General features: G+C 43.3%; 4 protein-coding genes and 1 pseudogene across 4 annotated transcripts in view; 1 reads left to right on the forward strand and 4 right to left on the reverse strand.

Annotated features, from left to right (window-relative positions):
- TMEM14A (transmembrane protein 14A) overlaps positions 1 to 3745 on the forward strand; it is a 9981-nt gene extending 6236 nt beyond the window's left edge. Inside the window, exons 3-5 of the mRNA XM_065886181.1 lie at positions 229 to 330; positions 1871 to 1958; positions 3448 to 3745. Of these exons, the coding sequence (XP_065742253.1) occupies positions 229 to 330; positions 1871 to 1958; positions 3448 to 3487 (230 nt within the window). The 3' untranslated portion in view covers positions 3488 to 3745. The remainder of the gene's footprint in view (positions 1 to 228; positions 331 to 1870; positions 1959 to 3447) is intronic.
- Positions 3746 to 11303: 7558 nt separating this feature from the next.
- On the reverse strand, positions 11304 to 28994 carry LOC136129775 (glutathione S-transferase A2). The gene is made up of 7 exons (XM_065886102.1): positions 28913 to 28994; positions 19941 to 20048; positions 17808 to 17859; positions 16680 to 16812; positions 14873 to 15014; positions 12534 to 12665; positions 11304 to 11671 (listed from the first exon to the last, which is right to left on the reverse strand). The coding sequence occupies exons 2-7, from the start codon at positions 20025 to 20027 to the stop codon at positions 11546 to 11548; spliced, it is 672 nt and encodes a 223-aa protein (XP_065742174.1). The 5' UTR covers positions 20028 to 20048; positions 28913 to 28994; the 3' UTR covers positions 11304 to 11545.
- LOC136129643 (max dimerization protein 1 pseudogene) lies at positions 24116 to 28137 on the reverse strand (annotated as a pseudogene).
- Positions 28995 to 30293: 1299 nt separating the features above from the next.
- LOC136129644 (glutathione S-transferase A2-like) lies at positions 30294 to 40791 on the reverse strand. Its single transcript, XM_065885973.1, has 6 exons — positions 40755 to 40791; positions 39830 to 39903; positions 35671 to 35722; positions 34712 to 34844; positions 32380 to 32521; positions 30294 to 30347 (listed from the first exon to the last, which is right to left on the reverse strand). The coding sequence occupies exons 1-6, from the start codon at positions 40789 to 40791 to the stop codon at positions 30294 to 30296; spliced, it is 492 nt and encodes a 163-aa protein (XP_065742045.1).
- A 22256-nt stretch (positions 40792 to 63047) lies between these two features.
- GSTA4 (glutathione S-transferase alpha 4) overlaps positions 63048 to 71146 on the reverse strand; it is a 15937-nt gene continuing 7838 nt past the window's right edge. The window contains exons 4-7 of the mRNA XM_065886456.1: positions 69725 to 69857; positions 68701 to 68842; positions 66762 to 66893; positions 63048 to 63649 (exon numbers count right to left, since the gene is read on the reverse strand). Of these exons, the coding sequence (XP_065742528.1) occupies positions 63527 to 63649; positions 66762 to 66893; positions 68701 to 68842; positions 69725 to 69857 (530 nt within the window). The 3' untranslated portion in view covers positions 63048 to 63526. The remainder of the gene's footprint in view (positions 63650 to 66761; positions 66894 to 68700; positions 68843 to 69724; positions 69858 to 71146) is intronic.

Here is a 71146-nt window from a genome sequence, read left to right on the forward strand (position 1 = left end):
CCATACCTACCCCTCCCATTGCTATGTACCTGGGGTTCCTCTGCCTCGCATTTGGGGTTCAGCATGAAACAGTCATGTCTTAGAAACTGTCCATGGATAGCCGATACCTAACTTGGCTTTGTCTAATTACAGTGCCCAAGAAGAAATGCATTTTTCCACATGTGGAGTGATGAAGGTATACCTTTCATTTGGGGATTCTCTCTCTGAGCCCGTACTTTTTTTCACCAGGTGGTGTTCTGTCTTTGATTGCTGGTCTTTCTGTTGGATTTTTGGCTGGCTGTGGAGCTTACCGTGTCTCCAATGACAAGCGAGACGTAAAATTGTCCCTGTGTGAGTAAGGCGTTTTTCCCAGTTACGGAGAATCAAAGCTTGGGGATAATTTTTTGATACCTAGCCTCGGTGTACTAGAAGATACTGGTGACATGGCAGGTGGGCATATGCGTGTGTGGAGACAGAACACTGTTCTTGTTCCTTTCTACACAGACCTGATCAAAAATAATGATGTTGCTGCCAGGCCTTCCAGCTCAGAAGAATATTTCTATAAAACTTGTTACTAGAAAAATAAAATAAAATTAGAAAAAGCAAGGAATTATGTCTGGATTTTCTGCTAATGCTCCTGAACGCATATTAGCATAGTTTGTGTTACTGTGAAAATATCTAAAAAGAGACAGCCTTGCATTATTTTATTTAATTCACGAACAGCTTTTAGGTCCCCCACTTTGCCTTAAGATTTAGAAAAGCAAGGCTGACTCTTTTAGCTTCTTCCCTTGTTGGGCTTATAGTAGGAGAATGTCCACAGGGAAAATGGAAAAAACCTGTGTGTGTTTAAAGCCCCAGGATGCTTGGCTTTCTTCTGTCTGGGTTGAAAGACAAATACAGGGAAGGTCTGGAAAACTACACTAAGGAAATGGTCTCTGTTTAACTTGATGATTATTCAGAGTGCCCTGGTGGGCGTGGAAGAAAATACAAAGGAAGACAAATTGTACCAGTTCTTTGTTTGAGGGAGAGGAAGAGATTAAGTGGGATTTTTTCCCCTTATTTTAAATAGGAGCAAGGGATATTTTTAATAATGACATTATGTCAGAAGATAAAAATATATGGGCAAAATATATATATATATACACACATATATATGTATGTATATATATAGGGCTTTTAGGCATATGCATTTAAATAGTTAATGTATGTTTATTGTCAGTCATGTTTTTTATATCAGCAAGTGATTTTTCCTTGAAAGTTCTTAAATTGTGACATCAGTGCCCTAATCTCTTCCATAAAACTGCTTCTCTCATCATGCTGGTTTAGCTTCTAAAAGGCTGGTATAATGCTCTGAGTTTAATATTATTAGGCTGTTTTTATGTACTCTTCAGGCATCAAATTTCCAAAATGGAATGCTATAAAATAAAAACAGTCAGCCTTTTCTTAGGATTATTTTATTAATCAGGTCTTACTTTAAAGATTTACTTTAGAAACTGATTTCTTTTCCTTCCATTCAGCTAACTAAACATTTATTGGCTGTCTCTTGTGGGTCCAGGTATACTGCCTAGTGTTCCTAAGGAAACTTGAATAAGACACAGTCCTGACCTTCCCAGGAGTGTTCTATAAATAGAAATTAAGTTAGAAAAAGACTTTTCCTTTTGAAGATATTTCAGGAATGGATTTTAACGTGCTTGTTTCCTCAGAAACCATTTTGATAAGCTATTTTGTAAAGTGTTTTAATAGAGCACTTTATCTTTTCAAGAAAATAGCAACTCAGTACCAATACATAATAGTTGTCATATTAGAAAGCTGAAATGAAATCCATTTTTCCCCCAAGCAAGCACTGATAACATGTTTGAAACGCTGGTTCACGCACCGGTTTGGTTTTTAGTTACAGCTTTCTTCCTGGCCACCATAATGGGTGTGAGGTTTAAGAGATCCAAGAAAATCATGCCAGCTGGGCTGGTTGCAGGTTTAAGGTAAGAAAAACTTATTTTGATCTATTCTTTCCTCTGCCGTCATTTTGAAGTGCTGAATTTTTGGCAAAAGTCAGTTTTAACTTAAAAGGTCAAAGTAATTTGTATTACAATCAGCATGATTATAAAACCTTAAAATATCATCCAATCGTTGACATTTATGTGCGAGTGAGCATTTTTATCAAATACACTTAGCGTTGCTGTGGTATCTGGTCACATGTACACAGTTACCTTTTTCAGAATAAGGAATTCAATTCAGCCTCATTTTTTCTCAGGATTTACCTGTCTGAGACAGTAAAGGTATTCATTTAAATTTGATAATCTCTCTTAGAGAGTTGGACAAAGTGAAAGTCTTGCAGTTACTTTGAAATTTTAAGGGAGAAAACTTAATATTTTTTAAAAAGATAAATAGGGAGCTTCACGTTTCTCTTAATCTCAGTAATTCTATCCATGAGATTAAGCACATTACCAAGTAAAAATTTGTACTTAACATTTTGAATTCTTTGGAAGCTGCGTTTATATGTTGACAGCTATCGACATGTTCATTTTCTTTGATGTACGTTTTCACTTTTTGGAATTTATTCCAAAGAAATAATGAGATGTATACAAAGACTGATGTTTATTGCAAGTTTATTTCTAGTGGAAAACATGATCAACTGAAAAATTAGAAACAGCTTGAAAATTCACCAGTAAGGAAATGGTTCAATAGGTGTTTTGTCCACTTAATGGAATATTGAGCAAGCATTACATGTCATGTTTTCAAAAGCTGTTTAGTGTCATTAGAAAATATTGACATAATAGGAAATGAAAACAGAATAAACAAGCAAATATAGCGTGATCTCAATTTTTTAAAAGTCTGGGTATATAAAAACAAGATAGGAAGTAATATTTCAAATTGTTAGTAATCTCTAGGTGGTAATGCAATGGGTAATTTTCTCCTTTCTATTTTTCAATAGAATTTTCTAGTGTGGCTGGATATAATGTTTATGATTTGGGAATGAAAGTGTGATTATAAAGGACTGCTTTCTAATGATAGCCCTGTTCTAATAATGATACTTGGTGGTGGAAGGGGTCAGAAGTAGGGTTTATAGGTCAAGAAGACAAGACCCCAAACGTGGAAAGAAGCTGAGATTGTAATTATGACATCCCCAAATCACCCCTTGATTAGTTTTTCAAGTTGTTTGCCTTTACTCGTTTTTGAAAGTTTTGTTTCTTTCCAAACCTTTCTCTCACAAAGGTTCATCCCAGATTTTCAGAACAGTGAGTTCTGATTTTCCTCCTTCATTCAGTGAACATTTTTAATTCAGTCACGTCTGGAAGTTCAAGTACAGGGATCCAGGGATGGTGAAGTCACCCCTGCCCCAGGGAGTAGAAGCAGGGCAGAGCGCTGGGAGCCAGGGTTCAGTGCCACATGGGTTAGGTGAACGCGCGACCCTTCCGCCTCACACCTCCTGGGTCACCCTCCCCTTGCCTGTCTTTTGTTTTAATCTAGCCTCATGACGATCCTGAGACTTGTCTTACTGCTGCTCTGAGAATCCGCAGGAACTGAAAACTAAATTTGAGTCGTTCTGCTGTAATGGGCAGAGCCTACTCTTTGTACTGAAAAGATAAATTCCAATACGGAATGTTCACCGTGGTCTTATTTTACGGTAGAAACTGCAAAAGAAACACTGTCAACTCTGATATGGACACTGGTTTGAGGGATTTTTTTTTTTTTTTAAACAAATAGTTTAACTGTTTTCTGATTGTCAGGTACTGGTTTCATTAAAGGTATTTAATAAATCATGATACACTGTTTGATTTGCTGTGTCATGTGGTTTTGTTTGGTTTGGGGTTTTTTTTTTTTTTTTGACAGTTCCAAATACTCATGTCTGAAATAAGCTTAAATTAAACTACAACCTACAGATGATGGAATGCCCTAAGTGGGCTTCACAGAATGCTAATGTACCTATTTGTCATTTGTGTTATATTTTAAATTATTTTTTTTCCATTTTAATTGTATTGCTACCAGTGTTTTTTCTTTCTTTAAAATACTTCATCCTCAGCACACTCTGTACCAACAGAATGTATTCAGTATAAAAATAAAAGAACTTCTGTTTTAAACCTGTTCCTCTCATTTTAGTGTCCTCTCTGTATACTCAAATCATCTTTAACATGTTAAGTGTTCAATTATTATTATTTCATTATTATTTTTTTTTGCGGTACGCAGGCCTCTCACTGCCGCGGCCTCTCCCGCTGCAGAGCACAGGCTCCGGACGCGCAGGCTCAGCGGCCATGGCTCACGGGCCCAGCCGCTCCACGACGGCATGTGGGATCTTCCCGGACCGGGGCACGAACCCGTGTCCCCTGCATCGGCAGGTGGACTCTCAACCACTGCGCCACCAGGGAAGCCCTAAATAACTGATATATTTTTAAAATAGAGAAAGAGGATGAGAGTGATGAAGCCAGGAAGATAGAAGAATAAGATTCTGACCAGCTTTCCTCCTGTGACAGGTGGCAAGATTGTAGGTTTTCAGATTTTTCTCTTTTTATCTACTTGCAGATCATCCTCCTTCCAGGACAAGCCTTGACTGGTGAAATGGGGTGAGATTAGGGGATGCTGAGGTTTTTCACTTTCCAACTTACAGTCATCTCTGTATTTTAATGCTGGCATCTGTAGCCCAAAGACGTCAATCGAGAGGATTTTCAATGACTCATGGGGATTTAAAGCAAAAGTGCAGAGTTAGAAAAAGTGGGTCTTTTCACATTTTCCTTTTCTTCTGAAAATGAAAATGTTTTTTAGAAACATAACCCATGCTCATTTTGAAGAAGGTAAAATAGTATAGAAATTAGAAGCCCATCCCCACCTCCCCAAGATAGCCTTGAGAGGTTGATGGGGCATGATAGGGGGAGACCTGGTGGAGTGATAGGCTCTGGACAGCTTGAGGTACCTGGGGAGGGGGGTCCCTGAAAGCAAGGAGGGCTGTGGGGAGGGTAAGGGGTGGCTTTGGGAGGACGAGGAGTGTCTTCATGGTGTGAATGGGAGCTGATTTATTTTGTAGCCTGTTACCTGGCTCATTTTCTAAGCCAGCGCTTCCACACATTAAGAGCTCAGCAAAATAAATGAAGAAAAAAGGATCGATTGAGAATATCACCATTTGGAAACCAGAATGAAAAATGGCCAGTGGTTTTTCAACCCTACGTGATACCTGTTAGAACCATGTGAGGGGTTTAAAGCACATTCAGGTACACGAGTGTGCAAACACACACACACTCTCTCTCTCTCTCTCTCTCTCTCTCTCTCTCTCTCTGCCTGGGCCTCACCCCAGAGATTCTGATATAATTGATCTCAAAGAGGACTCTTGATTCTACTGTGTAGCCAGTGTTGAGAACCATTCATCAGAATGATGATGATGTCAATAGCTGCTAAAGCTACGAATAGGGATCTCTGTAGTGGAAATATCGGGGTTGACTGCCCTAAATATTTAACATCACTAAATGCGGGACAATCAGACACGATGGTCCTCCTGGTGTGAAGCGATAGAAAGCATGCAGCAGTACCTGTGAAGAATTCTTGCCAAAATAATTGACCTGGAATTCATTCAAACCTCTAGATATCAACTTACAGGAAACACAGGAAACAGAGAAGCACCTCAGGAATGTACAGCAAAATCGGCAATATTTATAACGTGGAACTCAACAGGCTTGCTCTTCATAGAGTAGTCCCCAGACCAGCAACATACAGATCACCTGGGAGGTTGTAGCAACTCAGGCACTACCCCCAGAATCTGTATTTTAAGACCCCTGGGAATTTGTATGTACATTCAAGTTTAGAAGCACTGTTCTCCAGCTCAAGTGGTTAATACATTTCAAATGACTCTACTTTTATATTTCTATAGGAAAATGTGTAAACTGCATGAAAATCAAAGAGGCAGGGGGAGCCTGTAGGTTAAAGAGATTTAAGAGAATGAATTCATTCTTCAAATGAATGCAATGTGTAGACCTTTTTTAGCTTCTCGTTCTAACATAGCAGTTATTCTTTTTAAATGTGATACAATCGGGAGTATTTGAACCATGACTGAACATTTATATAAGGGAATTACTGTTAATTTTTTAAGTATAATAATATTATAGAATGTTTTCCCCAAAGGATCTTTATCTTTTAGACACTCATGTCAAAGTATTTATGGATGAAATAATATGATACTGGGATTTACTTCAAATTAACCGACCTGTGAGGGGGAGTGGGTAGAAATACAGATGCAACATGAGTGACATTTTGTTGCTAATTGCTGTGGCTGGGTGATGGGTACATAGGGCTTTTTATACACTTCTTTCTATTTTTGTAAATGTATGAAATTTCCCATCATAAAAAATACTTTTAATTGCTCAGCAAAAACGGATGTTATTCGTAATGTATTAAAGCTTTAAAGGCCCTGGTGTGACTTGTGAATCATGAGATTTGGAACTGTGTTCACTCCAGCTTTAGGGATGAATGGGTGTGATCAATGCTCCACCCAGATGAGCCTTCTGAATTCAGGTTTAATGATTTCAAGCCCTGCGGGCACTGTCTAAACACCTTTCAAACGTGCCTTTGAAGTCAAAAAATTAAAGGGCATAATCCATTGTTTAAAGTGTGTAAGAATAAAAGGAATTAAGTAGACCAGTAACTGCATGCCTTTATTTTTTTTATCCTCAGCCTACATTCTAGAACTTTGTCTCCAATTGTCTTGGCATCATGCCTCCATTCTGTGTTGTCCATGGAAATTGGGTTTTAGTAATGTGAATTCTTGGGTAATTTAAGAGAAAGACTAAGGATATTCCTTTCTATGAAAGTCAGTCTAGTAACCTGGTACACAGTTCATTTTCCTGTGTCCATCTAAGGGATATTGAATATATATTTTCTGGTTTATGGAAAGTCTTTATGTCCCGCTTATGACATAAAGTGAGGTTTGCTTTGTTCCCATAAAGATGCTGTCCTAGAACACGCTGCTCTGATTTGGAAAGGTCTGTGCTTCGGTCTCCTTGCAGAAGGATCACTGGTACCAGGAACTAAATTGTTTCTGACAGTGGAATATAAGGCTTTGTAAAAGAATGTATAAAATCCACCAATCAATCAGATAATAGCTAGATAAGCGAACAAGTTAATTTATTTAAAATATATTGGAAAAAAATTAGGCAAAATCAATTCTCTAAGAAATCCCAATGACATATTATGTATCAATCTAATGTTTTTTTAATTTACTTTTTAAAACTTTTTATTTTATATTGGAGTATAGCCGATTGACAATGTTGTGATAGTTTCAGGTGCACGGCAAAGTGACTCAGCCCTACATATGCATGTATCCATTCTCCCCCAGACTCCCCTCCCATCCGGGCTGCCACATAACATTGAGCAGAGTTCCCTGAGCTATACAGTAGGTTCTTGTTGGTTATCCATTTTAAATATAGCAGTGTGTAGATGTCAATCCCAAACTCCCTAACTATCCCTTATCTAATGTTTTTAAATTCTCAAAGAATTTTAAAATATGGAACTTCGCAATTAAGTACAATGTATGTATGTGTGCATAGAGCATCTGTGTGAATGCGCAAGTACATTCTTTTTTTAAAAATTAATTAATTTATTATTTATTTTTGGGTCTTTGTTGCTGTGCACAGGCTTTCTCTATTTGCGGCGAGTGAGGGCTACTCTTCATTGTGGTGCGTGGGCTTCTGATTGCAGTGGCTTCTCTTGCTGTGGAGCACATGCTCTAGGTGCGCGGGCTTCAGCATTTATGGCACACGGGCTCAGTAGTTGTGGCTCGCGGGCTCCGTAGTGCAGGCTCAGTAGTTGTGGCGCACGGGTTTAGTTGCTCCGACGCATGTGGGATCTTCCCGGACCAGGGCTCAAACCCGTGTTCTTTGCATTGGCAGCAGGTTCTTTAACCACTGCGCCACCAGGGAGGTCCACAAATACATTCTTGTACTGGAAGCTTTGTTTCAAGAAAGCTTAGCATAAAAATATCCATTTGTTATTGTTTGCACTCTTTTCTACCTCAAAATTACAGAAGCTATTAGACCTGTCAGAAGATCTTATTATTTAAAATATTTATTTAAAAATGTAAAAATAAACAAACAAAAGATGGGCTTCCCTGGTGGCACAGTGGTTAAGAGTACGCCTGCCGATGCAGGGGACACGGGTTCGTGCCCCGGTCCGGGAGGACTCCACATGCCGCGGAGCGGCTGGGCCCGTGAGCCATGGCCGCTGAGCCTGCGTGTCCGGAGCCTGTGCTCCGCGACGGGAGAGGCCCCAGCAGTGAGAGGCCCGCGTACCGAAAAAACAAACAAACAAAAATGTACATATATTACCTACTACAGATGTGTTTTTTTAATAGCAATATTTTAATATAATTGGTTTCCTTGGTAATCCTATGTATCTTATTCTCTGTTTTTAATATTTTCCTGATTTAGGAGTATATCTCATACTGCCAAAGGGTCCATAGCACAAAGGAGGTTAATAATTCTTGTTCCACGTGCTAAGATATTACAGGTCAAACAGAAGACTACAGCTCCAAAACACACATTTACAGAAATTTAGTAATGTAGACACAAACGGGCCTAAAAAAATATCCATTTATAAAACACAATATTAGGGGCTTCCCTGGTGGCGCAGTGGTTGGGGGTCCACCTGCCGATGCAGGGGACACGGGTTCGTGCCCCGGTCTGGGAGGATCCCACATGCCGCGGAGCGGCTGGGCCCGTGAGCCATGGCCGCTGAGCCTGTGCGTCCGGAACCTGTGCTCCGCAACAAGAGAGGCCACAGCAGTGAGAGGCCCACATGCCGCAGAAAAAAACAAAGACAAAAACAATATTAGAGGCAGTTATTCCCATTATTACAGGGCTGCTTTAGGTTTTGAAATGATTTGGTGAGGTTAAGCAGGTAGCTCCCTGAGTATATTTAAATGATTCTATCAAAATGTTTTGATCCACACTTACCTTCTCAGTGAGTTATACCAGCAAATAGTAAATAGTAGTCTTATTAGTTGGCCCCTGTCCTTTTTTTTTTTTTTTTTTAAGAATTTTATTTTATGTTTTGGCCACACGGCTTGTGGGATCTTAGTTCCCCGACCAGGGACTGAACCCAGGCCCTCAGCAGTGAAAGTGCTGAGTCCTAACCACTGGACCGCCAGGGAATTCTCGACCCCTGTCCTTCTAAATGTCATTTACAATTCATTTATTTGACAAGTTTTACAAATTATACCAGCATACTTATCCATGAAACCCCAGAAAGCTAATTTAGTTTAGTTTGGCAAATCCACACTCTGTGACTGGTTTTCAGTTTTCTCTCCATCCTTTTTCGGTGCAGAAGCAGATAAATTTTACTCTTTAGTTCAAGCAATGCTTTCAAATAGCTATAGTGTGAAACTATACCTCCCAAAATACTGTATCATCTGGGCAAAATCTTATGGAAGAAAGCCAGACATTGGATTCCCATTTCACCTAGAATAAAATCCAAATTCCTTGACAGGACTGAAGGAGCGTGTCATCTGCCGTCTGCTGCCCCTTCTCATGCCACATGGCACACCCGTTCTCCAGCAATGTCTCTTTTGGCTTGGTGCACCAAAGACACTGCTTTCCATGCTAAGGCTTTGAAAATTCTGGTTCCTCCGCCTGGACCCCTCTTTGCCCATCTTCTTGTATGTCTGGTTCTTTCTCACTTTTGTGTCTCACCCTATATATCACTTCCCCAGAGTGACCTTCCCGTGCCATCCATCTAAAGTAGAGCTCTCAGGGGATATATGTATATGTACAGCTGATTCACTTTGCTGTACAGCAGAAACTAACACAACATTGTAAAGCAACCACACTCCAATAAAAATTAAAAAAAAAAAAAGTACAGCTCTCATTGGGAAAAGGGTACAAACTTTCAATTATAGGATAAATAAGGTCTGAGGATCTAATGTATAACATGGTGACTCTAGTTGATAACACTATATTGTATTTTAAAAAAGTATGTAAGGCAATGATGGATGTGTTAATTAATTTGATGGGGGCAATCCTTTCACGGTGTATATCAAACAGCACATGATACACTTTAAATATTGTACAATTCTATTTGTCAGTTATACTGCATTAAAGCAGGAAAAAATAGAGCAGAGCTCTCCCCTCGCCTCCCCCCACAGTTAGTCTCTGTTACAGACCCTATTTAATTTTCTTCATATCCCTACCATGCCGCTCTTGGGACTCATCCAGGTTGCCCTGCCACACGCTGCATTTCTGCCCAACGTCAGACTCTGGAGCCTTTTCAGAGCCTTCTTCACAAGCCTGAGCTCCAGAGAGGGGAGGGCTGTCACTGATAATACATTATTTATTTCATGAAAATTCTGACCTTTTGAAATGAAGCAGGATTGGATGGGATTAGTGTGACAGCATGTTGGTAAGAAATGCGTGTGAATCACGAAACTAAGAAAAAGGGAGAGGGTTTCCCTGGTGGCGCAGTGGTTAAGAGTCTGCCTGCCAATGCAGGGGACATGGGTTCAAGCCCTGGTCTGGGAAGATCCCACATGCCGTGGAGCAACTAAGCCCGTGCGCCACAACTACTGGGCCTGTGCTCTGGAGCCCGCGAGCCACAACTACTGAGCCCGTGAGCCACAACTACTGAAGCCTGTGCGCCTAGAGCCCGAGCTCTGTAGCAGAAGCCACCGCAATGAGAGGCCTGTGGACCGCAACAAGGAGTGGCCCCCGCTCTCAGCAACTAGAGGAGGTCCACGTGCATCAGCAAAGACCCAGTGCAGCCAAAAATTAAATAAATAAATAAATTTTTAAAAAAAGAAGCTAGGAAGAGGCAAGGAAGGATCGTCTCTAAAGCCTGCGAAGAGAATACGACCCTGTCACACCTTGATTTCACACGAAGAGCCTACAGAACTGTGAGGGAATATATTTCCATTGTGTTAACCACTGTACTTGTTGTCATTTGTTACAGCATCTGTAGGAGCATGATACACAAGGCCAGCATGATTCTGGATTAAAATTACCCATTTTGTTGTTTTTCTCACTAGTGTAACCTCCTTGAGGACAGGGACTATATCTGGCTTGTTTATCCTTAGTTACTGAGCTCCTGGAACACAGAATGTTCCATATTAGATATAAAATAAATATTAGTTCCATAACTGAATAGGAAAAAAGTTTGATTACCTGAAGGAAAAAGGTCCTCTGAAAAAAAAAGAGAAGAAAAGTTTTTAGGTTGTGGGTCAGAAAGGCAGCAAAATTCAAAAAAGACTATCTTTGCGTCACCAAGAATATCAGATGACAACTTCTACTTAACTCTTTTTGACTATGATAGTTGGTGTATGACAATTTTTGGAACAGATCAGAGTCCATGACACTTTCTCTCCCTTTATTTATGTTTAAGTCCCAGGCACATTCTAGGAGGAGATCATGATTGCGTATGTGATCAAAACAAAATGGATTGCTCTGCATCTAAATCTGCATTCTAATGAAATTAGCCCTTATGCTTTGGAATATTTATTAGCTTCACAGTAGCCAGGATCTACATATAGGTAAAGCACTTCACTGTTGGAAAACTTCAATCTCCTGAAGTTTTCCCTGTGTTCTGGGCAGCCACGCCCACATTACTGCATCCTGAAAATCTTCTTTGCTTCTTCCAAATTTTTCTCATCCATGGGAGGCTTCCTCTGGCTGCCAGGCTGCAGAAACTTCTTCACGGCAGGGAGATTGCTGACTCTGGTTTTCAGGGCCTGCAACGCACAAGAGCACAGCTCAGAGTGCAGCCAAAGACCAGCCCCGTCGTGAGCACAAACCAGGGACTCTGAGACCCTCCCAGAAAAGGGCCAGCCGAGGCCCCTCCATCAGCACCAGGATGAGGCTGGACACAGACACCTAGTGAGGCAGGAAGATAAAAGCATTATAACGTTTTCCCCAGAGATGTCTTAGTTTAAGACTTCACTCAGCTCAAGTCTTCCTCATGTTCTTCCTACACGTAAATTCTACAGATTCACCCTGTCGTGCAATACGAGGAAGAGTAATGTGTCTCACACGGCAACACAGATAAAGGCTCCAAGATATCAAGACGGGAAGGTATAGGGGAATTGGGCTGGAGCTGAAGACAGAAAACATGAAAGGTAGACAATGAGACCAGTCAGAACCAATCTGCCCTCGGAGAGAGGGAGAGATGGGGAGAGAGAAATGAACTTGTAAGAGAAGGAACAGGAGCTGAGGGAAAGAAATGAGATGGTGGCAGACCTGCGCAGACAGACTCACGTATAGAAAGAGGAGGACACACCTGGGAGGGAGGGAAGCAAAGAGGAAATGAAGAAAGACACTGAAATGGAACAGGGGCAGAGAGAGGCACTAAGTCCTGGGTCTCTCTCCTGGGAAAAGGCAAATCATTCTCCTTGGGGCAGCGACCATCTCCAATGTCTTTGGCGTGACCAGATTCTTTCCATGCCCCAGACCAAGGCCTTGGAGTGAACTGTGGAGACCTGGGGGCAGTGAGGCCTGGACAGTGTCAGGGACCCTAGCATCACAGTCCCAGGGTCCAGAGAGCAGATGCCAAGGTGGGAGATGGGGGCTGCCCCCAAAGGCTGTGAGAGAGCTCACCTTCAGCAGAGGGAAGTTGGCCAAAAGGGTGGGGTCCAGCTCTTCCACATAGTAGAGAAGTTCAACCAGGTGGATGTCAGCCCTGCTCAGCTTGTTGCCCACAAGATAGTCTTGTCCATGACCCTTCAACACCTGGCAAATGGAGGGGTCAGATCAGGAACACAGGCCCGGGCAGGCTGGGCCCAATGCTCTTCCTCTGTCTCCCCTGCCCCACTTCCCCCTCTGTGCCTCACTGGGTGGGTGTGGACCTTCAGACCTTCTGCTGCCCCCGGATCAGTGAGACGGGCCATGTGGGTCCCTGCTGTTCCCTCCTCAACCTCAGTGGAAACCAGGCCACCATTTTCTTTTCCTGTTCCCACCTCGCTGTGGCTGCCTTACTTGCTTCCACTATATACACCGTGTTTCTGTTGACCTCACACCCTAAAGCGTGCAGCTCTGAACTTCATAATGCGGCCTTTCATCCATCTCTCTCTCTCGCCTCCCCCACCTTGGGCAGTGATTCCACCTTCATGACAGCCTTCTACCACCCTAAGCAAATTATTGCAGAGTCTGTATTTCTTCTCTCCTCTTGTCTGCTCTCCTCATTTCCTGGTCTCTCCCTCTGGAAGCTGAAATAAACCTGGGTCAACCTGAATTCCCATCTCCCTGACAACATTGACTCTGACTCCTATTCCACCTGTGTCTGTCAATAACACTGTGGAATATATTATAATTTGCATGCTGAACTGTCTAGGGGTGATTGCACTTAATGTTTGCAACTTACTTTGAAACACCCCCCAAAATAATATGTTTGATCAGAGGAGAAAAGGATAGGGACATACATGATGAAGCAAACATAATAACAAAATACTAATTTTTGATTCTAGGTGGCGGGTATGTATGAGTTGATTGTACATCTCTTTCAACTTTTCTATGTGTTGAATTTTTCATAATAAAATATTGGAAAAAATATATGATGCTTACTTAAAATATTGCAACAATATGAAAATCATAGAGGCAAAAACACACATATCACCACCAAGTAAAGATAATAACATTTTGGCAAATATCCTACCAGACTATGTATGAACATAGAGGTCTAGCTAAAAATTAAAGAACATAGTAAGACATCAAATGCTATTTTGTAATACACATTTTTCATTGATGTTATCATGGGGATCTTTGATTTCAAAATACAGATGTACTTAAACTGCAATGACTATAGAGGCTTCCACCATGTGAATGTACCTAAACTTTGAGCACCATAAAGCCAGAAGAATGTAGTTTCTGATTACTATTATTCACTCCTTGACGAGGACCTGACACATAAGCAACGAATTAATACTTGTGAAATGAAAGAATGATTTAAACTTTATAAAGATGAGGGTGTTGGTTAAGCTTTTTATTTTTATGTTAGCCTTCTGCATCTCTTACGATCATTTTTTTTTCAGTTCCTGATTCTTGTTTAGCATGATTTCAGGTAGTTTGGATCTTGAGGTGTTCTCCTCTTACCTTCAAAGAGAAACATTAACTAAGATATATACTACATATAATGATGGAACATTATTTTCTTGGTTTTGTATGATTTTCTTCAAAAGTCTGAGAGCCATGGCTCCAAAATTTGTAGATTAGTTTTTCCTGAACAACTTTTCTTCTGATGCTTCCTCTCCACCACTCCACCCCCATCTCTATTTAGATACATCTCATCCATCCCCAAAACAGTACCACATTTTCCTGATGGGTAGGGTCTCATATCTCCCTACACATGCTACCAGAATATTTTCTGATGCGTTGCTGTCATTGTGCTCCTCTTGGATCAAAGGCCCTGCACTGTGCTCTGCGGGATCCATGTACTCCAGGCTCCAGTGTGGCTCTCAGAGTTTCCATAGCCCAAGCTCTAAGTATAAGCATTCCAGACTGGGTCTGAGTAAATCAAAATTTTGCTGACAGGCTTCCCTGGTGGCACAGTGGTTGAGAGTCCGCCTGCCGATGCAGGGGACACGGGTTCGTGCCCCGGTGTGGGAAGATCCCACATGCCGCGGAGCGGGTGGGCCTGTGAGCCATGGCCACTGAGCCTGCGCGTCCGGAGCCTGTGCTCCGCAGTGGGAGAGGCCACAACAGCGAGAGGCCCGCGTACCGCCAAAAAAAAAAAAAAAAAATTGCTGAAAAAGTATAACTTGGGTAAAACTTGGGTACAATTCTTCCTCATAGTCAATTTTTATAAAATGCCCTAGAGTCAGGGTGCTACATTAGTATTCAGAAAGGCTCACAGAGGTGAAGTTCAATGCCCCTGCAATGCCAAGCACTATTTTTCTTTGTTCTTTGATCTCAGTGCCAAAAACGCTGAACAGTCCACTCACTTTTTCAAATGCAGGAAGATAACGGTTTGTTATACTCTCTTTGATCTGGGTCGTCTTGGCATCTTTTTGACTAGGTGGGCACAGTGGCAAATGCATGATCATTTCACCCAGATCTGCCACACCCTCTGCATACATATCAATCCTGAAAGACAAAATGACCGAATTGTCAAATGTCTCCTGCGTTAGATTTTACAGTTTAGAATGGGTAAGGATGGGGCATCAAGAGGTGGCAGAGTAAATCACCCCCATTGGGTGCATTTTTCTATGTCAGTCATTTAGTTAGGATTTTTCTTAAATTTAACATTTCATTCTAGAGCAAGCCATCGAGGAAGATATATGTCTAATATTTTTGTTATATACATGACCAAATGTAGGGACAGAGCGTATCAGTGACCTGTCCAGAGTCACAGGCATGAGAGAAACGGGTGGAATCACTGCAGGTAACCACTGAGACCACGCCTAGGGTTTTCCGTCTCTGCTGTGGTGTGTTCTGTGCACAGTTAGTGTGATGAATTAGTAACACCTCAGTCATGTCCAGAGAGAGTCCTGGCACCACGGACCTAGCCACGTCCCTCTTCCTGTCCCATCCTGTTATACTACCAGGACCCTTTAGATGCCCAACCAGCACTTCCTCCAGTTATTTCCCATAGAATATGGTTCCACAACCCTCTTCACATATTGTTGCCCAACTCTGGCCTTGTTTGTGTTTCTCAAGACTCCACCCAAAATATCCCCCAAAATAGTGCGTTTCTTCATTTTGTTCCTACAGTACATATTCCAGGTAACTTTGTTGTTTTTCTTCCAAACATGGTTTCCTACAATAGTCTTTTTAAATGAAAGCTTTATTGAAATATAATTCCCATACCAGAATGTCACCCTTTTCAAGTGTAAAATTGTGTGATATTCCTTTGTAAAGTCACAGCATCCTGTACCATCATCATACTCTAATTCCAAAATATTTTCATCACTTGCAAAAGAGGCGCTGAGTGTTTTTTCAGTCATTCAATGTTCTTCCCTCCCTCCAGCTTCTGGCAAACACTAAACTACTTCTGGTTTTACGGATAGCAATGTTCTGCACATGCCAAACAAATGGAATCATACAATATGCATCATTTGTGTCTGGTTTCTTTCTGTAAGAGAATGTTTTCAAGGTTCATCCATGTTGTAACACAGATCAGGACTTCATTCCTTTTCGTGGCCAAATAGCATTCCACTGTATGGATGTGCCTGCCTTTGTTCATCCATTCACGGACATTTTGTTGTTTCCACTTTTTGACTATTACGAACAATAGTGCTATGAACTTCTGTGTACAAGTTTTAGTGTGGTTGTATTTTTAATATTTTTAATTCTCTTGAGTATATTCCTAGTAGTGGATTGCTGAGTTGTATGGTAACTCTATGTTTAACTTTTTGAGTAACTGCCACATTCAATGATTCAATCGTGGGGTCCCATCACAACACAGAGGAGACCCCCCCAATATGGCTGTATTGAATAAATCTGCCTGCTACAAACTGATATTAAAATGTTCCAGATAACCCTGGCATCGTGGGCTCAGTCTCTGCAAACCCTTGTCAAGTGGCCAGTCCATATAAAGGGCTGATAAATTAGGTTCCTGGTTATCATTCTTATAATTTCTGAAACTGGAGAATCACCTTGTCTAGATACTTACCTTCTGAGGTTTTATCCTCTAGACACTTAGACAGTTTGTCCCTTGTCTCGATCCCTGTGAACACATCCTGCTCACTCAGGGAAGGACCTAGATTGTTCTTATTAATCATTAATGAAAGAACAGAAAAAATACCGTACAGGGCTCTCTCTTTCATGTCTTTCCCATAGAGGTTGTATTTGGTGGCAATGTAGTTGAGAATGGCTCTGGTCTGCACCAGCTTCATCCCATCAATTTCAACCATGGGCACTTGCTGGAACATCAAACTCCCTTCTTCTGAAAGAAGAAAAGAAATAGAGTGAAATATTGGATGAATCATACTGTTAAGGTAAACTGAAACATTTTATGTATCAAAATTTTTGTTGAAATGACTGAAGACATAAAAGGAAACAAATATTTTACCTAGTAAAATTTCAATGGAAATACCATTTTGCTTTTAGCTTCCTGTAATCCTTTCGCTTATCAATTTGCCTTTTTCTTTTCAATCTATTATTTCAGTTAACTTTTTATTTCCCATTCAGAGCATGGTATGTCCCTTTATTTTATGTGTTTGATTTGTCTTCATGGATTTTTAAGAAGAATGTAGGAGAAGTTCCACCGGCCAGTTGCCAAGTCAAAAGGGAAATTCTCAAAGTAAGTCTCATGGGGTTCATGGCATTAAGGCCAGTTCTAAGAGAGACTCCTACATAGAGTGTTTTGTATGCCCTTCAAATCCCACCACTGGATGGTGTGCAGGACAGGCCTGTTTTCCCAACTCCACTGATGCTGGCCCTTGCTCTTTATCTCCCTCCTCACACGTTCACCTGGACTTCGAACTAATTCAACACCACCTGGTTATTTGTGTCTGCAATATTGCTATGATATTACCATGTCAAACCTGTCAGAGAAAAGAATTCAAGGCAACTGCTGGGCCTGTTTCTCCCCTCTTCTTTCTAATGCATTTGTTTTCCTTGGGTGGGAGGGCTGTGTGGCATCCTGAACAGATACAGTCACTCACGGTGCAGAAAGGCAGGGAGTGCACAGAGAGGGCATTCACAGGGCACCAGGGCCGGCTCCTTTAGCAAATACTCAGAGTTCCAGCCCCTCCTAGTCCTGAGTGAGCTGCAAGACCTGCTCAAGGAGCCCCACCCCTTACCTTTAACCATGCTTCTCCCTCTCCACTGACCCCACTCCCACCATGCACACACATGGCATTGCTGGGGTTCAACCCTCAACTTATGACTTGTACTAGATCCTCCCATCAGAGGAATTTAGTTTCTTGGTCTTACCATTTCTTAACTTATCCAAGTCTCCTGGAGTTTTTATAAATATCTCTTCAAACTGGAAAGCAGAAACAGTCAATGAGTTTTTGATATTTCATTCCATAACATTATTGAACTTGAATGACCAATGTCTGGTGCATACTATGGAGAAGCTAAGATTTCCGAGTTTGGCAGGGTACACAGAGGACGATGATCATGGCCATTTGGAAATTTGGATTAGAGCCACCACGATAAAAGCATGGGTTGCAGCACGTAATTGCTTATTTTGCGAGTTCAATTCACCTCCACACCGTCTCCACCTCTGTCAATCATTAGGTTGTGATTTGGGAGGGGGAAATCACTGGAGGGAAGGGACTGGAAAGTTCCTCTAGTTATGGCGTTTTAATATCTCTGGAAAGCCCTTCTCTCCTTGTGAAATCAGGACAAGGTATTGAGTGTCCCCCAGCATGAGGTATCCATGGGGCCACTGATCCCCAAGATGCTGCCACCAGGGACCTCTGCTGTATATTACCTCCCTCCATTCAACTTTATATTTTAAAAAGGGGTCTTGATGGTGAAAAGTTTGGGAATTGGGAGTTTCTAACTTGCTAAACAGTTTATTGTGGCTCTACATGATCCCATAGGGTCAGACTATACAGACAGTGAGGTGTGTGGGCAACAATTTATAAAGCACCCAGTTCTAGACAACATAGGGGGTGGTGGGTGGTCAGTGTGGGAGGGTGGCCGAGGTAGGATGGGACTAGCTGGTGGGCTGTTGCTTGTGAGGCTGACAGAGATGGGGTTGTGAGGATCAGCCTTTGGACCCAGAGAACTCAGAAGTCCCGACCAAGAGCCTCTGGTAAGCCTTGTCCCACACCCTCCTCAGTCAGGCTGGGCTGGTCAAGAGGAGGCCTGGGATGCTCTCAGCATCTCCCCCTACTTCACCTTCTGGTGGTGAACTCATCCTGCCCAGGGGCTCTGAACACAGGGCCTTAGGTAAACATGCTGTTAGGAGGCTAAGAGAGCACACTAGAGGTTCCCTTTGCAGGATGCCACCTCACCTGAAACCCTCCTTTACTGCTTGCTCTCCCCTCATGGACCAAGTCTCCAGAGTCTGTCCATGACTCCCTACCCAGGAAACCCGCACAGAGTTGCTGTGTCCCTCTGACCTGGGCTGAGAAGTGCTTTTCTCAGAGACACCTCTAGAGGGAAGCACTCAACAGAGTCCCACACTTGCTCCTGAGAATATGTCATTTTAACACTTTAAAGTGCTTGGGTGTCCTCCTAGATGCTCCCACCCCTCTTTTAATCACATATTTACTTGTCTGCATCCTCACTAGAGTGTAAGCTGCCTGAGGGCAGGGACTGTGTCTGTCTAGTTCACCCCCGTATCTCCAGGACCTGGCAGGGAACCTAGCACTTCAAGGTGCCCAGCAATTCCTTGCTGAGTGAATGCATTAAATCTAACAGGCAGTTTGTTACAATCCGCCCCTCTCTGTATTTCTGGTTTATGTTTTAACTTTAATTACATTTATTTTCTAATATGTATATTTTTGTCTTTTTGTTATGGACATCTGTAGCATACCGAAAAATGAACAGCAAATTATCATAATCCTCCTTGTACCCATCAACCAGCTTCAATAATTATCAGCTCAACCCAGCTGTGAGTTATCTATATGCCTACCCCCTCTCCCCTTCGTAATAATTTGAAAGAGATCCCAGATATCTTATATTTCAACTTTAAATAGTTCAGTGTATATTTCTAAAGCATTAAAGCTATTAAAAATAACCACAATACATTATAGCACCTAACACATTAACGAAGTTTACTAAATATCAACTGATGTTTAATGTTTATATTTTTGACAGCCGTATAAATGTCATAAATAATATTTTATAATTTTAAAAATCAAAATCCAAATTAGGCCCACACGATGTGATTTGTTTCTTAAATTTACTCTGTTTATTCTCCCTAATAAGAAGACATTTTAATAACATATTAGGACAAATCTGTTTATCTCTTAAATAACTGACAAATTTGTTTTAATGCAGAACTCTTAACAGATCATTTAGTTAGAACAGTCCCCTAGCTTACGTGAGAAAAGTACTTTGATACAGTTAATTTAGATTCAACTTCAGATGAACAAACTCAGGACCTACCTCTACTCCAGCTGCAGCCAGGAGCCACCGGATGGCCTCCATTCTGCCCCGTCCATTGAAGTAGTGAAGCTTGGGTTTCCCTGCCATGATGGCAGTCTCCTGGTTTCTCTAAACTTTAATGGATGAATGAATGAATGAGTAAATGAATGAACAAAGAATAAAACCACAGAGGCAAGATGTACTTTATGATATATGACTGAACAGCACCAACAGTGCTGAAGAAGTATTGGCCTCCTTTGTCGCAGAGTCGGAAGAGTCCCTGGAATGTCTGCCTTGGCCCAAATTCCCACCCCCGATAGCCAACCGTGAGAAATTGCACCAAACCATTGTGCAGTCTCCATTGGGTAAAATCTGATTGTCTTGGCAGGCTAAGAGGTGAGTCTGTGGTGAGGATGCATGGCTGGGGGTTAGGGAGCAGAATGACTAAAGAACTAGTATTTATTAAAAACCTCCTAATGGTCCTGACCCAACACTAACCCCTTTGGATGCATTATATCTTTAATCCTCACAACAGTCTCATGAAATAGTAATTATCTCCATTTTTCCGTTAATGAAACAGACACTCAGAGCTTAAATGACATTCATGGAAATCCACGCCCAGGATTAAAAAGAGGGCAGGTCTGGAACGCACACAGATGCAGGCCCTGGGAGCCTGGGAGGGAGGGGCCTTGGAGCCAGAGGACTTCGCTGACAGTGAAAAGGAGGCTGCAGAGTCTGTCTTCAGCTCCTTGGCTGTTATGCTGCATTTGTTCAGAAGCTGAGACGGGGCTCAGATTTGCTTAACGGTCGCTCAAAAGTTCCTAGTTCTTTCTACAAACACAGGATGCTAATTCCTTCCCTTTTTTTGGAATTCTACATTACCTCTCTTGGTACATCTTATACCTACAACAAGGGATGTTGCTGCATTAATTTTACAGCATGGGATGGAACTAAGATTTGTTCAATGTCTGTCATACATTGGGCTCTCACAAATTTATTTTCATTTACCCCTACAAAAATCAACCGCAGTGAAGTTTGTCACTGCTCTCATTTTACAGTTGGGGTTACTGAGGTTTCTAGGGTAACTTGCTCAAAGTAGGTGGCGGACCTGGGATTCAAATCCACTTCTATATGAACCCAAGTCTAGGCTTCATTTTTCCATATTCATGTTTTTCAAAATATACGTGACAATCCTTCAGTGGATTGTGAAATCCACCAATTTTTAAAATAAAGTAGAAGAAAATAGAAAATACCAGAGTGCCTTACACGTCGAAGAGGTAAGCATTGTTCTATGAGTTTTTAGTTTTGTTGCATGTATGGGTGAAAGAAAGCACGTGTGCACTCTCATTTGTTCACTGTAATGGTAAGAGATACTTGGGTCTTGTCGGGTGCGTGCAGTTTGAAAGCCCTTGGTCTACAGCAGCCTGCATGAGGAGTGGACATAGCAGGGAACCAGAGAATGAAACTCAAACGCTTCGACAATGGACAGAACTAGTTCCATCATGGGTGTGAATGGGAAACACACAGGACTCATTAAAAGCAGGAGTCCCAAAGCCAGGACTTAGGGAGAAACAGTTGCATTTTCTATCCAAATCCCAAGCTCTGTTTTTTCTTTCAAATAATTACTATTTAATATTGGGACAGTACATTTCATATTTCAACCAAAAGACAAAAACGCAGTTTAACTCAAAGGCACAACAATTAAAACACAGAAAATAATGGCATCTCGCAGATGGTTTATTTCTAAATTAAACAAACAAATACACAAGTTTTGTTCCCTTCACTCCCCCAGCGCAAGCCCACAAGCTTTTCCCAAAGTCTTGAGTTTTCGATGCCGTACAGCACCCAGCACCGTGGACTCGTGAGGCGCTTGAATGTAGCAATTAAAATGCTTGCGAGGTCTAGCGAATGGCATTTGAAAGGGACCTAAAAGTGCAGATGTATCTTTTTCAAACATGTTACAGGCTGAACTGGCTCTTTGAACACTATCACTGTGCTTAAATTCAGGAAGCGGGCTTTAAAAATGCAAAAGGCATATAAGTTGTATCTCAGTGCAAATCTTCAGCTGGTAACTGGAAAAGATTCCAGCAATAAAAAAGAAAAAGTCCTTTGTGTCACCTGCCTCTCCCCACACCCAGAGCTGAAAGGAAGAGAAAAAGAGAACAAAACAAAAATAGAAGAATTACAGATGACTTTGGAATCATTTAGGAATCACTACTTCCAATTTAAAAAAATTAATACATTAAGAAATCAATAAAAAGAAAAAATAAACACAAAAGTAATCTTTGTTTCAACTGCTCTTCACGTCTAGAATGAGATTCCATGAGGAGTGTGCTTGAACTTTTAGTCGTGAGCAAGGAAGAGGCACTGAGGACGTGAGGCTGGGGCCGGGGAGACCACAGGCCAGCCGGGGGCACAGGCGCCGCCACTACTGGTTCAGCCAGGGAGCCCTGAAGTTGCGGTGCGGCTGTGGATTTAGGAATGTTCTCATCACTTTGTGACACATGCTCTGTTTCAGCGCCACAGGTTTTACAAATGGTTCAAATTCAACGAAAAAGATTCACCAGAGGCTGAAAATATCGAGACCTCAAAAATATGAATGCAAAAATAGTAAGGGGAAATGAACCAAGTCTGTAGATACCTACATACAAAGTTTCTAGAACATCTATAAAAGCACAGTCATAAGAATTTATTTTCCATTACATTAGTTTATATCAAATGAATAAATAGTATTTATAGATTTAATGTGTCATGTACATATACATGTGCTCTGTTTTAGCTTAAACAAAAATGCTACAAAGTGGGAGACGACTTAAGGGAGAAATCATAAACAAAAAGAAAAATCAGCCTTTTAAACTATTAACCCAAAAGCCTCCTTAAAGAAGTTTCTGGGTGTGTCCAAAAATAATCATAAGGAGAGGAATTCTAGTAACGCTGTACCATCCCCTCCTGTTCACCTGCAACAGAGAGGAGAAATGTGGACTTTTCCTTTCACTGATGTTGCCCACTAGCTCAGCTAGCACCAAAGCTCAGTTATTGCTGAAAGTTAAACAGGAAAATAGGTTAGAATTGGACCAAATGTCACTTATTCAGAAAAAAACAAACAAAAAAAGAGGCATAATCAGTTTGTGTTAAGTGGGAAATGGAGATCTCATTTATCTCTGAGGTAGGGGAAAAAAAATGTTCCAGAGACCAGGAGCATAACCGACTTGGAGGGGAAATGTGTCTTGGGAGAGCGGGACACAGCACGATCCCAAGAACGGCGCACAAAAATAGATGGTACCGTTCTGTTCGTGAGAACAAACGATGTTGGAACTTTTATTAGCTGTGCTACCCCAAAGACGTGCTCGCAAGGGGTCCATTTGAGAGTGAGAAATACTGCTCCCTTCCACACCCGGGTCGGGGGCATTGGCGCGGGGGGTGTGTGTGAAGGGTGTGTTTTCTGGAGGTATTCCTGCCTGCTCACGGGCGGTGAGGGCCATGGTTAAGCGCTCTTAAATCCCACTTTCAAAGCTTACTTTGAAGTTCTGAGATCAGGATCTCAACTTTAAAAGTTTGTTTCCTTCAGTTTCCTAAGCGCAAGACACATTCGGACATTTCTGCTAGGCAAGTCACATGGGAAGTCAGAGAACTTTAAGGAAGGTCTGGTAGACTACACGGGGACAGTAAATAAAAGGGGGGAAATGGCCGAGACGTGAGAAGTGCTTATTCGGTCTAAGAATTCTTGGGTGGTTCAAATTGATTGGAATGTACAGTCTCTCAGAGACTAATTTTTACGGAGAGAAAGAGAGAAGCTAGAGGATGCAATCAGAAACCCACAATCCTGGTCTGCGTCCTCCAACTTCTTAGAGGGACGAGTGGCATTCAGCCACCCGAGACGGAGCAATAACGGGTCTGTGATGCCCTTAGGTGTCCAAGCTGCACTGGCTGGCTCAGCTGTGCCTACCCTACGCCAGCAGGTGCGGGGGCCCGCTCAACCCCATTCAAGATGGGGATGGGACTTAAATTAAAAAAAGAGAAAAGAAAAGAAACCCACAATCCTAAGCACTTCCTTGACAACTTTCACTCAGCTGCTTTTGGTGACGGTGGTACACGGAAGCCGACGTGTGAGGGAATTGTGAGCAGGTCCGATAAGCTACCTAATCAGAACCGACGGGGAGGACCACCCGGGCGGCAGCCGAAGCGACCATGCTCTCCTAGAGACCAAGACGCGTCTTGTGGCCGTCCTGAAGCTTTCTTCTCTTGATGCTGGAGCTGGAGTAGCCCTCCTCGCTGGCCAGGCGCTGCATGCTTCCCCGCTCGTCCGAGTCGCTCGCGCTGCTGCGGCTCCAGGCCAGGTCGCCCGTGAGGCAGCCTGTGCTTTCGGCGTCCACATTCCTCTCTTCCCCGTCGGAGTCGGAGGCTCCGAGGAGACGGTGGAGCCTGTGCTGTCCATCTGTACCCTCTCGATGCCCAGCTTCTCCAGCTGCCTCTTCAGGTGTCACTGCTCTCGCTGAAGCTGGTCTATTTGGTGAATGGCTTTTCTGTCACAACCTTCAAGTGTCTTTATGTGCAATTTTGCTTTTGTTAATAAACTCAACGTAGGGTGTCCATTTGATTCCGGACCAAGTGGCATCAGCCCCTTCAACTTTTCCAGGCACAAGCCAGGGTGGGCCCGTCTATTCTTCTCCATTTCACTGTGAACAGATCTGCTACTGCTATTATTCTTGTGGGATTTTTTTTTTTTACATCTTTATTGGAGTATAATTGCTTTACAATGGTGTGTTAGTTTCTGCTTTATAACAAAGTGAATCAGTTATACATATACATATGTCCCCATATCTCTTCCCTCTTGCGTCTCCCTCCCTCCCACCCTTCCTATCCCACCCCTCTAGGTGGTCACAAAGCACATGGAACAGGGAGAGCAGCTCAGTCTTGTGGGATTTGCTCCTCCGTTTTAAGGCATCTCTGTCCTTGTTATTGCACGGTAACATGGAGGCATACCGTGTTCAGCTTCTCTCTCCCGCCGCTCCAGGCGGTCGGCCGCCTCCAGCAGCACCTGGATGTTCACGCGAACCGCCGCCGCCGTTCTGCACCGGGCGTCGGGGACCCCGGGAACAAGCCCCACTGCCCACCGGCTCGCCGCCGCCCAGCACCCACGCCCCCCTGTGGACCCCGCAGAGCAGGGCTGAGAGGGCCTCCCTGGCGACCACTCTCGCCGGAAGGGGGAGGGGACCGGAGAGCTGGGCACCACAGGCCACCGTGACAGAACCCGGAGAAGAGCAGCCGCTGCCACGGCCGCGGAGAGTTTCTCAAGCTCCGTTTGAAAAACATTAAGATTCTCTTGCAAATTTTCGTGGTTGTGGCGTTTGGGACAAAAATAGACTTCTCTTTACCCAATAAAGATCTCCCTGAAAAGTACGTTATGACTTGATTTTAGATATCAAAATGTTTTCAATATCCACATTTTTAAAAATAAATTTATTTTTGGCTGCGTTGGGTCTTTGTTGTTGCACCCGGGCTTTCTCTAGTTGTGGCGAGCAGGAGCTGCTCTTCGTTGCGGTGCGCCGCCTTCTTATTGCTTTTCTTGTTGCGGAGCACAGGCTCTAGTCACCCGGGCTCAGCAGTTGTGGCTCGCAGGCTGTAGAGCGCAGGCTCAGCAGTTGTGGCGCACAGGCTTAGTTTGCTCCACGGCATGTGGGATCTTCCCGGACCAGGGCTTGAACCTGTGTCCTCTGCGTTGCCAGGCAGATTCTTAACCACTGCACCACCAGGGAAGTCCCAACACCCACATTGTTAAAGTAAGGACTCAATGGTCTAACCTTTACAAAGTAAAGAATCCTTTGGAAACATACTTAACTCATCTGTCTTGTAATTGGAGATTGTGTACGTTCTTGTCACGGGAAATGGAGGTGCTGTGATTCAGCAGAACTCTGCGAAGGGTGCTGCTGTGAACCAGAGGTCACAGGTCCCCCTCACACTAAGCTCCCTTATCCAGGGACTGAGGACCACCTTACAAAAGGAAATGAATTTTTCACTTATGTAATATTTTATCGTATGTTCCTTGTAAGCAACTTTCTTCACCTTTCAAATAAGAGGTTTCCAAAGGCTGTTCAAGGCTGGGGCAAAGGTGACGTAAACTTCCCGGTCCCCAGAAAATGAGGAACTAGAGAGATTCGATGATTTGCCATCAGTCACACACGTGTGTTCCTGATTCACACTCAATATCTGGCAACTGTGTTCACCCTCAGGACAACCCCGGGAAACAGCTTCTAATATCCTATTGTCAAGAGAAGGAAACTGAGATTCAAAGAGGTAAAGCTACTTTCCTAGCTCACATGTTTTGTGAGCATTAGGGTCGATTGAAGGCATCTTCTGACTTCCGGTCCCGGCTGCCACCGCCCAACCAAGTAATGCTTATGCAGTCTCTCTGCTGCTCTCTGAGACCCTCGTTTATTAATTTTTTCCCCATTCGGAATCCATTAGCCAACTAACAGTTAAATGGGAAGAAGAGAAGGAAACATCAAATTCACGAGTTCCTTTTTGTAGGCTGATTCTTAAGGGCTCGATATGAGGAAAAATGGACAAAAGTGTGCCTTGTTTTACTCTGACATCCTGAAAATTTACTGTGAGTAAATTGAGCCCTAGTATAACTATATTTGACCTTCATAAGGAAGTAGGCTTATATACCCTAAAAGGAATGTATCCCGGGATAATTCCAGTGTGAAACAAAGGATCTGTGTCTCTGGGGGTGCTCCTAAGGACAGCGTTTCTTAGCAGAGAGAAGGGAGGCTTAGAGACAAAGCCCAACTCCTTTCCTTTATAAGGTATGTAAACCCAGGGGGGGTTGTCTTATCTCTGTACCTCAATGTTCTCTTTTAAAATATAGTTATATCGGGCTTCCCTGGTGGCGCAGTGGTTGAGAGTCCGCCTGCCGATGCAGGGGACACGGGTTCGTGCCCCGGTCCGGGAGGGTCCCACATGCCACGGAGCGGCTGGGCCCGTGAGCCATGGCCGCTGGGCCTGTGCGTCCGGAGCCTGTGCTCCGCAACGAGAGAGGCCACAACAGTGAGAGGCCCACGTACCGCAAAAAAAAAAAAATATATATATATAGTTATATATATATAGTTATATCTATTAGTGAGGATGGTTGAGAAAACTAGATAAGGTATAAAAAATTCATAATAGGGACCAGGAAATCCAATTTCCCTCCTGCTCTCATTTCCTGAGAGACAGGCGAGTCTCTGAGCACACCGGATAGCCCACGCGTCTTCTTTCTTCTGTCTGTAACTATCTGTCTATCTACATCTATCTATCTATCTACCTACCTACCTCTTGACCCATAGCTCCAGTAGGAATGAGATCTTATACATATCCAGACTTTTTTCAGCCAAGTTATGCAATGGCTCCCTTTTTATTTGGCTTGTGTGAAAGATGAGTGATGTTCACTGATTAGTTAACCTGGAATGCAGAAAGTTTCTGGCGACGATTCAATGCAGTCTGGCACAGCACTGAACACAGCCTTTCGAAACCCCAGGACTGCGGCTAACCCCTGGTTCTGCCCCTGAACCATGCACCCTACCTGCCTTTCCCCTCAGGCCTGGCCCCAGCCCCACTCACTCCCTGATCTGGACAACTCCGGAATCTGCTGGTCCCCCAGCCCCTTTGCATGGGTTCCAGCCATGGCAGTGGGTTCCACCCACTGCTTTTTAGAGCAGGAGCTCAGGGTCTCACTGTCAACACTTGATGGAAAAGATCCCTTGTCTCCTACCTCCTGTTTCTTCCCTGGAAATGCAGACGTTTCACTGATCCTTCTTGAACACCTTGTTTCTGGTTGACGTGTAAACATATTTCCTTCTCTTAACAAGTTTCCTTCAAACTTCCTCAACTAAGACTCATTGGTCAGTTTCCTGTGCTAAGAAATGATGGCTGCTGGGGAACACGATAGGAGCCTGATGTGGTGGCTGCCCTAAAGGGGTTTAAATCTAGTCAGAAAAACAGGTTTGTAGACAACTGACAGCGCATAAAGGGCCCATCAGTGACTTCACTTTATTGGTTCTACCCAAGAACCATGATTCTCTTAGCCAAGCAGGGCAGAGCAAGGGGAACGGCTGCAGGCTGAGAAAGCAGAGGTTGCTGCCCACCTGCCCAGGTGGCCCCAGTTCCACTGCATCTCAGGCTCCAAGTTAATGACTCTACCCCACATGTCATGGGATCCAAATGCTGCTGTCTGTAGCATCTTGCAACGTGCTTCTCGTCATTGCTGTATCCATATCTTCTCTTTTCAGTCTCAGATACTATAATTCTCCCGTGAATTCATCCTGCCCTGGACAGCTCTAGGACTTTCACGGGATCTCACTGAACCTCTCCTGTCTAAGGCCTTTGTTTTTTCCCCCCAACATTAATACTTATAACAGTGCATTGTTCACGCCTACATTCCAATTTGAATGACTTGTACCTTCTAGCCAGGTGGATTTCTATACTTTTTAAAAGCTAATTCTCTGCTCCCGTATTATCTAGTTTTCCCATCAAGACTTCCTTTGGAGGTTTGCCATGAGTTGCTTAAATCCCAGAGAGAGAAGTGGAATTGCCACAGCCCACTCTAATTTTCTGTTGACATTCAGACTTATTCCCATTTTAATGAATCTTAATTTTGATTTTTCACAGCCTACACAGTATCACAGCATCACAATTTGCACTTGTTGTGAACTGACTACTTCTACAGAGAAAGTTACCCCAGCATAAACACCTACACTCTCTCACACACTGGTCATATTCTCCGATTGTCTAAAATGCTATCATTCTTTTTTCTCCTCATATCATTAATTTTTCTCAGATCTAAATTCTCATGCCTAGGTTTCTAAATTCTTCATTTTTACATTTATGTAACGATGTATCCAACAGCAATGGACTAAAATTGTCCCCTAAGCACAGCAAGAAGGCACAATGTGAGTATAAAACAGTTTTTCTTGTGCTATGAGCACACTATACAGATGTATAAAATCAGTACGTACCTTACGAAAGTCTGTCTCCCACTTGCCTCAGCACCTCAAAGCCAAGTCCACATGTGTTTATAAGCTGTTGTTACAGTTGACTGAACTCCTCTCTGAAGCAGGGAGAGTCGGGTTAGGGAAAAGCGCCTCCCACAGCATTCAGGGCCACTGGTTCCATGCTAGATTTAAAAAAAGAAAAATGATGAGTCATTCCCTTATCGTGCTACAACTGGTTAATATCTTTTCAAGGTCGGCAATTAAAAATTAAATACAAAATTTCAGATTGATTGGACCCTTTCTGCCAGTGAGTGAAGTATTGAAGTATGGCTTTTTTTTCCTTCAGTTTTTTTTTAAACTTTTTTTTCTTTTTTAATTGAAGTTAATTTACAATGTTGTATTGGTTTCAGGTGTACAGCAAAGTGATTCAGTTATACATATTTACATATATATACATATATATATTCTTTCTCAGATTCTTTTCCCTTATAAATTACTACAAAATATTGAGAAGAGTTCCCTGTGTTGTACAGCACATCCTTGTTGGTTATCTATTTTATATATAGTAGTGTGTATGTGTTACTCCCAAACTCCTGATTTATCCCTCCCCAACATTTCCCCTTTGGTAACCATAAGTTTTTTTTTTTTTTCTAGGTCTGTGGGTCTATTTCTGTTTTGTAAATAGATTCCACATATAAGCAATATATTATCATATGGCATCTGTCTTTCTCTGTCTGACTTACTTCACTTAATATGATAATCTCTGGGTCCATCCACGTTGCTGCAAATGGCATTATTTCATTTTTTTTTACATAATTTATTTTATTATTATTTTTTTATTGGGGTATAGATGTTTTACAATGTTGTGTTACTTTCTACTGTGCAACGAAGTGGAATTCCCTGTGCTCTGCAGCAAGTTCTCATTAGTTACCTATTTTATATATATTAGTGTATATATGTCAATCCCAATCTCCCAATTCATCCCACCCTCCCTTTCCCCTCTTTGGTGTCCATAAGTTTGTTCTCTACATCTGTGTCTCTCTATTTCTGCCTTGCAAACAGGTTCATCTGTACCATTTTTCTAGATTCCACATATATGCGTTAATATATCATATTTGTTTTTCTCTTTCTGACCTACTTCACTCTGTATGACAGTCTATAGGTCCATCCATGTCTCTACAAATGGCCTCATCTTGTTCATTTTTATGGCTGAGTAATATTCTGTTGTGTATATGTACCACATCTTCTTCTTTATCCATTCATCTGTTGATGGACCTTTAGGTTGCTACCATGTCTTCGCTATTTTAAATAGTGTTGCCATAAACGTAACATGTTTTTTTTTTTTTTGGCTGTGTTGGGTCTTCGTTGCTGCAGGCGGGCTTTCTCTAGTTGTGGCGAGCGGGGACTACTTGGACTTTTCATTGAAGAGGCTTCTCAATAAAGAAGTCTTCTGCTCCCCCTGAATCAGTAAGACGGGTCAAGTGGGTCCCTGGTGTTCCCTCCTCATCCTCTGTGGAAGCCTGGCCACCATTTCCTTGTCCTGGGCCCACCTCACTCTGGCTGCCTTACTTGCTTCTTCCCCTGAGCCAAGGTCTTAGCACCGTCTGCACAGTGTTTCTGTTGCCCCACACCCTAAAGTGTGCAGCCCTGGGATTCATGACATGGCCCTTCATACCTCTCTCATCTTTCTCCCTTGGGCGGTGACTCCAACTTCTTGACAGTCTTCTTCAACCCTGAGAAAACCATTTCAGAGTCTACATTTCTCCTCTTTTCTGCTTCCTGGTTTCCTGGTCTCTCTCTCTGGGACCTGAAATAAACCTGGATCAACTTGAACTCCCATCTCCCTGACTCCTAACTTGCGCTCCATGCTTGCACCCCTAACTTGCAGCATGGCACGATCCACATGCTGTAATGTCTGGGAATGAACTTCCCTGATGACTTAAAGTCACTTTGAAATCTATCCAAAATAATACGTTTGACTGACAGAACAAGAATGGAGAGATCATGACATATGATAATGGAAAACAAAGCTTTTTGGTATCCACGTGGTGGGTTCATATGAGTTCATTTTATACATCTTTAAACTTTTCTGCATGTATGAAACTTTTTATAATAATATGTTAGGGAAATGTGATATTTATTAAAATATTCCACCAATCTGGAAATCATAAAGTACAAAGAGAAAAAACACACACAGCACCACCGACTAAAGATAATAACATTTTAGCAAATACACTTTCAGCTTATGTATACATATAGAAGTATGGACAAATGGATAATTATTTGGAAAAGGATATAATAACATCAAAACGTATTCTGTAATAGGGAATTCCCTGGTAGTTCAGTGGTTAGGACTCCATGCTTCCACTGCAGGGGGCACGGGTTCGATCCCTGGTTGGGGAACTAAGATCCTGCAAGCCGCGCAGTACAGCCAAAAAAACGAACAAACAAACAATAAACGTATTTTGTAATATATAATTTTTACTTATGTTGTCATGGGGCCCTTTGTTTTCAAAGTATAGTTGTACTCAAACTGCAATCACTGAAGAGCTTATCATCGTGTGAAAGTTCCATAAGCACTCAGCACCACAAGGGCCAGGAGGGTGTGCTTTGTGATTACTGTTAAATTCTTCACTCCTTGAATATCATGGCTGGACATGCAAGCGATGAATTAGCATTTGCTGAATAAATGAAAATATGTCCCTATGCTTTATAAAGATGTGGGTGTTGTTGTTAGTCTTTTTATTTATATGTAAGTCTCCTGAATCTCTTTAAGTCATTTTTTTTTGGTTCATGATTTTTGTTTCACATGATTTCAGGTAGTTCTGATCTTGAACTGTTCTCCTCTTACCTTCAAAGAGAAGCATTAACTAAGATATATACTAGGTATAATGATGGAACGTCATTTCCTTGGTTTTGTATGAGTTTCTTCAAAATTCTGAGAGCCATGTCCTCAAAATTTGTAGATTATTTTTTCCTGAACAGCTTTTCCTCTGTCTCTTCCTCCCCACCCCACTGCCCCCATCTCTGTTTAGAAACATCTCATTCATCCCCGAAACAGTACCACATTCTTCTGAAGGGCAGCTGGTCTCATGTCCCCCTACACATGCTACCAGAATATTTTCTGATGCGTTGCTGTCATTGTGCTCCTCTTGGATCAAAGGCCCTGCACTGTGCTCTGCAGGATCCATGTACTCCAGGCTCCAGTGTGGCTCTCAGCCCAAGCTCTAAGTACAACCACGAAATTCAATCAAGTAGAGAATTCCAGACTGGGTCTAAGTAAATCAAAATTTTGCTGAAAAATTACAACTTGGGTAAAACTGGTACAATTCTTCCTCATAGTCAATTTTTATAAAATACCTTGAGAATCAGGATGTTACATTAGTATTCAGAAATACTCACAGAGGTGAAGGTAATGTCCCTGCGATGCCAGGCACTATTTTTCTTGGTCCTCTGATCTCAGTGCCCAAAACACTAAACAGTCCACTTACTTTTTCAAATGCAGGGAGGTAACGGTTTGTTGTTCTTTCTCGGGTCAGCGTCATCTTGACATCCTTTTGATCAGGTGCGTTCACTGGCAAAAGCGTGATCATCTCACCCAAATCTGTCACACCTTCTGAATACATATCAATCCTGAAAAACAAAATGACCAAATTGTCAAATGTCTCCTGCCTTAGATTTTATAGTTTGAGAATGGATAAGAGTGGGACATCAGGAGGTGATAAAAGTAATTCTCCTCCACTGGGTGCATTTTTCTATGTCAGTCATTCAGTTATGAGTTTTACTAATTTTAACATTTCATTCTAGAACAAAGCCATTAAGGTAGACATATGTCTAATATTTTGGTTATACACAAATCAAATATAGGGACAAAGCACACCGGTGACCCATCCAGAGTCAGAGGCAAGAGAGAAATGGGTGAATCACTACAGGTAACCACTGAGACCACACATGGGGTTTGCCATGTCTGTTGTGGTGTGTTCTGTACACAGTGTGATGTGTTAGTACCACCTCAGTCATGTCCAGAGAGAGTCCTGGCACCACGGTCCCAGTCACATCCCTCTCCCTGTCCCATCCTGTTACACCACCAGGACCATTTAGATGCCCAATATCAGTAGTTCCTCCAACTATTTCCCACAGAACATGACTCCACAACCGTCTCCACATACGGTTGCCTGGCTCTGGCCTTGTTTGCATTTCTCAAGACTCCACCCAAAATATATCGTGAGGAGACTTCCCTGGTGGTTCAGTGGTAAAGAATCCGCCTCACAATGCAGAGGGCGCGGTTTGATCCGTGGTCAGGGAACTAAGATCCCGCATGTGGAGGGGCAACTAAGCCCTAGCGCCACAACTAGAGAGCCTGCATACCACAAACTACAGAGCGCACCACTCTGGAACCTGTGCACCACAACTAGAAAGAGAAAACCTGCACGTCACAACGTAAGATCCTATGTGGCACAGCTAAGGCCTGATGCAGCCAAAAATAAAATAAATAAATAAGTAATAAGTAAATCTTTAAAAAAAACAAAATATATCGTGAAATAGTGCAATTCTTCACACAGTTTCAACAATGTATATTCCGGGTGATTTTTTGTTTTTGTTCCATACAGGGCTTCCTATAGGAGTTTTTTAAAGTAAAACTTTATTGAAATATATTCACATGATATCATTTTCATCCTTTAAATTGTACTATCATTCTGAAACCATCACCACATTCTAATTCCAGAACATTATTTTTATCATTTTATCCAAAAGGAAATCCAGTACCCTTGACAGTCACTCTCCAATTCCTCCACATTCCAGCCCCAGGTAACCACTCAACTACTTTCTATTTCTATGGATTTGAGCATCTGGACATTTCATACATTTGGAATCATACAGTATGTGGCCTTTTGTGTCCGGTGTTTTTCATTTAGTACTTTTCAAAGTTCATTCATGTTGTCACATGTATTGGTACTTTACTCTTGTTCATGGCTAAAAATATTCCATTGTATGGATGTACCAGCCTTTGTTCATCAATTCATCAGTTGTTGGACATTTTGTTTGCTTCCACTTTTTGAATATTATGATCAACATTGCTGTGCACTTTTGTGTACAAGTTTTAGTGTGGATGTATTTTTGACTCTCCTGGGTATATACTTAGAAGTGGAATTGCTGAGTCATATGGTAACTATATGTTTGACTTTCTGAGTAACTGTTCACAGTTCATTACATGATTTTAGTATCAGTCATGTGGCCCCATCACAACAGAGAACAAATTTCCCTCAAATATGCCTGTATTGAATAAATCTGGCTGCTTCAGACTTACAGTAAAATGTTCCAGATAATCCTGGCATCTAGAGGACCAGCCTTTGTTTACTCTGTCAAGTGGTCAGTCCATATAAAGGACTGATAAATTAGGTTCCTGGTCATTATACTAAAATTTCTGAAACTTAAGAATCAATTCCTTTAGATCCTTCCCTTTCCATTCTTTATCCTCTAGACACTCAGACACTTTGTCCCTTGTCTCTAGCTGTTGGTGAGTGTCCAGCCTGAGCTCCTGGAGTCATGGTTCCAGCATCCTCCTGGCTTTATAGTTCACCTGTGTTTGGAAACCTCTGTCACTGTACTATATCCGTGGACCACATCCTCTTTCATAAGCTCTTGGTTCCACTCCAAGTTCCACTCTTCCCTCATCTCATAGGTCTCTGCTGTACTCAGTTATACCCACTAAGGTCTATACTGCTGTCGGTCATGATCCGTGTGAGCACACCCTGATCACTCAGAGAAGGACCTAGATCGTTCCTATTAATCATTGATGAAAGAACAGGAAAAGTACCGTACAGGGCTCTCTCTTTCATGTCTTTCCCATAGAGGTCGTATTTGGTGGCAATGTAGCTGAGAATGGCTCTGGTCTGCACCAGCTTCATCCCATCAGTTCCAACCATGGGCACTTGCTGGAACATCAAACTCCCTTCTTTTGAAAGAAATAGAGTGAAGTATTTGATGAATTATACCCTTCGAGGATGAAAAAATGTTGAAATAACTGCAGATATAAAATGAAACACTAAAATGATCTGGACCGCTTAAGCAGGATGGCATTTGGTTTTAGCTTGCTATAGTCCTTCTTTTGCCTATCAATCTGCCTTTTACTTTTGAACTTATTATTTCATCTCTCTTTTTATTTCCCATTCAGCTACATGGGAGGTCCCTTTTAATTCTGTGTCAATTTGTCTTCATGGATATTTTAGAAAGAAGTTGGAAGAAGCTGCAGTAGGTTGCCATTTCAAATGGGAAGTTCTCAAGTAAGTCTCACATCATATAAGGCAGGTTTTGAGAGATTTCTATGTGGAGGACCCTTTCCCTGCTCACCAATTCCGCAATACTGCTAGGATGTTACCTTGTCAAACTTGCCAGAGAAAAGAATTGAAGGCAACTGCTGGGCCTGTTTCTCCCCTCTTCTTTCTAATGCATTTTTTTCCTTGGGTGGGAGGGCTGTGTGGCATCCTGAACTGATACAGTCACTCATGGTGCAGAAAGGCAGGGAGTGCACAGAGAGGGCATTCACAGGGCACCGCCAAGGCCGGCTCCTTTAGCAAATACTCAGAGTTCCAGCCCCTCCTAGTCCTGAGTGAGCTGCAAGACCTGCTCAAGGAGCCCCACCCCTTACCTTTAACCATGCTTCTCCCTCTCCACTGACCCCACTCCCACCATGCACACACATGGCATTGCTGGGGTTCAACCCTCAACTTATGACTTGTACTAGATCCTCCCATCAGAGGAATTTAGTTTCTTGGTCTTACCATTTCTTAACTTATCCAAGTCTCCTGGAGTTTCCATAAATATCTCTTCAAACTGGAAAGCAGAAATAGTGAATTTTTATGATTTCATCCCGCAGCATTACTGAGCGTGCATTCCACAGCATTTTTGTTATTTCATTCCACAGCATGGCCTCTGTCTGGTGCAGACTATGGAGACTGGAGGATTTCTGAGTTTGGCAGGATGATCACACAGAAGACAGTGATCATGGCCACCTGGAAATCTGGATTAGAGCCACCAAGATAAAAGCATGGGTTGCAGCACGTAACTGCTTATTTTGCAAGTTCAATTCACCTCCACCCTGCCTCCCCCTCTGTCAGTGATTAGGTAGTGATTTGGGAGGGGGATATCACTGGTGGGAAGGGACTGGGAAGTTCTTCTAGTTATGGAGTTTTAATATCTCTCGAAAGACTTTCTCTCCCTGTGAGATCAGGACAGCGTATTGTGTATCCCCCAGCAGGGGGTATCCATGGGGCCACTGACCCCCAAGATGCTGCCACCAGGGACCTCTGCTGTATATTACCTCCCTCCATTCAACTTCATATTTTGAAAAGGGGTCTTGATGGTGAAAAGTTTGAGAATTGGGAGTTTCTAACTTGCTAAACAGTTTATTGTGGCTCTACATGACCCCATAGGGTCAGACTACACAGACAGTGAGGTGTGTGGGCAACAATTTATAAAGCATCCAGTTCAAGACAACATAAGGGATGGTGGGTGGTCACTGTGGGAGGGTGGCCGAGGTAGGATGGGACTAGCTGGTGGGCTGTTGCTTGTGAGACCGATGGAGATGGGGTTGTGAGGATCTGCCTCTGGGCCCAGAGAACCCAGAAGTCCCGACCAAGAGCCTCTGGTAAGCCTTGTCCCACACCCTCCTCTGTCAGGCTGGGCTGAAGAAAAGGAGGCCTGGGATCCTCTCAAAATCCCCCCCTACTTCAGCCTCCCGTGCTGAACTCACCCTGCCTGGGAGCTCTGAACACGTCCTTGAACCCCAAAGCTGGACCACAGCGAAAACTGTGGGTTGCTGATTTATAGAAATTAAACAACCTAAACTGGCACTGTTGGAATTTTTATGTACTTGTTTCTTCATGAACCTGATAACGGACAAGGCTAAAGTCCTGTGCATTCATGAAGCAATCGAGAAAGTGTAATCCCGAGGCTTAGGTAAACACGCTGTTAGGAGGCTAAGAGAGCACACTAGAGGTTCCCTTTGCAGGACAACACCTCATCTGAAACCCTCCTTTACTGCTTGCTCTCCCCTGAGGGACCAGATCTCTGGAGTCTGTCCATGACTCCGTCCCCCAGGAAACCAGCACAGAGTTGCTGTGTCCTTCTTACCTGAGTTAAGATGTGCTTTTCTCAGTGACACCTCTAGAGGGAAGCACTCAACAGAGTCCCACATGTGCTCCAGGGAATATGGCATTTTAACACTGTAAAATGCTTGGGTGTCCTCCTAGATGCCACCATCCCGCCTCATGCATTGACATAGTGAAGCTTGGGCTTTCCTGCCATATTAGCAGTCCCTCAGTTACCGTGAAGCTGGATGAATCAGACCACAGAAGCAAACTGCCCTTTATAACGTATGTTCGAACAGAAGAGGTAGCGTCTGCCTTCTTTATGGCGGCATTGGAGGGGTCCCATGTGGTTCTTCCTTGGACCAAATTCTCACCTATCAGTGGGCATCATTGTGAAATTGCACCAAACCAAGTCTCAGATTGCATCTGTCCTCACTCTGAGGACATAAACAGAGAAGCTTTGTTCTTACACAGCTGTCACCTTAGGTCTGTGAGGGGCTTTGAAACCAGAAAACTTCACTTACAGAGAGGAGCAGGGAGCAGTGTCAGTCTTTGGCTGCCATTATGCGCTTGTTCAAAAACATTAACTGGGGCTGAATCCTGCCTTGACTGTCCCCAAACCCTTCTAACTTCTCTCCACAGAAGAGGAAGCTCATTCCTTTTTTTCTATTGGAATTCTATATTTTTTCACTGCTGGGTGAATTTTATTTTACCATCTAGAGAAAGAGATGTTAGTACATTACCTTTATAGTATATGGAAAGGAACTAACATATGTTTAGTGTCTACCACATAGTGGGCATTTCTCATTTTTATCCTCATTTCATCTTCATAAAAACTAGTTGAGGTAAATTCTGTTATTATTCTAAGTTTACAGTTGAGGATTTTGATGTCTCTAGAGGTTAAGCGGCTAGCCTAAAACAAGTGGGGAACCTATTCAAATGCACTTTTATTTGACACCAATGTCTTGGAACTTCTCCATACCAGTGTTTGCCAACTATGGGTTGTGGCCCACTGTGGACTGTGAAATCAACACAACGGGTTCTAATTACCATTTTTCAATTGCAATATAATAATAAATACCAGGGTGTATCATACATAGTAAGGCTAAGTACTTTTTGCTAAAACTTTCATTTTAGTTACAGTTATGTTGTGTGTGAGTGTGTGTCTGTAACAGAGAAGACCAAGCCTGGCCCAGGCTAGAAATGCAAACCCATGGGTCAAAATATCTGTGTTAACAAAAATTGGGCAAGCTGGAAACTGTTAGGTGAGCCAACATAGGTTGTGAAAGAATTCACAGAAATATTAGCAAGGAGAGAAAAGAGAGCTTTTATTTACTTTCCAAGGGAAGAAAGGGGCCAGACACATAGAGTGGCATCGGCACCGAAGGGTGGGAGTTTGAGTCTTTTATTGGGCTTCAAAGGGCAAGGTGCAGGAAAAGGGGGTGGGTTTATGTCTATTCTGGTCCACAGCAGTGCCCAGGCTGGCTGTGTCTCTACAGGATGTGGATTTTCAGAGAATAGACTTGCAGTCTTCAGTAATTTTCCAGTTCTCGGGTGACTGAAAGAGATTTACAGTGGCCCTTGACAGGCACTACTCTATTGTGAACAGTGTTAGATGGGTTTACAGAAACCAAAACCCAAAACCAGGGACTTCCCTGGCTGTCCAGTGGTTAAGACTTCACCTTCCAATGCAGGGGGTGCAGGTTCGATCCCCCTTCGGGGAGCCAAGATCCCACATGCCTGCCGGCCAAAAAACCAAAACATAAAACAGAAGCAATATTGTAACAAATTCAATAAAGGCTTTACAAATGGTCCACATTAAAAAAATATATTTAAAAAAAAAAGTCTTGACTGAGGAAAAGCAAGCAGACGTAATATTTTAATCCAAGCTCCTTTTATTATTTTGAAATATTATTTCCTTAACTGTAAGTGGCGTCAGCAACTGTGATTAAAAAGAACAGAAAAAGCAGGTGGAAATGGAAGGGGAAAAAAAGGACACGCTCCTTGTGGAATGCATGGAAATCCCAAACACGTTTTAGTTAGAAATGCAATTTAGACCACTGACACGAAAACTCATTGATTGGTGGTGGTTAAATACCGTTTCCTCTCAAACAAAAGGTTGCCATAGTTGCAAAAATAACAACCATGTCATTACCACATTTTACCTGGGAAGCAACTAGAGTAAAGAATCTCAACCTAAATTTGCAACCCAGGAACTGCGTAAATCAGAGCTGAATTCAGGGCAGACCAGTAACAGATGTTATGTGGAGGCAGCCCTGGTTTATATCGTTAAGCGCAGTTCACATCCCGTTCTCTGGAGTTGTTACTGGAGAAGGGTATGGACCCAAGGACAACAGTTATGAAGAGGTAATCAAGGCCGCCAGGGAGGTGGAGCGGTGATGCATTTTGTTCCAGGCACTATCTATATGGTGTCACGAGGACCGATACCCTCATTCTACAGGGAAGGAGACAGAGGCTCAGAAAGATAAAACTTGCTTCGTCGCCAATGTGGCAGAGCCAGACGCCAGGTCTTTCTGATGCCAGTTTCACCATATGCCTCTCACCCTCAGTGGAAGAAAGGAAGCAAGCCATGAACTGGGGTTTGAAACATGTACCAAAGCCACCACCACTGGGAGCATGTGAGGGTCTCAAATATAAAGCAGGCAGAGATAGAGTCGGGCGGTGGACTGGGCATCCCAGGACTTTGACTCCTGAGTAGATAAAATACAGGACACAGGCAACACTTCGGACATACTTGTACCAAAAAACGATTTGTTGCTTATCTGAAATGCAAATTTAACTGGCATCTTGGACTTTTATTGGCTAAATCTACAACCCTACTCCTGGGTACCTTTTGTGTCTGGTTAGTTTGAGTCGGAGGCAGGGTCTTGGAATTGTCCTTAATAAGCAAATGCTTGATGATTCCTATGGTATAGACAGCAAACAGGGGATGAAAGAAGACGGAACATTCTCACACCTGGTGGGGGTCACATTCTACATGGGGAGCCGAGACTGTGTTTGTTTGGAAAGATGAGTAAGGATACAAGGCCGTGTCTAAAACGTCAGTGGGCGCATAGATACATGAGATCTTGTTAGGATACAGATCCTGATTCAGCAGGTCTGGGGCCAGGCCTGAGACTCTGCCTTTCAGCTCCTAGGGGCTCCCCACGCCACTGGTCTGGGGCCGCACTTGAGGGATAAGCGTGTACCATGTGAGTAGTTCAGACCCGAGTGCTCTCCAGATGGAGCCGTCCACGCCACGATGGGTGGGAGACACTGAGGCCCGCGGCTGAAGTCTCAAGAATCGGGGTTTCAGACACAGCGTTCTGCCTTGATTACAGTCAGGCTGTTGGTCTTAATCTTTTGCTTTGGGCAAGAGACACACAAGGCACTGTTCAGCCAGAATTGTTGACCTCGGGGTGTTATCTCTTTTCTATCAGCGATTTCTGCAGTGTTCTGACACGTGGGGCAGAACATTTATTTTCCGGCAGATACCTGTGTTAAAGGATGCAGAGATCTCATTTCATCTTTCTGTCACTAGAGTAAAGCATCCACTTCCCCACAATCCCACTTTTCAATGCTTAATTCTTTTTGAATTACAGGGAGCAGGCCTGAACTGTGGGCCCAGACCTAGAGAGACTCCTAGGGGGCAAACCCCAACTGCAGGAGGGCCAGGCAGGCATTTGGGAGCGGACAGGCTTCCCTGCCCTGGACCAGCCGCCGTGCTGCCACCAGACGTGTCTCTGTTGTGGATTTCTAGGCCTCCTGGCTCATACTGGCCGACTTGGAGGCAGCTGTCATCTTCAGGGTCATCAGCACAAATCTCTACTCCCCGTTGCAGGTTTGGAAGGAGAGAAAAACTGAGATTTACGGAGGAGGGTCTGCCATGCGCCAAGCATTGAGCCTAAATCCACCATTGGATTCACAAACTCACCTGATTTTTAACTTTTGTTAAATTCATTTCATGTGTGTGAATAAACATCTGTCTTTAGAGTTTATAGACAAACCGGACACTGCAAGGGTATCTTTTTGCTCTTCTTGACGTAGATTCCCTGATTAAACAGAAGATGATTTTGGAAATTGTTCAGGTAGGGGAGAATCCTTCACATGAAAAAGGCTTTGTAATTCCATTCCCCAGGAGAGACTAGGGCTGCCCCTCCCTTTTGGCGGATCATAGAGAGAGGTCTGAGGATGGGCAACACCGCAGGAAAGAGGCAGTGCTGTCTTGTAATAAGGAAGAACAAACCTGACTCCATATTAGATCTGGTCCTTTTCGTGTGCTTAGTCATGCTGGCTCTGCACCTTCTGTAAAAGAATGTTGCCTGTAGGCTGAAATACACAGGATAGCCCGTTCTCAAGACTCTGACCTTTGAAAGTATGGCACTTTTCCATTCATTCAGAGATAAAAAGTTACAGAACAGACAACAATATTTGTCTTGCTGGAGACGTACAAGAACACTGTGACCAGACCTACATGGACAGCTGCAAGAACAAAGGCTTCACATCCCTGCTGGGGACTGGCCAGCACCAAGAAGTCTGCAGCCACCAGCCACACCTCTCCCCTTTTGGTATAAAAGAAGCCTGAATTCTGACTCAGGTAAGATGGTTCTTTGGGACACTAGTCCACCATCTTCTGGTCTGCTGGCTTTCTGAATAAAGTCTCTATTCCTTGTCCCAACACCTCATCTCTCGATTTATTGGCCTGTTGTGTAGCGAGCAGTAGGAGCTTGGACTCAGTAACAGTAACACCACCACCACTACCAGGGAAGTGAAAGTGAATCACCCACCCCCCTCTTCCCACCCTGGGCCACCAGTCTAGAGGACCTGCTTATTAGAATGCCCTCACCAGAGGCTAGGCCAAGCAAGGAGGTCCCTGCAGGGCTGGACTCAATGCCATCAGAAGTCATGCTGTGAAACGAGATGGAATGCTCTCTCCCCAACAATTTCTGGATCTTTTTAAAGCCTTGTGTTTTATAATCACTTTTTATTAACTTTGGAAGAAGAAGGCGCCTTGGCCCTGGCGGGAGCAAGCCTGGCTTCTTCCCCTTGTCCGGGTCCTGGCTCTGGGAATCTCAGTCCTCAGGGTTCTCAGGGCCTCAATTTCCTCACCTGTGCAAACTCAAATGATCGTATGCCTCTTGGAATGTTGTTGAAAGGATTAAATCATATAATAGATATAGAGCACCTGGAAGAGAGCCTGGTCCATAGAATATGCCTGGTAAATGTTACTTTTTTCTCATGACCTTTGTCTAAAGCAATCTCTAATCTCAGTGTGGTGTAGTTACAGCATGAGGGACCCTTGATCCCTGATATATCCATACCTATTTCCTGATACCTGAAATTCCTTTTCGAAGGGACAAAGCTTTTACTACAGTTAAATACGAGGCATAAAGGACAAACTGTAGAGAGAGGTTACATAAATCTGAGAACTAATTGTGAAGGGGAAGAGAATCCAGAAAGAACAGGATCCCAGATAATGGTGATGGTTGCACTACAGTGCAAATGTGTTTTGTGCCACTGAAATGTACACTTAAAAATGGTTAAAACAGTAAATTTTAAGTCATGCATATTTTACCACCATAAAGCACACATAAGAGACATATATACAAACCAGAGATATCTGTTATTTTATAAGAAGAAAATAATTTCCAGGAGGACCAGAATGCCCCTGACACACCAACACACCCTTAACCCTGGAGAAAAATCTACAAGGGAAGCTGTGATGGGCTTAGAGAATGAACTTATGGTTGGGGGGGGGGATGGGTGGAGGGAAGGGATAATTAGGGAGTTTGGGATTGACATGTACACACTGCTATTAAAAACGCATAACCAGCAAGGACCTACTGTAGGAACTCTGCTTAATGCTATGTGGCAGCCGGGATGGGAGGGGAGTTATGGGGAGAATGGATACCTGTATATGTATGGCTGAGTCGCTTTGCTGTGCACAGCATTGTTAATGGGCTATACTCCAATACAAAATTTTTAAAGTTAAAAAAAAAAAAAGAGAGAAGCAGTGATGAACACAGAAGCAATGCTAAGAAAGCGGGGTGATGTTGAAAGCTGACTTGACTCATGAAACAATTAACTCAGGATCCACCATCAGTGCCCCCAGGGCAACTTCCCAACCTTTCACAAACTGGCAGAGAGAAGAAATGGCAATACTTGTAAGCCCTAGGGGCAATCTCCCAGACTACTCCAGCTGCAACCCATGCAGGACACACAGGTGGGAAAGATCTGCCTTAAGCGGCCCAGAATATTCATGGTCAAGTACTAGAACAGTCTGCAAATTCCTGCCCTTTGGGAAAACTGCCAGTTGAATTACAGCTTACTTTTGCATTAAATCCTATTTTCTTGAGATCATACCTCAAAGTCCTTAACTGATTTAGGGTCTTCTGAGATTTCCCCAGCAGGAACAGCGATCAACCTGAACAGGGAAAATTTGGGGGTGAAGGTAGTGTTCTAAAGCTTGAGTGAGATGCTGCTTGCACAGCTATCTAAACTTACTAAACATTATTGAACACTTTATATCAATTATCCCTCAGGGATGCTGCTTCAAACATAGCAACGTGGCATTTGTAGAAACAAAACCAAAAAAACATTGAGTTGTAAAGGTAAGATCTGTCCCCTTTATTATTGTTTGTTTTACTTCAGTAAAAAGTTTTATGCAAAAAACAATGCACCAAGTTCCAGTAGTGTAATAATCTGAAAGAAAAAAGTCCACCCTTGCAAGATTCGGGGAGGATCCAACAGATATTGGACGGGAATGGGCTTGGGGCAAAAACCGAAATACACTAATCATAGCCTTAATGGCTGCTGAAGGCTATGAATAGAAACACCAGGTCCAAGTTTGGTGGGAAAGATCTACCCTAAGCAGCTTTTGGCAAGAAAGAGCTCTTTGCAGGAAAGAGCTCTCTGCAGGAGGCCCCTTTTGTCTTGACACTATCCTTACACTAGGCACCCTCATGTTCTACTCATCTCCTGCCCTTGCACACCTGTCAAATTTTTGATCACACAATACCTTGCCTAACCTGTTGGTTCTTTCCGTAGATTAAGGAAGTAGAAATGAAGAGTAATTAACAGATGACCAGATCTCTTCCCTAGCTTCCCCTTCAGTAGTCTTGCGAACAAACTGTGTGAACAAGAAAACATCTAAAGAAAAATCTTGAGAAGTCGACAAGCCTGCACACAGTGGGGGATGGCGACAACTCCGACCCCCCCATCTCAATGATTAACTGAGATTACTTCCCTTTTAACCTTTAAAAACTTTCATGGCCAAGCAGAATATTTGGAGGTGGTTTGGGGGGACATTGAGTCTACCATCTCCCCAGGTTGCTGGCATTCTGATTTTTTTTTAACATATATTTATTTATCTAGGCTGCGCCGGGTCTCAGTTGTGGCATGAGGGGTCTTTCAGTTGCAGCACGCGGGCTTCTTAGTTGCAGCACGTGAACTCCTAGTTGTGGCATGCATGCGGGATCCAGATCCCTGACGAGGGATGGAACCCGGGCCCCCTGCATTGGGAGCGCAGAGTCTTACCCACTGGACCACCAGGGAAATCCCTGGCATTCTGATTAAAGCAACTTTCCTTTCTACCAACATCTGCCTCTCTCAGGTAATGATTTTTGAGTGGCGAGCAGCGGACTTGATTCAGTAACACTATTTCTTACCTATCTTCAGTCTGCCAAACTGAACACCAGGCCACTGACAAATATATTGAGAAGACCATGGGTCCCAACTTCGGGATCCAAGCTCTGGTTGAGCCACTCGTTACCGTGTGATCTTAGACAAATATGGCTCCTCCCTCTAGTTTGTCCCATCCCTAAAACCAGGATGCAATCCATGCTGGCCGCACACCACAGTGGGAGCTTAGCCTGTGGGGTAAAGGGCCTTCTGAGCCTCACTTTCCCCCTCTGTAAACTGGGGAGCTGTGGACCTGTGGGGTTCTGTCTGCCCAGCACCTCTCCTTTTTCTCCGGGTAACACCAGCTCCACTCCTCTGAGGAAGCTCTCTTGCCCCCTCCACCTGGTTCCGCTGCGGCTGTAGCAGCGCCCCAGGACCACCCTGGTCAAGGGTAAGCCAACCACAGAACAAGGAAGAGACTGAGGCCAACACGCAATGAGATGTGGGCAGTCCTGGTGGTCTGAAGTCCCTGAATTCACACTTGCTCTTTCGAACATATGTGCAAATAAACCCCTTCCTTCTTTAAAAGCAATAACCACAACTCGCAAACCACCCTCCACTCCCCCACCCAAAAAATAAAAAACGGAAACCAAAAGCCAACCCCTCTCTCCCAATTTTGCTTTGGGCTGGTGACCAAGTGGGAGCGACCATCTCAGACTTGTTCTTAACTTTCCTCTCCCTGGCCCTGTGCCGAGAAGCTCATACAGCAAACACATGATTTGATGTCCGGGGTAGAGTTCAAAGGGATGATTAAATATCAACATCAAGTTAGGAGGGGCCATTATGGGGCCCCTGCCTAGGTTTTAATTCTTTGTATGCTGAGGCCCAAACAAACAAACAAAAATAGGCTTTAACTGAAATAGGGGAGATTCATAGTCACCTAGAAGAAAAATTCTCATTTGTCAGAGTTCCAAACTCCCGAAATGGGAGAGCAAGGCTGGTACCAGGAGCTCCGTCCCAGCATCTCCTGGAAGAGAGGACCAGGACCCACAAGGCCCCGCCCTCCATCTCAGTGGGCAGTTTGAGCTGACAGCCTTCACTTGCCCTTCTCTTTCCGTCCAAAGCTGACTCCCTGGTGTCGGAAGAGGAAAAGTGGGACCTTGAATGTTGCTGGGGGCCATTGGGATCTCTGAGGCTCACTTCCTTGGGCACCCAGAGTTACTAGCTTGTGTAGCAGGTCCTGGGCCCAAAGAGAACCCTATAAGGAAGGACAAAGTGATTAGGACTCTTACAGTAAAGACAGCAAGTTGCACTTAATGGGATTATCGGGCAACGAAAACTGCTGGGGCTTTAGGGAGCTGTGCCTTTGTCAGTGCCTTTGGGGTGCGTGCCAGGCTGGGGTCAGACCTAGGGCTTGTGTTCAAAATCCATGAAGCAGAACAAGGCAAATCTGGCTTAGAGCTTTGGGAACTCAACCACGAGGTGCTCGGCTTCTCAAGGGAGGCGCTCGGCTTCTCAAGGGAGGCGCTCGGCTTCTCAAGGGAGGCGGTGGGGCGAGGAGTGAGGGAGGATCCAGGAAGTGGTTGTTTTTGAAAATAATCCAAGGAGGAAAGGATTTTATCTTTCACTGTAAAAGCTTCCAAACTGTTTGAACCGTTTATCAAGACCATGCGATGATACTGAAAAGAAACTGGTTTATAGTGTTGAATCATCTCCAAACAATTTTTTTCTTTTTCCACTTAATTTCTATCAGGTCAGACTCTTGGCTTTGGTGAAAGTCAGAGGAAAAAGTCATCCCACACAGAGTGGGCCGGGTTTCCTCTGAGACACCATCCCTCTCTCTCCACCATCTTTTGGCCATGGCTGTGCAGGTGGGGGATGAGATGGGGCTGTTTGCTAAATGCAATCCCCAGGCTGGGCTTTGACTGACTGGAGCTCAGGCCTTACTGGGCAAGGGGTGCTGACTGGCCAGGGTTGTCATAACTGATGATCAGTCCATCCGTCCTCTGAATGGGGAGGAGGAATTGATGGGACAGGGTATAGCATAAGGAAGGTCACGTCCCACGGTGGTCCTGAAGAAGCAGCATGAAGTCTGGTGGGTCATTAAGTCATTTCACAAGTAAGGCCGTGAACCTGGATATATGCTCAGAAACCGATCCAGTGCGTTGCCTGGGCGGGACGTACCAGCAGCAGCTTAGAGTGGTAAAGTTGTGTACCCCAAGCCATTGGCAGGGGCCCTGCTCCAGACCAGAGACGCCCCCAGGAGGAGCCACACCTGGGCCTGGAACATCACCCTGAATAGCTCTCCATCCCTCGCCAAACACAGCCCTGACGGGGGCCAAGTTCCAAATTTCACGGCTTTAGAACATAATAGTTACCCTTAAAGAATGTATATCAAGGCTAGGGAATCTTTGGGTCAATTTGTGTAAACATTCTTCAGTTATATCTAATCTCAGTGTTACTTGGAATTGTTCGACCAAAGCAAAAGCTAGCCTCAGGTGTCTCTGTTAAGTGGAATAGGGTTGTCTTAACTGTCCAAGTTTTTTTCAGGGTTGCAAAATGATGTTTCCCAGACGCTCTCTGTCTCCCATGCTTCCTCTTCGGATTTACTGGTGTCAGCCATTATCTTACTCCTGATTTGTCATTTGCCACTTTTTTTCTACCCCAAATACTCAGCATCAATGTGGGTGTCAGAGAGATCCTGCCTCCTGAAATCTCTCCTCACTCTTCCCTCTATGGTCCTGGTCTTGATGCAGACGGCAAGAACAGTGCCCTCTGTAGGCCACTGCCGGAATATATCAGCCTCCTCTTTATTTACGCAGAACAGTGATTTCATAATCACTGTAACCATTAACCACAGTAGACGAGCTTAAAAAAATTTTCACACATCAGGATATTTTTCTTTAATAAATTTATTTATTTTTATTTGGCTGCATTGGGTCTTTGTTGCTGCGCGCGGGCTTTCTCTAGTTGCGCTGAGCAGGGTCTACTCTTGGTTGCGGTGCGCGGGCTTCTCACTGCAGTGGCTTCTCTTGTTGCAGAGCCCGGGCTCTAGGCTCACGGGCTCTAGAGCGCAGGCTCAGGAGTTGTGGCGCATGGGCTTAGCTGCTCTGCGGCATGTGGGATCTTCCCGGGCCAGGGATCGAACCCATGTCCCCTGTGTTGGCAGGCGGATTCTTAACCACTGTGCCACCAGGGAAGCCCCAAAATGGTTTTATATTGCCTTTAATTGGCATTTGCTGCAGATGGCAATATGGTTTTGTTCTTTTCAGACACTTTACTCCTAGAATCTACACTTTACTCCTAGAATCTACAGTTGCTTGGCGACATAAGCCGAGGCTGCAATTGGTTTATTAATTTGCCATTATAAGCCTGCTGCCTTTAGAACTGCAAAATGTTCCTGACAACTTCAACATAGTGGCTATCCGGGGGGCAGCTTCTTCTGACTCCCAGGCTGCAGGAACTTCTTAAGTGTAGGGATGTTGCTGATTCTTGTTTTAAATGCCTGAAATGTGAAACAGTAAAATCAGGGTCTCAAGAGCAGTCACAACCTTTAAGGAAAAACCAAAACTTTGTCATGAGAGGGAGAAGCTGAGATTGTCAGCTTGTGAGGCCCAGAGTGTTGACTCCAAGTTAATCCTCAATACACATTTCCTGGGTATTCCTGAGAAGGGTAATACAATTGCTGGCCTGTTTAGCATTAGTGAAATTTTCTTACTGAAGAATCATTGAGGGACTTCCCTGGTGCTGCAGTGGTTAAGAATCTGCCTGCCAAGGCAGGGGACACCAGTTTGATCCCTGGTCTGGGAAGATCCCACATGCTGCGGAGCAACTAAGCCCGTGTGCCACAGCTACTGAGCCTGTGCTCTAGAGCCCGCGAGCTGCAACTACTGAGCCCGCGTGCTGCAACTACTGAAGCCCGTGCACCTAGAGCTTGAGCTCTGCAACAGGAGAAGCCACCACCAGGAGAAGCCTGTGTACTGCAACAAAGAGTAGCCCCTGTTCACCACAACTAGAGAAATCCCGTGCTCAGCAACGAAGCTCCAATGCAGCCAAAATAAATAAATACATTTAAAAAAGAAAAATTGATACCAGTAGGTAATGCATATTAATAACTCTAGAAATTCATATTTCTTGAAGTATCAATTCCTGTTCTAGGAATTTATTATAAGGGAATAAGTATGGGTATGAAATAACTATAAGAATGTTAGCACAATGAAAAACTAGAAATAACCTATGATTCTAGGAAAATATAACTGATGATATAAATTATGTTACCTCCCTGCAAGAAATATAAGTCAGCAATTTAAAATGATATTATACATATATAAAAGGAAGGAGGAAGATCCCTGTATTGACAGAGAATGCAATGCATTGCATCGTTTAGTTAAAAAAAAAAAAGCCCAGGGCAGAACACAATATACACTATTTTCTGTCTTGTATGAGAAAGTGGGAGGAGGGGAGATAGGTATTTATTTATATTTTCTTATATCTGCATAAATAGGAACCCTGGAAGGGTACACAGGAAACCAATAAAAAAGATTATGGGGGTGGGAAGGTGGGAGGGCAGTGGTGAGAATGAGATTCCATAATTAATGCCGTTTTTATATTAGTTCTGATTTTTCAAAAAGATGTGACTCTATTGCTTAATGAAAATAAAATAAAAGATATTGCAGAGGAAATTGACATGTAAATAAACACATACATGTGTTGACATGTAAAAAAATGTTAAAAGCAGGCCACAGAACAATATTTAGTATGATGCCATTTGGGAGGAAAATGTAAAATAAGACGTCAGGAAGTCTAAGGCAGAAACATTTGGCTGGTAGGATTATTGTTCTTTTTTTTCTTTCTTTTCTCCTTTTGGTTTATATGAATGCCTTATGTATTTCTTTTTTAATAATTAAAAAATGCTATTCTTAAACTACAAAACCTATGGTCACCTATTAGAGAAAATGTTTGTAAGGAATTGGAATAGAAGCCAGGTAAGGTCTGGCAGTGGCAGGAATCATAGAGAGAGGTCTGAGAATGGGCAACACAGCAGGAAAGAGGCAGTGCTGTCTTGTAATAAGGAAGAACAAATCTGACTCCATATTAGATCTGGTCCTTTTCCTGTGCTTAGTCATGCTGGCTTTGCACCTTTTGCAAAAGAATGTTGCCTGTGGCCTGAAATATACAGGATAGCCTATTTTCAGGGCTCTAACCTTTAAGACTCCATTCATATAGAGATAAAGAGTTGCAGAACAGAGAATAACATTTGTCTTGTTGAAGGTTTACAGGAACATTGTGACCTGACCTACTGGACAGCTGCAAGAACAAAGGATTCCTACACCAGGAAGTTTGCAACAACTGACCACGTCCCTCTCTCACCTTCCCTTTAAAAGTGCTTTGCTGAAACCCTTTGAGGAGTTCAGGGTTTGGGTGCACAGCCACCCATCTCCTTGAATGGCCCTGCAATAAACTTTTTGCTCCAAACTCCCACATTTTGTTTTGTTTGGCCTCACTGTGCATTGGGCACATGAACTTGTGTTTGGTAATACTCTGAGCAGAGGCTCTGAGCCACTGAGGGGCTTCACGGGGACCCCTGGCATCAGGGGGACTTAATGGGGCAGAATGGTATGGTAGGAGCTGGGGAGGAAAACAGCACAAGCAGACCTGTCAGCCTTCTTCAGTAAAAACACACTCAAAGCACTACAAGAAATGGAAAGCACTAAATGTTTATGCTAGAAATCAAAATAATCTATTCTTTCTCCCTCCATAAGGTATTACTTCCTAAAAATCCTATCTGAACAGAAATCTCATATCCTTTCATCACCCTTGGTTTATTCCAATTCTGTTTGGTTAGAGGTTCCATAATTACACTTTGTTTGGGGATCCTGATTAAAATTTTGGTCCAAATGCAGTACAGCTCTAACAGAGCGTCCGTTTTTTCAGATTTCACTCTTTATTCTCATCAGCAGTAGGAAATGTCACAGTCCTGGATCCTGGAGGTGGGGGAGGGGACTTGCTGCGCTGTGCACCCCCCTCCCCCAGTTCTCGTCCGCCCCTCCCCCACTGCCTCCTGGGCTGAGGGGATTGGAGGGCCCTGGGAGGCGGGGACTTGGGGGGGCCATCTTAGATGTCAGCCCTACCCCGCCCTTCTCCCCGCCGTAGGATCCGAGCGCGCAGCTGTCACCGACCCGGACCCTGTGCCACACCCGCCTCGGCCAAATAGATCCCTGCAGCCTACCTTTTCAAAGACAGGGAAATGCCGGGGTTTAGCTTTCTTCACTGTTAAAGCTGGGTTTTCCTCTTTTTCCTCTGGGGGTTAGAACGCCGCCAGCGCCACCATGATCATAAGGTTCAGGATGCCATCGGCATACATGTAGATCCTGACAAGACAGGTGGACTCTCAGTCAGAGACGAACCTTTGAGTATGGGGTTTCCTGATCCGCCACTCTTTGGTGCAGTTAGATATTGGGGTAATGACTTTTGTTTTTAATTGAGGTAGTTGATTTACAATGTTGTGCTAGTTTCCGGTGATTCCGTCATACATACATATATCTATTTTTTCTTCAGATTCTTTTCCCTTATAGGTTATTACAAAATATTGAGTATAGTTACCTGTGCTATACTGCTATACAGTAGGTATAGTACTGAACAGGTCCCCCGACTGCAAATTCAGATAAAATTGTATAGTTTCAAGTCTTTGTTTCGTCTTAAGTTTACTCATCTCTGGTGAAACCGAACTATTCCTGGGAGGAAGAACCCAATCACCCTCGGCCAGGCCTAGCACAGAGTGGATGCCTGTGGTGTATAAATGCAAAAACCAAAACCAAAACCGTGGCCACTGATCTTCACCCTTCAGTATTTGTGATCAAATGGGGCCGCTCTTCCCATCAGTAGATGGGGTCTGCAGCCTGGGCTGACCTCATGACTTGCTTTGAATCTAAAAAAAAAAAAAAAAGGTTCTGATGAACTCAGGGGCAGGACAGGAATAAAGACGCAGACGTAGAGAATGGACTTGAGGACATGGGGAGGGGGAAGGGTAAGCTGGGACGAAGTGAGGGAGTAGCAGGGACATATATACACTACCAAATAGATAAAATAGATAAAATAAAATAGATAGCTAGTGGGAAGCAGCTGCACAGCACAGGGAGATCAGCTCTGTGCTTTGTGACCACCTAGAGGGGTGGGATAGGGAAGGTGGGAGGGAGATGCAAGAGGGAGGGGATATGGGGATATACGTATGCATATAGCTGATTCACTTTGTTATACAGCAGAAACTAACACAACAATGTAAAGCAATTATGCTGAAATAAAGATATTAAAAAGAATACATACCATGATATCCCACCCATATCAAGTAGAGTCTTCCATATTTCTTTAATCAAATTACAAGTGGATTTAGTGTTTTCTTAGAGTTTTTTATGCTGAGTGGCGTGTTTTATACGTGCTTTTTAAGTGTTTGTCACAAATGCAATTGATATTTGTAAAAGGGAGCTAAAACTTTCGGAAATTTGATTCAATATTGCACTAGAAGTTACTTACAAAGTAAAATCTGGTGTGGCTTTTGCCTTCATTTGTGATTGTGAGCGTAAGTGGAGTATGTGCGTGGTTTACTGCTGTATGGAAGCGTATTTGGGAATCTTATGGGACTCTTTGTGCTCACCGTTTTCCCCCACTTACTTCTGCTCACCCCTCGCACATTCTCAAGGCACGTAGGAGGTTGAAGGATGTAAATCGGGAATCCAGAATGGGATTCCAAGGGACAGGATCACTCCCCTCCCCGCCACCACCTCCAAGCCTTCCCTGGTGCCCAAGGTAGCCCCCAAAGCCCAGGGTTACAATGAAGGAGACCCCACTTTAGATAAACAGGACTGTAATCTGCAATCCTACCTTCCTGCCCAAAAGAAGGAAACTTTTTTTCTGGTCGTTAATAACCAGCCACTACTTCGTGTAAAAGTCTCAGCAAATGTCTGTGTGCCCCATTGATGGCTGTCTCTAGCCAGCCAGCTGCCCTTCCTCACCTCTTAGCCTGGGCTCCACAATATTCTGAATTGGGCTCCCAGGTGAACGATGGAGTCTCAGCAGGACTGCAGTCCCCACTCCAAACCCGCCCAGGAGGAACTAGAATAGCAGAGACAGAGGAGGGGCCCAATATCTTTTACAATCTCATACCCTAGCCAAGAGCCAACTGTTCCCCGGGATTCAGCACTGCAAGACCCTAAGGAGACGGCCAGCTTCTGGGAGGCAGGGATCTTGGCATGGTTCCTCCACCTCCGACAGAAGCAACCCCATGTTATCCCCGACACACAGTGGCTTTTACCTCAGTGTGCCACTTTGAGAGACAAGTTTCTTCATTTGTTAAGATCTCTGTGTTGGATCTGTCATTCTTTCTTTCAACATCAAACATTCATGGAGCTCCTTCTCTGGCTACAGTTGTAGGTTTGGACACTCCAAGCATACAAAGATAAATAAGATGCAGTTCCTGTCATCGAAAACCTTACAAACCTTGTATCTAGTGATGGGAATATCCACACTACCAAGAGGTAAGTCAGAATGAAATAAGTGTTTAATAAAAGCATAATATAGTATTACAGGAATAGGTATATATTACAGAATAGATATATATAAATATGTTTGGTTATTTCAGCCCCTCCCTTCCCTGCCCCATGGCATAATAGGTTAAGGGCCTAAACCAAGTCCTTTAGTCCTTTTTCCTTGACCTCTAATGAATTTAAACAAAGATTAGGATAAACCACAGCTTGGTAATACAGAGGACCAAGTTTATGCTTCAAAAAGTAAGCCCAATTCTCATTGTTAAAAAAAGTACCTTGTCAAAGCTTAAAAGAACAGGTGCAGTGGAAATATTCATTCTGCCCGTGGGAAACGAAGAGCCGGGAACAAAGGAGTTCTTTCTGGATTTCACCCAAAATGCAAACACTCTGAGAACACAGCTGCTAGAAGAACCAGAACCCAGGGGGTCAAGCTGAGTCTAAACTCACGCCCACCTCTTCAACTCTGCTTTTTGTACTGACCTTGACCAACAGGTTTGTCCTGAATTAAACACACCTGGTTCTCCAAGTAGGCTCCCCGCATGAAACTTTAGACCTTGGGAAATGAGACCCCACCTCTGAAGGCTGTCGAACTTCACCTGGGTGCAGCTTTACCTGAGATGAGCAGGGGTATGCATGGCCCCACCCAGAGCCCCAGATGCCCAAGGCAAGGTGGACAGAAAGCAGCCATAATGGCATGAAAACCTTTGGATTGTGGGAGTGTGGTCCTTGGGTAACAAACATACCCTAAATCTTTTTTTTTTTTCGTGACCATAAAGTAAACAATGATTTATTTGATAAAAAATAGAAAGCATAAGCCACAACTTTAAAAAATTGCACTTATCAGTATTTAAAACTTTGCTCCTTAAAAGGCATTTTTAAGAAAAAGAAAAGGCAAGCCAAATATTGGTAGAAATTATTTGTAAAGGGACTCATCCAGAATATATGAAGAACTCATATATCAATAATAAAAACAAAAATCAACAATTAAAACAGTGGGCCAAAAAAAAAAACAAACCAGTGGGCAAAAAATTTGAGCAGATAAAATAAAAAAATTTAAATATCTTTTAGAAAATGTGGAAGAACACGTATCTGAGTTAGGCTCTGGGTACCAGGAAAATCAAAGACCTACATCCAAATTTCAGCTCTCCCTCTCATTTGAGCAAGTTTTTTAACCTCTCTCAGCCTCAGTTTCCTCATAGTTCCTAATTCATTTGTTTAGTGATGGAAATGTGATGTGTGCAAATAGTAAGGAATCAAAAAATGGCACACGCGCGCACACACACACACACACACACACACACTCACATATCTGTATCTCCAGATTGCAGCAATATTCACATGTGAGAAAAAAGTCAATTTTGCTTCGAAAAGGAGTGGAAGGCATTCTCTAGAAGTGTGATTTTGGACCAGCAGCACCAGCTTTACCTGGGAACTTGTTAGAAATGTAGACTCTCAGTCCCTGGGCCAGATCTACTGAATCAGTCTGCATTTTTCACAAGCTCCCCAGGTGATTCACTTGTACACAGGCAGATCTCAGAGAAATTGTGGGTTCAGTTCCAGACCACAGCAATAAAGCGAATACTGCAATAAAGCGAGTCACTTGACATTTTTTTGGTTTCCCAGTGCCTGTAAAAGTTATGTTCATACTATACTGTAGTCTATTAAGTGTGAAATAGCATTATGTCTAAAAAAACAATGTACCTACATTAATTAGAAAACACTATTGCTAAAAAAAAATTCTGGCCATCACCTGATCCTCCAGCAAGTCATAACCTTCTTGCAGTAGTAACAGCAAAGATCACTGACCACCATAACAAATAGAATAATAATGAAAAGTTTCGAAATACCCCAAGAATTACCAAAATGCAGCACAGAGACACAAAGTGAGCAAATGCTGATTGGAAAAATGATGCTGAGAAACTTGCTTGAAGCAGTGTTGTCTCAAAACATCCATTTGTAAAAAGCGCAGTATATGCGGAGCACAATAAAACAAGGTGTGCCTGTAACTAAAATCGAGTTTGAGAAACCAGGTCTAGAGTGAAAACCCAACTAAACTACACCTGGGGCTCAGTGTGTGGCCCCAGGTTCTCCCAGGGTCTGCTGGGCAGGCACGAAGTGCAGAATCTGATGTTTAAAAAGCAGGCTGATGGACTTCCCTGGTGGTGCGGTGGTTAAGAACCCGCCTGCCAATGTGGGGGACACGGGTTCGAGCCCTGGTCCGGGAAGATCCCACATGCCGCGGAGCAACTGGGCCCACGTGCCACAACTACTGAAGCCCGTGCAACCTAGAGCCCGTGCTCTGCAACAAGAGAAGCCACCGCAATAAGGAGCCCACGCACTGCAACGAAGAGTAGCCCCTACTCACCACAACTACAGAGAGCCCTCGCACAGCAACGAAGACCCAACACAGCCAAAAAATAATAAAATAAAATAAATTAACTAAAAAAAAAAAAGCAGGCTGAGCAAATTGTGATGTGCAGGAGTGTATGAGGCTAAGAATAGAGAAAGGGAAGGGGAGAGGAATTAGGGAGAATTATAAGTACGTTTCCGATGTTGGATCATTTATACTGACCCCCTTTAAAAGAAGAATTCCTAAGTTGCGAGGCCTCCTCCAATCCCCAGGTTTAACCAAGTACCAGGTGTGTAGGTTCCAGCCTTGGGCAGGTCTGGAAGAGATGTCAGTTTCCTCAACTCTAAAATGAGGAGTTGGTTCATAATTAGATCATCTTCGTCTCCTCCAGTTTTAACAATCTTTCTGGTCTCATTTCTCTTCCCTTGTATTCATTCGCCCTGTGCTCCTATCTGCTGAACACACACGTTGGGAAATCAGCCAGTCTTTTGGGGTGAAATTCTACTGATAATGTTAACAGTCGTTCTGGATAATTTAGGCAAAACAATGCACATTTTTCTTAATTTCAGTTAGGTAAAAAGCAGGCTTTTATTGAATTTTCTAGATAACGAAAGTTTTAAGGGATTAACTTAAGAAGTTGCCAGTTTTAGCAGATGCTTGGGGCCAAAATACAAGACGCCAATTCTTCTTCTTTTAATTGGAGTCAAATTGCTTTACAATGTTGTGCAAGATGCCAATTCTAAATCTATTATCACTAGAAATATCCTTGACATTTACTCTGGCTTCTCCAATGGATAAGAACTGCCTAGCTTCATAACAACCAGCAAGATCAAAATCCATCACTAAGACAAAAAATTCTCCGAGAGAATCCTGTATTCCCCACAGAATTTAAATATGCCAGTTTGGAAAGATGTAGCATTATTCTAGCTTTAAGTGTACAATGTTTCAGAGAAAGAATATGTTAAAGTTGAAAGAACAATATTAACAGCACAACCAAGGCTTTCAGTATAGCTTTAACATTACAGCCCATTTTTTAAAAATTAATTTTTAGTGGAATATAGTTGCTTTACATTGCTGTGTTAGTTTCTACTGTACAGTAAAATGAATCAGCTATACCTATATCCCCTCCTTTTTTGATTTCTTTCCTATTTAAGTCACCACAGAGTACTGAGTAGAGTTCCCTGTGCTATACAGTAGGTTCTCGTTAGTTATCTATCTTATACATAGTATCAATAGTGTATATATGTCAATCCCAATCTCCCAATTCCTCCCACCCCCACCTTTCCCCCTTGGTATCCATACAATTGTTCACTAGGTCTGCGTCTGTATTTCGGCTCTGCAAATAAGATCATCTATACCATTTTTCTAGATTCCACATATATGCATTAACACACAATATTTATTTTTCTCTTTCTTACTTCACTCTGTTATGACAGTCTCTAGGTCCATCCACATCTCTACAAATGACCCATTTTCGTTCCTTTTTACGGCTGAGTAATATTCCAGCGTATATATGTACCACATCTTCTTTATCCATTCCTCTGTTGATGGACACTTAGGTTGCTTCCATGTCCTGACTATTGTAAATAGTGCTGCAATGAACATTGGGGTGCATGTGTCTTTTTGAATTATGGTTTTCTCTGCTTATATGCCCAGTGGTGGGATTGCTGGGTCGTATGGTAGTTCTATTTTTAGTTTTTTAAGGACCCTCCATACTGTTCTTCATAGTGGCTGTATCAATTTACATGCCCACCAACAATGCATGAGGGTTCCCCTTTCTCCACACCCTCTCCAGCATTTATTGTTTGTAGATTTTTTGATGATGGCCATTCTGACCGGTGTGAAGTGATACCTCATTGTAGTTTTGATTTGTATTTCTCTAATAATTAGTGATGTTGAACATCTTTACATGTGTGTGTTGGCCATCTGCATGTCTTCTTTGGAGAATGTCTATTTAGGTCTTCTGCCCATCTTTTGATTGTTTTTTTTTTCTCTTTTTTTATATATAACAAACCCACAGCAAACATTATTCTCAATGGTGAAAAACTGAAAGCATTTCCTCTAAGATCAGGAACAAGACAAGGGTGTCCACTCTCACCACTATTATTCAACACAGTTTTGGAAGTCCTAGCCACGGCAATTAGAGAAGAAAAAGAAATAAAAGGAATCCAAATTGGAAAAGAAGAGGTAAAACTGTCACTGTTTGCAGATGACATACTATACATAGAAAATCCTAAAGATGCCATCAGAAAACTACTAGAGCTAATCAATGAATTTAGTAAAGTTACAGGATACAAAATTAATACACAGAAATCTCTTGCATTCCTATACACTAACAACGAAAGATCAGAAAGAGAAATTAAGGAAACAATACCATTTACCATTGCAACAAAATGAATAAAACACCTAGGAATAAACCTACCTAAGGAGGCAAAAGACCTGTATGCAGAAAACTATAAGATACTGATGAAAGGCCACTTTTAATTGATTATGAATGATTTCTCTTCTATTTTTCTATTTATGACATATTAGCAAAATACTTATTTGGTTGGATTTGACATATTAATTCGTTGGATTTGACATGCTACCAAAGGGAAAGTATCCTACAGGGAACTAGCCCCCCGGGAAAAAGAGCTCAAGTGTTTATATGGCATTTTTAAGACACAAACAACTGAACCCTATTCCAGGGTGGGGAGGGAGTAGGGGTTACTTATGTAATAGGATGGTTAGGGAGGTAGTTCTGTTACAAGCTCACATGCTAATAAGCCTCTTCTGTGGAGAGCCCTATATTTCAGTTATAGAAATGAAATTTCCTTTCCGTTAGGGTCTAATGGATTGATTCATATTGACATCTCCCCAAGGCTAACAAACTTACTTAAATGAAAAATACAGCTGAGCCGAGAAGGAGACTTCACCCCGGGTTGCTTGGAGAATAAACAAAGTGAACCACTACATGGCCCACTGCTGTTTCAAGACTGGAGCAAGTCCTAGAAAAATTTGTGCCTGTACTTGACTTAGATACTCCTGCTTTCAAGTTGGTGCCATCCCCTGGGGAGGCAGGACCCCAGAGGAAGACCCCAGTGTCACATCATTTGGACTGAATCTTCCAAGCATCCGAGGAAGGCAAGAGGTTGAGTTTACCCGTTAGGCACCTGGCACAGAGTGGGTGATGCCTGTGTTCTTTCCAACTGTGTCCAAAAACATGAGATTTGGCAGAGGAGGAAAAAAGTGTAATGGCTCAAGAATTAATAAATGCTTAAGTTCTACCAAGCGTGTTATCAACTGAAGCACCACCTGACTCTTACATACTTATTTCTGAAATTACATTTAACGTCCGACACGGCGTGGGGGGCATTTTAACGTATGATATTATGCACATTTCATGCACAAGCAATGAAAGTCTTCAAAGGCTTTGTCTAGATGTACATTTGCATCTCGTTTTCATTTATGTATCGACTCGAAAGAAAAAAATATCCCTGCCTTTTATTTGATATAGACAAGTTTAGAAATAATAGTCATTAAGTTAACCATAAAGTTAAAACAACCGCTAACTACAAGTTGCAAATTTGGCCCTAAAAACTATCCAACCAAGGCCAAAAAGAGTGGATAAGAACATCACCACTAACCTTAGCTTTTCCTGGCTCTTGTCTTGGGGTGCTGTGGGTGGATTAAGTGAGGGTTTATAACCCTTTCCATTCTAATTGAAATCTCCACCCCCTCAAGGGATTGGCCAATGAGCATTCCAGTTTGTACACACCTCTGGGGCTTCACTTTACATCCCTTGTTTGGGTATTTGATACAGCATCAGGATACTCAAGTAAGAAGAAAGTAAGATTCCACTAGCTCATTCAACAAATATTTACTAAGTACCACTCTGTGTCAGGTACCGTTTTAGGCCCTGGGTCTACAATGGTAGGCATGACAGACCCAGTGTCATCGGTGGTGCTTACACTCTAGTTGGGGAAGATAGGCAGTATAAATATATAAACAAATAAAGGCAGTGTATTCAAAATAATAATGGTAACGATATATCACATGATTATAGCTTATGAATAAATGAGATCTACGACGATAGTGTTATAAGTGGTAGGAGGGAGGAATTGGGAATATAGTTATAAGGTACCCGCACTACCCGTGAAGTGGTATAGTGTTATTTCAAAGTGGTCTTAGTGTAGTTGCATAAACATATTGGAAACTTTAGAACAACCACTAAAACTTAAAAACAACAACAAAAGAACAACTATAATTGACATGCTAAGAGAGGAGAGAAAATGGAATCATATAAAATGCTCAATTAAAACAGAGAAGCACTGCAAAGTAAAGGAGCTGTTACCGTGGAGGATTACTGGACTGAATGTCAATATTATGACATAGCGTGAGTGTGTTTCGTGTTTGGTAATTGCAATCCTTGCTGCTTTTGTTGTGGCTATCCATTTACAATGCCTGGTGTCAGTTTATTTATCTCTTGTAAAAATAAAATACAGTGTGTGTGAAAATAAATAAATAAATAATAGTAAAATAAAATAAAACCAGAGAAGGCAGAAAAAGAGTGGAAGACAAAAAAAAGGTGGGGGGAGAAACAAAGAACCAGGGCAACAAGTAGAAAACAGCCACAAACATGGTAGAGATTAATGCAACTACATCAATAATCATTTTAAATGTGAATGTCTTAAATACACCAACTTTAAGACAGAGGCTATTGTGAGTGGCTTAAGACCCAATTCTATGTTTTCCATAAGAAACCCACTTTAAATATAAAGACACAGATTGATTAAACAGAGAAGATTGCCAGGGGGTGTCGAGTGCTCTGAAGAAAATAAAATAGGGTGGTGAGAAAGAGGTATGGAATGTGTGGGGTGAGCTACAGAGTTCGTGATCAGAGGGTTCCCTTAGGTGGGGATGTTGGCGCTAATAGAGCAAGGAGCCCATCATGGAATCTTCTGGAAAGAGGGAACATGAGCAGGTATGAGAGCTGGGGCTGGCGGCTGTTTGCCGCAGACACTGCCCCCTAGAATTCACCTTCTGCTGACCCGTCCCGTCCCCGGGAGCCTGGCACCTCCATGCATCGTCCCGCCCCCCAGGCACCTGGTCCAGAGCGTCAGGCGTTCCCTCGGGCACCCAGTCTGCCAAAGCCCCTCTGAGTGGCTTAGGCTGGGTCCCAGGCTCATTAGGCGCTGCAGCTCCTCCTCTGTCAGACACCAGAGCCCCACACCCGTCCAGCTCCCCCTTTTGTCCCAGACACTGGAGGACCCACGAAGGCGCGCACTTTTACCCCGTTGGCTCAGCTGCTGTGGTGTCTAGCCGGTGAGCCTCGTGGGTGCCCTCTGCTCCGGCTCCCGGCCTCACGGGTCCTACCTAGTTCATTCCTGAACGCTCAAGACACTGACGTCTTTGAGGACAACCATCCACTGCCTGACCGCCTGCGCTTTCACCGGAGTCCGGTGGCTCGTGAAGATGGGAGGGTGGAGGGTGGAGGGTGTTGAGACTAAAGGGTCTGGACCCAAAAGCTGGGGGACTCCACCTGTGCAGGATGGGGAAGGGGAGATTGTTTCCAACGTGGGACGTGAACTGCGCGATTTAAGGTCACGTGACCGTGAGCAGAAAGACGTGGGAACCTGTCTTCAGAGGAAGCAGATTGGCCTGACCTATTTATTTTCTCTAATCCTCCAATTCAGTGCAGAAGCCAACTTCCTCCCTGGTTGTTTTCTCAAAGAGCCAGCCTTGAGGGCCCTCTTGTGTTTAAGAGAATTAAAACTCCCAAAGCACTGTTTGCACTATGGCTTACAGTCTACACAGCAGGCCCTTGAGTAATAGTATCAGGCAGTGGCCCTGGGTAGTAAAATCCCGCCCAAATGGTCTTAGCTCAAATTTCCTGCCGTCCCATAGAATTCAATGATAGAGACCCCTCGGTGTTATCAAGTCAATGTCTGGTTCCCACGTGTAAATTAATCTCCAAATGAGTGTAAAGCATTTCCCCTCCCTGAAGAGTTGGAAGGAGTAATCCAAAAGCCCACCCTCGCTCAGAAACCAACTGCAGGTTCAGGGAGTGTCCCCCAAACACCCTCAGGTCTGGTAATCTGCTGGAAGTACTCGCAGAGCTCACAGAAAACGGTCCTACTCACAGCTTCGGTTTATTACACGGAGAGGATACAGATAGAAATCGGCCCAGGGAAGAGATGCACAGGGCAGAGTCCAGGAGTGTTCCAGGCTCGGAGCGCCCAGAGGTCTTCATTCTGCAGAGCCATGGACAGCACTAACTCCTCCTGACAAGCATGTGTGACAACAGAATTCTGTCACTGGGGAAGCCCACCCGCGTCTGAGGCCAGAAGTTTACAGGAGCGCCATCGTGTGGGCATGACTGACCGCCCACGTGGCTGATCTGTCTCCAGCCCCTCCAGAGTGGAGCTGACCCCACATGACCCGGAGCCCCTGCCCAACATCATATTGTTGGTGCGGCTCAAAGCCTACACCCGAAATCACATAGTTGTTATCTGGCTGGCCCAGGGCCCCCGGCAAACAGAGATACTCCTAACGGGCATGTCTCTGGATAGTAAAATCCCACCAGAATGGTAGGAGAGGTTCCAAGGCTTAGACATCACCTCCCAGAAGCCAAGGCCAGACCTGTCTCTGGGGAAGGTGAGACTCTTTACTGCATCCCCATCCCCATTTCCTTCTTTTTGTTCTCTTGCTCCCAGGAGGCTGGCGGAAACATCAGCCGGGACCACCAGTGCTCCTCGGGCCCGCCCGGTGGTGCGCCTGCTGCCCTGCCTCTGCTCCTTTAGTAGTTGTAGATATTAGAGCGACGACAGAGTGCTTGCATTGTGAAAGTGTGAAGACAGAGAACAATCTTCACGTCTGCGTTGCATTTTCCTCTAATAAAACCCTGAGGGGCTTGCATTGACTGGGACAGGCATTAAGGATCACCTCGCAACTGTCTGTTTTTCACATCTGGGCAAAAATCCCTCCTGTAGTAAGGAATGAGTGTGTCCACTTTATGAGACGCGGATCAAACACGTGCCTTTTTCCCGTTTTTAAATTCCTAATTATTAGACACTCTCAAAGCGGCAATTCTTTCTTTTCTAAAATTACTTCTGCTGTTGACACATCTGTCTTGCCTACTGCGTGGTGAATTTTTTCTAAAGCAAAATATTCTGATCTAGGCCTCTGATCTAAGGTTTTGTCTCCTGGCACCATGCTTGGCACATAACAGGTGCTCAATTAATATTTGAGATGTAAGTCAACACATGTTTAAAGCAGTATTAATAAGCCATACTTTTAGTTCTGAAATGCAAAAAATTAGAAGCCTCCAAATAACCATTTGGGTAGTAAGAGGACAAAAGTTAAATATATTTATATTTTCTTATACTTGTGTCAAACATAACTGGAAGGTTATACAAATGATAATGATGTTTGCCTGTAGGGAGCAGAACCAAAGAAAACTGGGGGGACAGGGCTGAAAAGAACACTTCCAACTGTATAGCCTTTTATACTTTTTTGATATTTGAACCATGTGAATGTATTCCAAACGATTTAATTTAAAAATTCTAGCAGCAGGGCAATGAATTGTAAATCCTTTATTTTAGCAAATATCAATGGCATTCATTACTACCATGGATCTATTATTATTATAGCTCAGAGGAGAGTTACTATCTAGTGAATTCCATTGTTATTAGACGCTGAAAACAGGAAGAGACTGGAGGGGGTTGAAAATGGGATAAGGAGAGGAGAAAAGAAGCTCAGGGGACAACATGAAGTCCTACCCATCCTTGTTACCAGGAAATGAGTAGACAGAGCAGATCTAACTTAAATGCCAGCCCCTCCAAAAAGGTGTTCAGAAGAGGTCCCGTAACAATCACTCACTGGACAAAAAAGGTTGATGTTTCTAAAAGAGATCTCCTTGACATGAAAGACCAACTTAGGAACAATATACACAGCACCACGACAGAGCTGGATCACGGCAGCCTGGCTTCAATTAAGACACAACTGTGGACACAGCGATTTCTGGGGGACAGCGCTCACTCACAGCCGTGCTGCTGTCCTACGGCATGAAGATGTTGTACACGGTTCTCACATAGATGTCATCCGGGGGAGGCTTCCTCTTGCTGCCAGGTTCAAGGAATTTCTTAATTGTAGGGATATTACTTATTTTCACTGTGAACTCCTGCAAAGGGAAAACGCAAAAGTTCAAGGCTAAAAGCAAAGGTATTCATTTCTACGAAAATAGGGCGGTGCAAGATGGCCCATCAGTTTGGGGTTAGTAGATGCAAACTATTACACATAGAATGGATAAACAACAAGTTCCTACCGTACAGCACAGGGAACTATATTCAACATCCTGGGATAAACCACAATAGAAAGAATATAAAAAAGAATATAATAGATATGTGTATAACTGAGTCATTTTGCTGTACAGCAGAAATTAACACAACACTGTAAATCAACTATGCTTCAATAAAAAACTAAACAAAAAAAAAAACCCCAAAATGGTCCATCAGAATACATTCAATAAATATTTGCTATAGAGATCCAAATAGAACTGTCATCCAGCACCTGTTTAGGGTCTGATCTCTTGGTATGATCATTTATAATCTCTGCCAACAGTGGCTGGAATCTAGGCCAGGCTCTATACAAATCTCACAGTTCATACCAAGATGTGAACTCTTTTCAGAGACAGAAAAATAAAAAAGGTACTTAGGATAGGAGTATACTTGCTTAAATGAAAAAAGGAAGGACGAAAAAGACATAGGAAGTACCTCAAATGTATTGATCTCAGAAAAAATGCATTTAAATAAAAGTCACTTAAATAAAATTGTTTTAAAAATTCATCAGATAGTACAAGTTACATTTTAAGATTCAGCTGCCTTGACAGTTTTACTCCTATTAACAAATGAATCCTCTTTCTGGCTATGTGTGAAAGATGGCCAGTTGCATTTTTTTGTAGCCTAGGGCTCAGTTATCAGATACCAGATATTCACGTTAACTGTAATGGAGGAAAAAAAATCTTATTTTTCACTCATAGAGTCAAATCTTACCAATTTTCAGTAATTAAGAAGAAAAATCCATTTGATCTGGTGAAAATTCTGAACTATACAAAGAACTGTATATCCATCATATATAAGTATTCTAACAAAATCTTTCAAAATAAAGAGGTCATTTATTTAAAAAGCTACTATTTATTAAATGTCTACTATGTACAAAGCACAGCCTTAATTAAGCAGGCATACAAACATTCATACATATATCACTAATATTAACAAAAACTCTAATAATTATGTCAATTAATTCTACGTAAGTATGACAATCTTCTTATTACTTATTTGAACTATTTGTATTATGGTATTTGTATTATTTGTGTTATTACCAAAAATTAGAAGCTTTTTCCAAAGGATTTATCATTTCAAGATTTACCTGGGGCTTACACAGGTCATGTATAATAAACATTTTGTGACTTTTGACTTTTTTTTCCCCCTTTAATCAATGCAAGAGTGACCCTTTAATTTAATCAGATCTGGTGTTAGATTTTGAAGTCCTTTAATATTGATACTTGACCTGTTCGGGTATTAAATTTGTTTACACAGAAGTACCTGGGATTTAAAAACAAATTGTTAGCATCATGGATGGAAAATATCCACAGGTCCTTGGGCCATTTCAGGGATCTATTGGTATTAAAGTCAAACTTTAAAATGCCCGTTTCGGGCTTCCCTGGTGGCACAGTGGTTGAGAGTCCGCTTGCCGATGCAGGGGACACAGGTTCGTGCCCCGGTCCGGGAGGATCCCACATGCCGCGGAGTGGCTGGGTCCGTGAGCCATGGCCGCTGAGCCTGTGCGTCCGGAGCCTGTGCTCCGCGACGGGAGAGGCCACAGCAGTGAGAGGCCTGTGTACCGGAAAAAAAAAAAAAAAAAGAAGCCTATCTCTGTGCCTGCAGGAAGAAAGGAACAGAGAGCTAAACTACATAATGGCTATTTGCCTTGTTGAAGATTTCTGTTCTCATTTTCTGGGTCTATGTATTTAACCGGTGGTTGCTGTCCTCATTAGTATGTCCAAATGATGTTCACTAGACTTGGGAAAAAAATTTTTTTTAAAGTATATGTGTTACTACTCTTTGGAGATTTAGCGTGTGTCTCTCTTGGCTTTTGATAACTTGGTCAAAGATGTGTCCGTCTGGTCTTTATAGGGGATTGGCAACCTTTCTCTATAAAGGACCAGTTAGTAAATATTCTAGGCTTTGCAGGCCATATGGTCTGTATCAGAACAACTCACCTCTGCTGTGGTAGCACAAAAGCAGCCTTAGACAATGCATGAGTGAATGGGCCTGGCTTTGTGCCAACGAAATGTATTTACGGACAACGGACACTGAAATTCGAACTTCACATAATTTCATGTGTCAGGAAGTATCACTATTCTTTTGATAGTTTTTCAACCATTTAAAAATGTAAAAACCACTCTTAGCTCAAGAGTGATACAAAAACACGTGGCAGGCCTGATTTGGCCCAAGGGACCAACCCACCAGCACAGAAGAAAGCCCATTGCATTTGGAGGTAAAAGGCTAAGATTCTAGACAAAGTTGAGATACCCATTAACGAGGCCATCAGGCTGCTGACGTCTTTACCCTGGGTCTCTATTTCTTCATATGTATTCAATATATTGAAGACATTGGATGAAACTTGCTTTTTAAAGCCCTTTTCTGCTTCTAAATTCTATGATCGATCCTGTAAGAATAACACCGAAACATAAACTGAGTTACGCACAAATGTCTGTCCTTGGAATTTGAGGAAGAAGAATGGTAAGAATTTTCTGGGGTGATGTTTAGGGTGCCTCTTATTAGCTCTCAGAATTCAGACTCCAAAATTTCCAATTTGAGACCATGTTATTTCTGAGAAAGGGAGCCACACCCTGATGACGAGGCTGTTTTTGACGGCGACTCTCGGGTCCTCCCGTCAGCACATACAGCACAAGCAGATGAGTAGCCCCTGGTCCCTACAGCTACGTCTACAGCAGGTCCCTACTGGCAAACTGTGTATGGAGTTTGTTGCAAGAGTGTAGTCATGCAACAATATCGAGGGACAACTTCTTTCACACGTAAACGATCTTTCAGCTCTAAGGGTCTGGGAACCAGGAAACCAATTTCAAGCCTGCACCTTCATTTCATTTTACTAACTAGAACCTAAAAGAATTACACACACACACACACATACACAGCCTACCAAACAACAGATATCGAAGGAAGGCCTAAGAGTTCTGGGTCAATCTTCTCAAACGTTGTTTTATGTACCTGGAGGTGAGGAAAGGCAGACAGGATATTAGGAATTTTCTCTTCTAGAGCCAAAATGGTCTGGAGTAGAATTATGTCTGCAAGGCTCAGCTGATTACCAACAAGAAACCTTTGTCCATGACCCCGTAAAACCTGCAGGGTATAAACATTTTACATTGGTTATAATACTTGAGATGGAGAAAATGATGAAGCTGTGGAATCAGTGCAGTATCTGAGAAGGGCTGAAACTACAACCTTGTCCTTTTATCCTTTTACGAATAACATCAACTAAGAAGAAGTTCCCTATATGAGAGGGAGAGAGCAAAAAAGGTGTAGAAATGAAAGCATCCTTAAGTATCTGCTTTACATCAGAACGAGACCCTAAAAAAAGGGAAGGAACTATTAATTCTAGATTTAGCATCCAGGGCTTTAAAAGGATACCTCTATTCCATAAATGTATCTAAAGAAAAGAATTAGCCCTGATGCATTCAGGGGAAGTGATGTAAGACGTAAGCCACTGGTCCTGTCCAAGGAGTCTGATCTCATTTGCCAGTTCTGTGTTTCTGTGTGTCAGGACTCACAGTCATAAACTAGACATGACAGTAAAAAAGCAGGCTTCCTTTCACATCTTCTAAGACAGGGAACATTAAAAGAATGAGAGTTCATCCTGACTCCCATTTTGAGAGTAACACAGGTGCAGAGATTCATAGGAATAGACGGTGATCGGGAAGGGGCAAGGAACAGTGGTAGAACAGGGAAGATGCCCTTTGAGGATGCCCATGAGTGTCAGTATGTGTTTACGTGTGCGTGACAAGGACCCTAATATGACTCCAAATCAAACAGAGTTACTGGAGCCAGACAGGGAGAGGACGAAGAGTCCAGAGTTGCAGTCCTGGCTCCTGACTAAGGCATGTCACCCAGTCTCTCTGTGATTCTATTTCATTACGGGTAAAAAGAAGGTGACAATTATTTAGCTCATATGTTCGGTGGAGCCCTGACACAATCTGGGCCACAGGGACAGAGGAACTGGCAGTGACCCTTCTCCAAGGCACCTGTTCCTCCCTCGTCCCAGCACATTTCTGCATCATCGTATTTTACATTCACAAACTGCCTATGGGCAAGATGCCACGAAACCAGGCTTCCCTGGTGGCACAGTGGTTGAGAGTCGGCCTGCCGATGCAGGGGACACAGGTTCGTGCCCCGGTCTGGGAAGATCCCATATGCCGCGGAGCGGCTGGGCCCGTGAGCCATGGCCGCTGAGCCTGCGCGTCTGGAGCCTGTTGCTATGCAACGGGAGAGGCCACAACAGTGAGAGATCCGTGAACCGCAAAAAAAAAAAGAAAAAAACTAAACAAAAAAAGAGGCTACGAAACCAAGGACAGAAACACTCAGAAAATATCTCTCCTCCTTCTTACATCTAATTCCACATCAATGGCCAGAGGAAGTCTGCCAATTCCAGATTTTCACATTCTCTTGGTTTTTAACTAAAGCATTTAAAATAGTCCATCTGAGTTGAGGAAAAGAGAGGAGGAGTTTGAAGCTCAGAAAAACAGATATGGTAATGAGACAAGAAATAACAAAAGAGAAAACAAAAAGGGCACAGGGAAGAGAAATAAAACAGCAATGGTTCTTCTCTTTATACCAAACTATCAGGTAGGATGATGAAAGAATGAATGAAGTAGGTGGCTTCTTCTCTTCTGTATCGTGCACAAGGTGGCACCTGGCGAATGTAAGCAATGACAGTGCACACATGGGTGAGCCCATCTTTTTCCCAGAAAACACGGAAGACTCTGGAAGAGTCTGGGAGGCTCCAAGACATCCTGGCTTTGTGCCGATGGCACCTGTGAGCCCTCGGGAGTCCAGGAGGTTGGTCTAGCAGGGCTCAGCTTTACTCCACCTGAGCAGAAAGGGGCGTTTGTGGTCTGGTGATGCCGTGTTCACAGGCTTCACTGCCACCTACCTTTTCGAACACAGGAAAGTATCTGATTATAGCCTTCTGGGCCATGTTCACCACTTCCTTTTGCTGATCGTCTGGTTTGAGGAAAGGATGCATGATGATCAGTTCCAGAAGATCCAGGGTCCCCTCCACATACATGTCAATCCTTCAAAACACAAAAGAGCGTTTTCTCAGTCACCCCTCTCTTTGAACTCACTGGCTTCCACAACTAAGTATCTGGAGTGTTTTTCTCTTAAGGCTCTGGCAACTTAAGCACCAAGAAGCATTCATCTCCACCTGTCCCTTTAGAGCAAAGATGCAAATTCAATTCTAGCTGCGATTCAGAAAAATCTTTCAGAAAAACCTGTCACGCATCTCGAAGCACAAGAGCCACGAATGTCCTCTCTCCTGGCCCCTACTCCACCACCCTCACTCCAGCACCCGGGCTTGGTGCGGGTGGAGCTTCACATTTGTAAAAATAGTGGGTATTATTTATAGGATGCTTGGTGTGTACCAGGCACGGTGCTAAACACTCTCTATCCGATATTTCATTGAATCCTATGGCATTATGAGGAATGTGCTGTTATTATCCCCATCATACTGGAAACTCATCAGGACACTGGAGCGTAACGCTTTGCCCTGGGTCATGATCCAGGAGGTACAAGGACCAGGCTCTGAGTTCAAATTATAATCCAGTGCACAGTATCCCGGGCCTTGAATGTCACAGCAGCTTTCTATTCCTAATACTCAGGGATAATACATTTGCAAGAAAGGTAAAAAAAAAAAAAACTATCAAAGCATTTAAACATGTTGAAACCTGCACCACACCCCAGACACAGGCTCTAATATCTGAATTCAATTCCTTTCTCTCATTTTACTCAGACTCTCTGTACTGATTTTCCAACTGGTCTTGACCTTTCTGGGGCTTTGTTCCCTGTTCCCACTAACGATACAGGACATGAAGTGGACGGGTGTGCTGTAGAGGACGACTAATCACTTAAGGATCGGTAAGTGGACAAGTGAGAACACGCCAGAGGGGCCACAGTACAGGGTTCTCTCCTTGAGATCTTTGCCGAAGAGATGGTGCTTGTCTGCTATATAGTGGAGGATGCTCCGGGTCTGCACTAGCTTCATCCCATCAATTTCAACCATTGGCACTTGTTGGAACAGCAGGTGGTTACCTGGGAATGGAAGCCCAGAGTTAGAAGTGATCTCTTCCCTGCACCCCCACCAAAACATGCTGAATGAAAAGGGACAGTGGGATCACAGCCTTAGGAAACAGTGTAAAGCTCCCCCAACTTCATTCAGGGGTGCAGATTTAGCCATAAAACAAGCCTGAAAACTAGCATTGATCCAAATCTTCCCTTCTGACTTTCACTCCAGCTCCAGTGTCACCTAGCTCCAGTGACAAAGGGTAGGGGAGATGTAGTGAAAACGTCTTTTTAGAGGTGCGCTGGCCAATACAGTAGCCAGTAAGCAGCGTGTGTATAGTTAAACCTAAATTTAAGTTAATCAATTTTTTGTGTGTGTGGCTGCGATGCACAGCTTACAGGATCTTAGTTCCCTGACCAGGGATTGAACCTGGGCCCACAACGGTGAAAGCCCAGAATCCTAACCACTAGGCCACCAGGGAACTCTAAATTAATCAAACTTTTGAACTCACTTTGTTAGTTGCCCTGGACACGTTACAAGTGCTCAAAAGCCACATGTGGCTGGTGGCTCCTGCGCTGGCCATTGTAGAACAGAACATTCCCATCGCTCTAGAATGTTCTATGACTGCACTGCTTTGACAATCTGATCATGAAACCTAAGTCACCAGCTGATACTCACGTACAGGCGTCCACTACCACAGTCCACCTACCACCGAGTACGCTGTCACTGGTCAAAAAGTAACCCACTGCTTTCTTCAAGAAGCCTGTCTCAAACACTTTCCCCACACCAAATGTCGGGGAGAGTTGCAAGTATAGCATACGGCCCAGCCCTGGGGGGGCTCAAGGCTTGGGGGCGCATGCGGGTCGAGGGGAGATGTGCACTCAGCACAGGCCTAGTGACGCCAGGCAGTGTCACTCATGATGGGGGCATCACAGCCCTGCAGAGCTGGTCCCTCTCCGAGGAGCCTTGAGTTGGGCCTCAGGATCCTGCTGATGGCCGGGAGGGAGGATGCTTACAGGGGCCTGGGTGTGGAGGGGGAGGTGCGACCAGGAGTTAAAAGGGGGCCCTTCACTGATGTCACACCTGTTTGTACTTATTTCAGAAAGCAGCCCAGTGTAAATGGTGACTTTTACCTGCGTACTTCAAGCAGGTGCAGATGCCTCAGGTAATTCAGAGGAGGTGGAAAATGAGGAGGGAGGGGATGAGGGAGAGGAAGAAAGGGGGGAAAGGTAGAGGAGGGAGGGGGAGGAGAGAGAGATGGAGAAGGGCTGCCCACTGGGACAGAGGGAGGAACTGGCTCCTTCCCTTTCGCCGGCTT

Source organism: Phocoena phocoena, chromosome 10 (assembly GCF_963924675.1).
Source record: "Phocoena phocoena chromosome 10, mPhoPho1.1, whole genome shotgun sequence".
Classification (NCBI taxonomy): domain Eukaryota; kingdom Metazoa; phylum Chordata; class Mammalia; order Artiodactyla; family Phocoenidae; genus Phocoena; species Phocoena phocoena.

Excerpts from the sequence above, each read along its gene's own strand:
- LOC136129775 (XM_065886102.1), bottom strand. The coding sequence starts at position 20,027 with ATGGCAGGGAAACCCAAGCTTCACTACTTCAATGGACGGGGCAGAATG. Across the intron at positions 15,015-16,679 it reads GACATGAAAGAGAGAGCCCT|GATTGATATGTATGCAGAGG; the intron begins GTACGGTATTTT and ends TTTGTCTTTCAG. Across the intron at positions 11,672-12,533 it reads CCAACTTCCCTCTGCTGAAG|GCCCTGAAAACCAGAGTCAG; the intron begins GTGAGCTCTCTC and ends TGTGCGTTGCAG.
- LOC136129644 (XM_065885973.1), bottom strand. The coding sequence starts at position 40,791 with ATGACCCTGAAGATGACAGCTGCCTCCAAGTCGGCCA. Across the intron at positions 39,904-40,754 it reads AGCTGCCTCCAAGTCGGCCA|GAATCATCAAGCATTTGCTT; the intron begins GTATGAGCCAGG and ends TCTATACCATAG. Across the intron at positions 30,348-32,379 it reads ACCTCCCTGCATTTGAAAAA|GGGGAGCAGAAGACTTCTTT; the intron begins GTAAGTGGACTG and ends TTACTGATTCAG.